At 33.7% G+C, this 72,089-nt stretch overlaps 2 protein-coding genes across 2 annotated transcripts; both read left to right on the top strand.

Moving 5' to 3' along the window:
- The first annotated feature begins 8,695 nt into the window (after positions 1-8,695).
- On the top strand, positions 8,696-13,363 carry LOC105037985 (protein LEAD-SENSITIVE 1). The gene is made up of 3 exons (XM_010913636.4): positions 8,696-8,808; positions 8,960-9,033; positions 12,421-13,363. Exons 1-3 carry the CDS (start codon positions 8,789-8,791, stop codon positions 13,128-13,130), a joined length of 804 nt encoding a protein of 267 aa, XP_010911938.1. The 5' UTR covers positions 8,696-8,788; the 3' UTR covers positions 13,131-13,363.
- A 14,128-nt stretch (positions 13,364-27,491) lies between these two features.
- LOC105037984 (PTI1-like tyrosine-protein kinase At3g15890) lies at positions 27,492-35,274 on the top strand. The gene is made up of 4 exons (XM_010913635.4): positions 27,492-28,031; positions 28,252-28,402; positions 33,986-34,248; positions 34,329-35,274. Exons 1-4 carry the CDS (start codon positions 27,988-27,990, stop codon positions 34,996-34,998), a joined length of 1,128 nt encoding a protein of 375 aa, XP_010911937.1. The 5' UTR covers positions 27,492-27,987; the 3' UTR covers positions 34,999-35,274.
- Positions 35,275-72,089: the final 36,815 nt, after the last annotated feature.

The following is a 72,089-nucleotide window of genomic DNA, read 5'->3' on the forward strand; positions in this document are numbered from 1 at the left end:
TCCTATAATAGAGGTTGATCATCTCTCATATTAAATTCCTTCAAATGCTATACTTACTAAAATATATGATCACATCCCTTCAGGAAACACTAGAGCCAAAGATAGTAAAGCCACAAACTTCAATCAAAAGCATAAAGGAGCATCTCTTCCAAAGTCCACTTTAATAATTAATAATTTATTTCATGTAAGAGTACGCATATGGCTCCATGCAGTCCATCCATTGTGGTAACTATAGACCTCCCATTTATATTGAGAGATTAAGATAATCACCTAGTTTTAAGTATTAGAAGACAACCAATTGATTCTTAGTTCACATTGTTTGAGTGATATCATTTGGTTGAAGTATATAGTTGTTGGAAGCATCAATTTATCTAAAAAATAATATTAAAAATATTTTTTATTAATGCTTTCCTATTACGGATCTCCAAGATACATATTCTCTTTGCACTACAAATTTTAAATGAAAGTTGGAGTGCGTATTGAAACATCGATTTATTTTTGTACCTTATATATAATTGAACATTGTTTGAAGTTTTTTTTCTTCTTTTTATATAAATATTAAATATATGTTCAAGTCAAGTAAGGACTTATTTTGACATCATTATATGTTATTTATTAAGGCTATCTATACTGATGTATGAGAATGACCTAAATTTGAGTAAATCCTGTTATGTGGTAGTTGGTAGGTTCTTGTAGGGCTAAAGTCAGATTGGATATGGACTGGAGATTAATATATCCATATCTATATTTATTTTGTTTAATGAATATAGATATTCCATATGGATATTAGTCAAATACAAAAATTTATATGATAATTATTTTAAATGGATATGAAAACAAATCGAATACTAGAAATATATATACCAATATCAATATAAGTCGAATGGTTAAACTTTTTAACTATAAAATCAAAGATATTACTGTGCGAATGGCAAATCAAGTTAATAGCATATCGTACACTTATATATTTCTCTTAATAGATCATGAGTGCTTTATAAAATTATACACGGTTATAAATATAATCAAATATTTGATGGATATTGTTCTATGGTCCCTCCTCATATGAGATCCACAATGTTGAAATAAAAAATAAGAAAGAAGAGAAAGAAATATCACCCTTAGGGCTTTTATGACAATAGAGTCTTTTGCAGTGCAATAATAAAAATGATGGCACCCGAGAAAAAGGGAAAGAACTAAAATATTAAAAAAAAAAAAGAATGAAACTCATTAGATAATCTGGTGACTTATCATATTTATATTTTAGTAAAATTTTAATATATTATTTCCAGCATCGAGAGCTTCAAAAATGATTTTAATCTTTGAAAAATCTACTCCATTAATTATTTCAAGCATCTACACATGGTGAGATCTGTCTTTTACTTTTATTTATTATTTAAATCTACTTTATTAATGATAATTATTTTTATTCTAGAAATCAGGATTCAATCTTAATGATATATTTGTGTAACCTCTAATTGATCTAGAGAAGATCTATAATAATTTTATTATTTTAAATAATAGAAATTCACTTGAAAAGAATTTTCATATTAAAAAGTTTGGTATCTCTTTTTATAAGTTGCTTTATTATTTTTGCTTATTAATTACTTGAGTAGATTATAGATATTCTTGTTGCTTTATGATATTGCTTTTAATTGCATAAAAAGAGAAGAAAATTTTGATATCCTTATTTCTTAATAGCAGTAATTTTTTCTAATAAAGTGGTATTATAGCAATATTGTTATTAGCTAAGTTTTCTTGCATTGATTAAATTAAAAAATACTGAGGTAGAAGTATGGTTAAATTTATATCTTCTAATTATTCAATTTGAAAGTTCTAAATGGAAGATTTACTATTTTATAAAAATTTATATGATTCCATTAAAAGTGATAGTGCCAAACTAAGTGATAAAACTTTATAAGAATGAGAGAAAATAAATAAGAAGATGATTGGATTAATCAGGCAATAGATAGATAATAGCATTTTTATCATGTTGCTATAGAAACTAATACTCATAGTTTATGGAAGAAACTGAAGAATTTTTATAAGTAAAAGTCTGCATAGATCAAATCATTCATGATCAAAAAATTTGTGAATATAAAGTATAAAGAGAAAAATTTATTTGTCAAGCATTTGAGTAAATTTTATGATACAGTAAATCAGTTGGCTACTATGAAAATGATGCTAGATGATGAGTTACAATTATTATTATTGCTTAATTTATTATTTGATAGTTGAAAAACTCTTATTATATCACTCAATAATTTAGCTCCTAATGATATGGTAATATTGAAAATGATAAAAGATAACATACTTAATGAGAAAATCAGAAGAAGGGAATATGGTATGACTATATAATCAAAGACATTGATTATAGAAAGATAGAGAAGAAATAAAATAAGAGACTCACAAAATTTTAACAATCTTACTCAATCAAGAAAAAAATTTAAATTTAAAAAAGATATAAAATAGTTTTATTATGGCAAGCCAGGACATATAAAAAGGGAGTGCAAGAAGTTTAAAAGAGAGTAATTAAGGAAGAGAGGTGAAGAAAAGAAGAAAAAAAAGAATGCAATAGCAGTTGTATCTAACACTAATATTATCATTATTTCTGATAATGATCATATAAACCTTACATGCCATGATTGTACTTGGATTATTGACTCAGTTGCCTCTTTCCATATTATTTTTCAGCGTGACATCTTTACATTTTATACAAGTGATGATTTTGATAGTGTCAGGATAAAAAATGATAGAGTAACTAAGATTGCCGATATAAAAGATATTTGCTTAGAAACCAATAGTGAATGTCGACTATTGATAAAAATATGAGACATATTCTAGATATCCATCTTCACTTAATCTCTATTAGAATACTTAATGATGAGGTTAATTACTACACCACTTCGGTGAAGAAAAAGTAAAGCTCATCAATTAGTGGTAGTAAGAGGAAAGAAATCAAGCACATTTTATATAATGCAAGCAAAATTATGCAAGATAGAGATAAATATAGATAAAGATTCCTCCACTGAATTATGGTATAAGCAGCTTTGACACATGAGCAAGAAAGCACTTGATATCCCTATTAGAAGAAAAAGCAATGAAAACTATAGTAGATTTGATCAACCTTTCTCTTTCAGTTTCTTTTCAAGATGATATAGCAAAAAGAGTGTGGATTAAAAAAAATGTATCATATGATCACTTAAATGTATTTGGATGCAGGGTATTTATTCATATCCCTAAAGATGAGGATACAAGTTTAATGGTAAGTCTAAACAATGTATCTTCCTAATTTATACACATGAAGAATTTGATTATAGATTATAGGATTCAGTTGATAAAAAGATTATTAGAAGTATAGATGTTATGTTTCTAGAAAATTAAACTATTGAATATTTTGAAAAAGTTGAAAAATCAAAGCCTATTATTAGAAATTATGTTGATTTGTATCGAGCACCTCCTATCATGGTGAATGATGATAATGAAAAAGATATACAAAAAGATGACAGTAATGCAGTTGATGAGCCTATGCTTGATAATAATATACCATATGAGCATATTGGGCAAGCCTCTCCAGAACCACAAGTTGAACCTTAATTGAGAATATCAACTTTTCTAGAGATATTCTCATCATAAGTATGTGTTGATCACTGATAGGAGAGAACTAGAATGCTACCAAGAGACTATGAATCATAAGCAAAAGAAAGAACGGTTGAAAGCCATACAGAAGGAGATATAATTCTTGCATGAGAATTGTACAATTGAGTTGGTACAACTGTCTAAGAGTAAGAGAGTACTCAAGAATAAGTTAGTATTCAAGTTGAAGATTGAAGAGAAGAGCTCACAACTAAGGTACAAAATATAGTTGGTTGTGAAAGAATTTGGTCAAAAAAAAAAGATATTGATTTTGAAAAAAAAAAATCATCTATGATTAAGATATCTTCAATCCAAGTTATTTTTGATTTAGCTACAAGAATGAATTTAGAGATTGAACAACTTGATGTGAAAACTAGTTTTCTTCATAAAGACTTAAAGAAGATGATTTATATAAAGCAGCTAGAGAGATTCATAGTTAAAGATAATGATCATCTTGTACATAGATTAAAGAAGAGCTTATATGGACTCAAGCAAGTATCTGACAGTGGTATAATGACATTTTCTAATGATATTTCTTAATAGATAATTTATTATTTTCTTGCTTTATATAAATCATATGCTGATTATTAACCAAGATGCTAGAAAGATTGAAAGCTTGAGAAGAGAGTTGAGCAAGTTCTTTGCCATGAAGGACTTAGGGTTGGCAAAACAAATTCCTAGCATAAGAATTATTTGTGAGGAAGAACAGAAAGCTTTAGTTATCTTAAGAAAAATATATTAAAAAGGTGTTAGAAAGGTTCATCATGAGCAAGTTCAAACTAATTTGTTCTCTACTTACAGATCACTTCAAACTAAGTTCCAAGCAATAGCCTACAAGTAGAAAAAAATAAAGAAGAAATGAAGAAGATTCTTTATGCATCCATAGTTGGTAGTTTGATATACATCATAGTTTGCACAAAGTCGGATACTACTCATGTAATTGATGTTGTAAATCAGTTTTTCTCTAATCTTGGTAAAAAGTAATGGATAGCTATTAAATAATCTACAGGTATCTCAAAGGCACTTCTAGAGTCTGTTTGTATTTTAGTAAAGACAAACGTGTTGGATGGGTATACAAATGCTAACATAGCTAATGATATGGATTCTAAAAGATCTACATTAAAATACTTGATGATATTTGTAGAGAGAGTAGTGTCATGATAATTCAAACTACAAAAATATACTACTTTGTTCACTATAGAGATCGAGTATAATATAGTTACAAAAGCTTACAAAAGACTTTGATGGATAAAAAATTTTCTACAAAAATTGGGTCTGAAACAAGAGATGTATATATTTTATTATAACAATCAAAGCATCATCCATCTTTTCAAAAATCTAATATTTCAGTCGAGATCCAAGCATATTAATGTGGGATACCATTATATTCGGGATGCTTTAGAAATGAAGTTGTTTTATTTTGAAAAAAATCTATATTAATGACAATAGATCAGATATAATGACTAAAATTTTATCATAAAAATTTTGATTATTTGTAAAGAGAAAGCGGGCTCGATGGAACCCCCCATATGAGTAGAGAGGAGAAGATTTATTGTACAATCCCTCCTCATATAAGGTCCACAATGTTAAAATAAAAAAAAAAAGGGAAAAGAATATGGCCCTTGGGGTTTTATGATAGTAAAGTCCTTTATAGTGTAGTAATAGAGGTGATGATAAATAAAAAAAGGAAGAAGAAAAAAAAATTAAAAAAAGATTGCTACTTTATCAGATAATCAAATGATTGATTGTATCCTGATTTTAATAAAATTTTAGCATATTGTTCTTGACATCGAGAGCTATAAGTTGAAATGTTTCGATTTTTGAAAATTCTTCTCTATTAATTATTTCAAACATCCATATATAGTGAGATTTATTCTCTAATTTTGTGTACTATTGAAATCCGCTTTAGTGGTGATGATTATTTTTGTTATATAAGCCAAGATTTAATCTTGATGATATATTTGTATAGCTTCTAATTGATTTAAAGAAGATCTGTAGTATTCTCATGATTCTAAATAGTGAAAGATTTATATTGAAAAAATTTTTACATTAAAAATTATGGTGTCTCTTTTTATGGATTGTTTGATTATTTTTACTTATTAATTATCTGAGTAGATTATAAAGATTATTGTTATTTTCTGATATCCCAATTTAATTACACAAAGAGAGAAAAAAATTTAATATTATTGTATTTTGATAGCAGCAGTTTTTCTCAACAAATATGGATATAGATAGATATATTAGCTGGATGCCCAAATTTCTATCCATATCCGGATATATTTGGATAGAAAAATAGATTCGAATAGACAATATCTGGTATACTTTCATCCTTAGCTCCTTGAGTTTGTTAGGTTATAATTTTTCATGTTAAAGAATTATGTGCCACATGTTGAACTCAATTCAACAAAGTATTTTAATAATAAGAACTGATAGAATATCTTGTTAATCATATATTTCATTCTCTTGTCATTCTTTCATGCATCTAGTCAGAAGTACCAGACTCAGTCTCTTAATTAAGAGGTAAGGAGCACCCGATCCTACCCTTTCTCAGGCCATATGATTTTTTTTTCTTCCTCCTCTCCCCTTTTTTCCCCATAGTTTTGATAGGCTATCAGTATGGAGGCCATTGCGGACAACAGCATGGTGATAATGATCACATGGACTTGGCAGATATAGCGTGGTGCTGACATGGACTAATTTTTGCAGATGTAGTAGTAATGTGGTCTAGATAATATCATGATTTCCACAACATTATATTTTTCTCCTCTGTTGCTATGATCAGTCATGTGTACCATTTTATTTTTTTTTACTATCTATCTTTCTAGACGCATCCAATCAAATGTATTATTTTTTTCTCGCCGCATAAGAGTTCTAAGCTCTCGCTTGTAGCCAACGTGTGTCATAGTTGTAATGGTGACATATGCCATGAAAGGGGACCTCTAAACTCTTCTTTTATATATAGTATAGATTCTTAAAATTGAAGGATAAAAAAAATGATTTGAGAAAATCTATACCTAAGCTTCTACATTTGATGGGATTTATTTAAAGAATGTTAAAGATCAAAGGGAACATAACTCACTGCATCTCCTTTTATTATTTTCAAATAATTTGCATTGATTTACACTTTTAGTTTAACAAGGATACCAGAGATTTAATAGAAAAGTATGTAAGGATCTATGTGAGCATGTATTTGATCCCATATTGATTATACATTGGATAGATTCTAGATATTTATATAGAATCAAGAAATCAAAATAATATATTATAGCTAATTTTTTTGCATGAGATTCTGAATCCCTACAAAAAAGAGTTGCTAGCCACTTTGATTTGATATCTTGATGTTTGTAGTGACAAAATATAGAGTACCATAAATGCTATTCTACAAAATATGGAGCATTATAATTGTTTGTTCAATTTTTAGACCTTATTTTTATCCAACAATTACTTTTTTAATAAAAAATTAATTAGTTCATTAAAATTTGTAAATATTATTCCAATCCCAAATCAAAGTTTTAGGTGGCATAGGATATATTCAACCCTATATTGTATAGCATAAGTCAACAAAATGGTTTCGTCATATTAATAATAGAAGGTCTTTCCATAGATATTTGATATAACTTTTAGTGAGAAGAATAATCCATGCACTTAGTAGAACAAAAATTATATGGGATAAGCACTCGAGAAAAAGTTATGGACAGACTTCATAGTTTACTATATTTCTCTTAGTACTAATCTTAAAGAAAAAACCTAAAAGTCAAAAACTCTATATACTAATGTAGTCTTTAATCTTGTAATTAAAAATAAAAAAGTATAGTATTCTCTTTCTTCCTTTTTTTTATAATATTTTTTTATTGACACATACTATATAGCTAAGTATTATACACCAAATAAATTAATCATCAAACAAGTTAATATAAATTGATATATTGATATATAATTTTCAAAATATGAAGTTCACCAATATATAGTTCACGACTAGGTGATACACACTTAGCAAATTAATTATCTAGCAATATAATACACACCTTCCAGCAAAGTGATACATAATTTCAAAATATTATACTCACCAATGTACATTATATGGCATGGTTATATATACTCATTGACTTTTTAATACATACTACTAGCTTCTTTGATATACACCTAACAATGCTCCAATATATATTTTCAGATAAATTAATATACAGTTTTTAGAACATACTTTTACTTAAAGATATGTGTTAGATCACTATTGAGTCTATATTAAAAAAAATTATAGTACATATTAGGAAGTCAATGAATGTGTATCATTCAAGCCATGTAGTGTATATTCATGAGCATAATATTTTGAAAATTATATATTAATAATCTTGGAGGTACGTATTACATTGTTAGATGATTACTTAGTGTGTATCATCTGATCATATATTGTATATTGATAAATTTTATATTTTAAAAATTATATATTAATTTATTTAAAGATATATTTTAACTTACTTAATGATTAATTTATTTTGTGTATCGTATGCCATACAATATGTACAGATAAAATATATATTGAAAATGATGAAGAAAAAAAAAAATTTTTAATCATGAAAGCATGAGACTTATAATTTTATTAGTAAAAATAATTTTTAATTTTTAATTTTTTTTAATTAATATTAATATTAAAAAAATATATGATAAATTATGAAATTCATCTTATAATTATTTCTAGGTTGCAAACACCACCGTGATTTTGTATATTGATGGATATCCTGATGAAGCCGATTCTGTCCTTCGTATTCCACCGCCGAATCTGAGCTTCAAACTCCCATCGCTTTCCGAGGCACATCAGGAAACCCGCAGCGGCGGTTTCAGACATGCAAGACACGTGTTGGTCCTCCGCGTGGCTTCTACAACCTGCACAATACCAATTCACCCGCAGGCGATCAAACCGTGTCCCGCGACACGCAGAAGCAAAACGTTCCGAACCGTTAGATACGACACTTGTCTCCCATCCACCTCCTCGCTCGCGTAGAAAGTGGGACAGAAGGCCGTAGGGGAAAAGAAAAACTGGCAGCCTTCGAATCGGAGTCCCCCCCCACCCCCCCTCCCCTCTCTCTTCCCTCTTCCCTCTTCCCGTCGTCCCGCTTTCTCTCCTTGGTATCGAGATCGAGGTAGAAGTCGTGAGAGAATGGGGCTTCTTTCCAACAGGTGTTAATTCTATCCCTTTTTTTTTGTTTTGTGATTCAGTTGTGTTTTCTTTGGATCAAATACCAATTTGAGGGGTTTTCTAATTTATTATTATTATTATTTTTTTTTTTGGATTGTGGTGGGTTGGTGGATTTGATGACGAATTGATTAGGATCGGGAAGGGGAGCTTGAAGCCAGGGGATCACATCTACTCGTGGAGAACTGCTTACGTCTACGCGCATCATGGTCTATTTCTTTCTTATCCCTTCTTTTTTCCGATGATCTCCCTTGATGGTATTATTATTAAGGCTAGTGATGAAAATTTTTAATATTGGTGGTTTAGATTTTTTTTTATGTTCTTATTGGAATTAATAGACGGAGTTTTTGCTTCTTTGATATTGGTTATAGAGATCCATAGAAGGAATTATTCAAAAATTGTGAACATAGGGACAAAGGTCCAGTTTTTTTTAATGACTTCCCAAATATATTGATGCTGAATTCTTCTAGTAAAAGCATAAGAGGACATGGTCACGTGTGTTTGATTTGTAGTTATTTGTAGCATGACTCACCTGGAAATAGACCACCTTGTCAATAACTAGGAACTGGTAAGCAGGCCTTGGATTGGACGTAAATGATTCAGTTGTTGGAATGGAGGGGAAGCTTGACTAACTGTTCGTGTTAATTAGCTTTAGCTTAGTTTTAAGGCATGGAATGAAACAAGAGGCACTTGTAGTGGGGCATGATGAAGTCATTGTCTCCTATCCATTTGATCATTATACAGCCTGATTGTTAAAAATTTTCGTGTCTAATATTGAGCTCTCACTGCTCGATTCTCTGTTCATTAAATCAGACTGACAAGCTTGGATCAAGCATCAGATGAAGGGAAAGGGAACTGCAAGTAAGGAGGAATAGGATGTCTCTCTAAGTTTCAGTCGAAATTCAATGATGAAAACTGATTGTTACTTTGTACTATCTTGGTTACTGGTTGATTGCATGCAATTAAATTTTTCATAAGGTTGAGACAATGAATATGCCCGGCATTTTATTTAAGATGGATCCTTTATTTTCATCGAAACAAGGAACCTTTATGCTATATTGATTCACATACTGAACTTAAGATTCCTAAGCCAGAAGTTGCAAAAATGGTGAGGCCTAAGAGGATGAGCTGGCCTACCTAGCTCTGGAGCTTCTTGGTTTTTGCCAGTCCTGTAGCCATTGAATCATGGAACTGGCTCTTACTCAACTATAGGTCTGAAAATTGATCCGAATGTACGTGATTTCATCTGATTTTTTTCAGAATCGGTGATTTTAGCGAATGCTTTTCTGGTGGAACTCTTTCCTCTGAAAATTCACTTCTATTGGTTTTGTATTCATACTTAGATGCACCCATATGGTGATTCTTAGCAATGGTCAAAAAGTTATTAGTTTCATTTAGATTCAGAAGCCAGCCATATTTTATGTTTTTGATTATGAAAAGTTAAAAAGTACATATGTGGAGTAGGCTGTACATTGTTTGTATGGTTTCTTTCATTTTACCGTGTTAAACACATTGCTAAGTGTTCCTTTGTACTAGCCCCCTCACGGATAACTAAGATAAAGAAGCTTTGCGAAAAATGAAAGAGAGCATGGTTTTTTTTTTTTTTTTTGGGTGGGTGGGGTGGGGGGGTGGGATGGTTCAATATTGAGCAATAGCAATTGCTTTGCTCATTATATTAAACCATGCTGCATGCTAGTCCAAGCCTTGCATTGTATGTGTCAGTTGGCATGTCTGGCAGTCAGGAGCACGACTTTGGCCAAAAATGAATGCTCATTTGACGTCTTCTTATTCTAGAGTTAGTGTAAGATTTCTTGTGCCAGTATGATATTTTCATTAATTTGATTGCATAACAAAAAGCCTCATGTTTGAGGGCAAAAAGGTTTTTGCACAACTAGCTTAAGTTCGGGAACAAGAACACTTTTCCATTTGGTAGAAGAGGCATGTAGGCAATGGGTGACACAATTTTGTGAGAGGAGTGTGGTAGCCCTCCCAAGTACCATGACTATCAAACCTTGACTTCCCTGAGGTGACTGAAACTTCGAATGAAGTCTTGACCAATAAGGTACCAGGGCTTCTATAAATGACCCTGAGATCCATGAGGGCCCAGGGCTTGCACATCAGCCATGACAATGAAGCATCCATGACTTTGTCTTCCTAGAAAGTTTTGATAGGTCTTAAGCATAGGCAAGTCAGAAATATTTGACAAATTAGCATCATCCTGGGAACAAAGACTCATGTACAAAAATTAGCAAACAATTCAAAAATTAACAAACGATGGGCATTGTTTTTGATCAAAAGTCCAATTATGATCATCAAAAGAACAGCTTTTATGATATTTCTTTTCATATAAGTGAGGATGTTGTATTGAAAATAATTGGTGTTATGGTCATCCTTAATTCCACTTATTACAGGATATCTATTTTGGCTAGGTGTCTGCTTGACAAAGGAGGCAATTATAATGGCTTATGTGCAATCTTAGAGTGGGATAATTCTTACTCTTGCAATTTTGTCTTTCTATTCTACTAATGGCATTTACCTAGGCTTCAGCTTTTGTCATGTATCTTTGCAGTTGTGCATTTATTCTGTATTTTCAGATATCATAACTTTTTGTGCATATTGTTGATTAATTCTGTTCTTTAATATGTGGACTGCAAGTACAGGCAACCTAACAAATGACAAAGAGAGCTCTTTCTTACATCTTTCTTTATCACACATTGTCAATTTATGCTTCTGTTGGCTTTATATGTTTGTCTTCCATTGATGTTTTGCCTTTTTTTTCTTTTCTCCTTTCCACATATAAGTTTAATTCTCTTATATTCTTCTCATCAAATAATATGTGCAGAACACCTCCTTGTTAAATGACATTCCTATTGTTTACAACAAGATTCTTGTATGTTTTGAAAATTGAAATCTGTGACTTTAAGATCCAACTTTCGCACCACCTTAGATGATCATGTATTGCAGCAATGTGATGTTACTGGCTGCTTCCTTCCATAGCTTAGGCTTATACGTTGCTTGTCCTTTGTTTACGTGCATGTTTAAGGTATACTTTCATGATACAGTGTAATGTTTTGACAACTAGGAAAGTAAAGAAATTTCTTATGAGTCATGACTACTCTTTCCATTTCCCACATGGAGATGCAGGGTGAAGTGAGGGGGTTTTCCCCTCATTTCCAGGAGGCAAAAGTAATGTACAGAGGATTTTGGTAGATTCCATCAATATATGGAGTGCAACTGCATAAAATTAATCTTGCTTCTCAATCTATTCTTGCTTACGAATTGAAAAGATCTTTATAATATGAGTTAATGTGAACTTACATTTTAACTTTTTAAAGAAGTGTTTGATTGCCTTGAGTCGACAATTTTATCTCAGGAATCATACTGAAGTGCCATTTTTCTCTTCAAATTTCCATTTCCATTAAGAACGATCTCCTGTAGTTTTTCATGTTTTATCCTTCCAAGATGTGTTTGATGTTCATCTATCAAACAAAAAAATTACTTCCACATTTAGATCTCTAGTATAATTGACTTCATTTTTTTGAATCTTCCTATTATAACTTTTTTTTAAAAAAAATTATTTCTTATAAGCATAACAGGAATTTATGTGGGGGATGATAAGGTCATCCATTTCACTAGAGGACGAGGTGAAGAAGTGGGGACTGGAACTGTTCTAGATCTCCTCCTTGTAAGTTCTGGCCCTAAGCGAAATCGAACCCCCTGTGCAACCTGCAGTGCCCATCTAGCTGAGTCCCATGGTGTAGTGTCCTCGTGCCTTGATTGTTTCCTGGCTGGTGGAGTCCTTTACCGCTTTGAGTACAGTGTTAGCCCTGCCCTCTTCCTTGCCAAGGCTCGGGGTGGTACATGCACTCTTGCAGTCTCTGATCTGGATGAAATAGTGGTCCATCGGGCTAAGCATTTGCTCAACAATGGCTTCAGATGCTACAATGTATTCAAGAACAACTGTGAGGATTTTGCCATTTACTGTAAGACAGGACTTCTTGTGGCGGAACAAGGAGTGGTTGGACAAAGTGGACAGACGATATCCATCATAGGTGGGCCACTTGCTGCAGTTCTGTCAACACCATTCCGACTTCTTACAACAAATGTGTATGGAATGGCGGCAACAGCTGTTGGAGTTTACTGTGCCAGCCGGTATGTTGCTGACATTGGAAACCGGAGGGATGTCTTAAAAGTGGCTGTAGAGGATCTGACAGCAGGACTAGCAGCAGGTAGAGTTCAGGTGGTCGACAATGGAAGTCAGATGGCTCTGCCTGCTAATCAGATGGCTCTGCCTGCTAATGGTTAGTGCTTCTGATTATATCGCATGGAGGTATATCATTTATGACTTTGCTTGTATTCTAAATGGAGGTATATCTCTTCAAGAATACAATAAATTGAGGCTTGCTTGCACAGATGACTTTTTATAAGTTGCTTGATTGAACTGATTTGATGTCTATTGTTCCATGTTCTTTGTAAAAATCTTGCTGTTAAATCATGGAAAAGATAAATCAGTCAAATGTCACTTGTATTCTGGTAAAATGTCATGTCTTCGGTTGTTTATTTTTAATTTAAGTGATGTTATGTGGCACTGAAAATAGGCTATAATTTAGAGCTTTTAGGTTGTGCATGGTTTAAAGTGCTTTGCTGACTGGACTCTCTTGATATTTGAAAATGTCTTGGGAGATATAGCTATGCTGCAATTTGTCGGTATAAAGCTAATCTTGATGGGATAGGACTATTTGAAGTTAATATTTGCACTATTTCAGTCAGCCTTGCCCACTTGATGCTTACCTAGCCACCAAACACGCTTGCACATACAAGAAAAAGAAAAAATGAAAAAAAAAAAAATCCGAAGTTGTTGCCTTTTTTTTTCTTGAAAAAAAAAGAATCTTTATGGTAACCAGGAATATTTGGATTGAGGTTTCAAGATGAGCTCTGTAACCTGGTATATGATGAATTCTCTAATATTTAAGGAATAGAATGGAGCCTGTAACATTTTGGACTTGATGGATTAATTAATGATGTTTTCAAGGTCATATGGTGGTGTTGTTCACTTTGGCTGCTGCAACCAGGGAACATGGTAGAAAGCTCTAGTGCATTAAAGTCAGAAATTTATTTGAATTAGAAAATAGTCTGTTGCAATAAAATGTAGGCTTTAATTAAAGACGATTTTTTTTTGGATTTTCGTCTATCTTGATTCTGCAGTTGAAGTAAGGGAATGTTATCTGATTATAGGTCATCACTGTAAGGTTTTGTTTCCATTACAAGTTGTAGGACCTGTTTGGTTGTTAGGTTTCACAAATGGTTTTAGATAAAACCTAAAAGCAGTGAGCTCTATAACAATATATGTTTACTAGCTTTTTATGAAACATGTTTTTGAAACTGACATCATAAAAACCTAAAATGGTTTTTACTACCTTTTTCCATAAAACCTGCTTCACAGAAATCCAGGTTTTTACAGTTATTTATTTTAATCAAACTTGTGGACGTCCAAACTTCCAGGTACTTTGGGCAGCAAAATATGTGCCCTAGAGAGTCATTCTATTGGAACAGTTTCAGAATTGGGGTATCAGAAAACATTAAGTGATGCACCAGACGTGGATGAAGTTAGGAATAATATTGTTTTCTTGAGAGAAAGGAATAACATTTTGTGATTGAATGAGACTTTGGTATTAGTCGTGGCAATGGATTCAAAGATTTAGAGATACTTAACTACAGAGTGACTGGGCGTGAACTAACGACAACATAGGTTATATAAATCTAGGTGATGTCAGGCAAAAACCTTCATATTTTTTGGTTCTTGGTCATAAATCTGTAATCTTCGCTGCTCCCTCCCCCAAAAAGGACCCATATTTCTGTTAGCATTTTCACTTTTCCCATCAGTGGCTTTATTTGTGGATCAAATATTTTTCTATGAATTTCTTATCTATCAAGCCTCCTTGGCTTGAAGAATGAAGGAATCATTTGGTCAAGAATGTTTCTCAGCCTTATCTGGCCTGAAAATACTATGCTTTAAAGTGGAAAAGGATGGACAGGGATAGCCTTTATAGTCCATTATGCCATCATCATGCTCCAGGATCGCTATCATGGTTGATGTGAATGCCAGAGCTAAAGTTAGACGGAAGCTTGAGGTGGTCTTGGAGACGAAGGAACTGGCAAAATGAGACGTCAGATCTTAGCTAAGATGGAGGTAGGAGTGTAAACGAGTCAAGCTATTTGCGAGCTATTCGAGTTCGAATCGGCTCATTTATTATCAAGTTCGAGTAAGTTTTCGAGTCGAGCTCAAGTAGCAAGATATTCGGTTCGAAAATTTGCGAATCTATTCAAATTTATATATATTTTAATAATATTATTTTTATTTATAATATATATATTAATATATATATTATTATTAGGCTAAAATTCGATTTCAAGTTCGAGCTCGAGTCTGGTTCAGTTGATATTTGAGTCAAATTGAGTCGATTTCGAATATTGCCTATTTTTCATCGAGTCGAGCTCGAACTTAGGATATTAAAGTTCGGTCGATCTTAAGTCGAATTTCGAGCCTAAATATTTTGAGTGGAATCGAGCTCAGGCTTCCAACTATTTGACTCGATTTGGTTTGATTGTACCCCTAGATCGGGGTTGACTGCAGTCGAATCCCAATCTGAGTTTCATTAGCCAGCCATGGGCAGAGCTGAAACGGACTTCTGAACGAGCTCTAGGAGGTTAGCAGTGTAGAAACATTGATCGTATTGGTTGAGGAAGGGATGAGTGGATGAATTTTTGTTGAATGATTAAAGTGCCCAACTCATGACTAACAAATTTATAGGTTGAATTCTTGCTGGATGCATGCCATAGGAAAGTTCAACAAGTCCATTGGGATTAGCTCTCCATAGGAAAGTTCAACAAGTCCATTGGGATTAGCTCTCGGTAGAGCTCCTTTATGAGTCGTCGCCAATCCTGTTCAAACTCCATGCAGCTTTGCTTTATGACTACCTGGCATTCTTCAATGGACTTCAGACATGCCAGAGGCATCTGATAAGAAACAATTTGTGGGGAGATCCCAGGCCTCATGAGACCAGTGGTCAGCTTTGTCTATTGCTTTATTGTTGCCCGTGCACCCTCGCGCATCAGTGCTGCACTGTTGAGACTGAATTACTTGCATGGCACATCAAACTTGTTGAATCCAGTGGATTGCATGGTCAAAGTGTATCCAATCGGGCGGCGGGTGCCATGGGAAGAACCATCACTATTGGTTGAACATGTCATGTGCCTTGGTTGGTCTCAGTTCATTGGATGGGAGGTCAATGGTGGCCATCCGCAGTCACTGGTGGGTTCTCGATGGTTGGCAGGGGAAGTTCTACATAGATTGATGGAATGGGAAAGAATTAGGATTAGAAAGTCTTTGAATATTTCTAGGGGTAGAAAGGAAGGAGATGTAATGGCTCTTTTGAGCCGTGCTTGGAGAGGTTAAGGGATGGTCTATGGTGGTCTAAACTTATCATGTCATGGACTCATAGCTTAAAAATTTAAGCTGTTAGAAGGAGGACTGACCCAAGTTAATAAACCTACATGGCACCCCTTTTATTTGTTAATGTGGGGTTGTGGCAATTTTTGCTATCCAATCTCGTGACACTCTCATTAGGTTGGCTCCTACTCAAGAGAGGGAGGCCCATCCATGGCTCATGCCCTACTCAATATCCTCCTTGATCCTCATATCCTCCAGTAAGAGGCTCATATAACTAATAAAGGTTATAATACACGATGGACCTAGCTTTGGTACTATTTGTTATGGATTCACGGCTCAAAAATTTACACTCTACTTGATGTCCTCCCTGATCCTCATATCCTCTAGTAAAAGGCTCATATGAGTAATAAAGATTGTGATGCACAGTGGGCCTAGCTTTGGTACCATTTGTCATGGATTCATGGCTCAAAAATTTCAACTGTTGAGAGGAGCTATCCAGACCAATAGATCCACATGGTGTCCTTTTTATGAGTCAATGTGGGACCATGACATATGGAAGCATGATAGTGTCATATATCTTTTAGTAGTAAGGCTGGAAAAGGTGGATGAATTGGAAGAAAAGCTAGGTGTTGTGGAAGGTACAAATGTATTGCCCATCTAAGTCTTTTTCATTCAGCCAAGATGAGAAGATATAGATGTGTAATTCAAGGGATTTAAATGAGTTGAGCTTGAGCCTGTTGGCTCACACTATTCTACTATCACAGCTTGCTTAAGTTGAAAGTAGGAATATATAAGAGTAAATTACAATAATCTCCCTTGAAGTTTGAGGTAATTACGGATTCCCTATCAAATGTTTTGAAAATATCTATTTTACTACTTAATTTTTGATATATATATATATATATGACGTGTGATCCCCTACTAATATCTTTCTGTTAAATAAACTAATAGTCATACAAATATCATCACTATCTAATATCCCACCCATGGCTCGTGCCCTACTCGATGTCCTCCTTGATCCTCGTATCATCCGGTAAGAGGCTCATATGACTAATAAAGGTTGTGATATATGGTGGACCTAGCTTTGGTACCATTTATCATGGATTTATAGCTCAAAATTTAAATTCTACTCGATATCTTCCTTGATCTTCGTATCCTCCAATAAGAGGCTCATATACTGATAAAGGTTGTGATACACAGTAGGCCTAGCTTTGGTACCATTTGTCATGAATTCACAGCTCAAAAATTTAAACTGTTGGAAGGAGCTATCCAGACCAACAAATCCACATGGCATCCTTTTTATGAGTCAATGTGGGACTATGACATATGGAAGGATGATAGTGTCATATATCCTTGAGTAGTAAGGCTGGGAAAGGTAGATGAATTGGAAGAAGAGCTAGGTGTTGTGGAAGGTACAGATGTGTTGCCCATCCAAGTCCTTTTCATTCAGCCAAAATGAGAAGATATAAATGTATAATTCAAGGGGTTTAAATGAGTTGAGCTTGAGCTGACTCACACTATTCTACTATCATAGCTTGCTTAAGTTGAAAGTAAGAAATATATAAAAGTAAATTATAAGTACAGATTCCCCATCTAATGTTTTGGAAGAAAAGCTAGGTGTTGTGGAAGGTACAAATGTATTGCCCATCTAAATCTTTTTTATTCAGCCAAGATGAGAAGATATAGATGTGTAATTCAAGGGATTTAAATGAGTTGAGCTTGAGCCTGTTGGCTCGTACTATTCTACTATCACAGCTTGCTTAAGTTGAAAGTAGGAATATATAAGAGTAAATTACAATAATCTCCCTTGAAGTTTGAGGTAATTACGGATTCCCTATCAAATGTTTTGAAAATATCTATTTTACTACTTAATTTTTGCTATATATATATATATATGACGTGTGATCCCCTACTAATATCTTTCTGTTAAATAAACTAATAGTTATACAAATATCATCACTATCTAATATCCCACCCATGGCTCGTGCCCTACTCGATGTCCTCCTTGATCCTCGTATCATCCGGTAAGAGGCTCATATGACTAATAAAGGTTGTGATATATGGTGGACCTAGCTTTGGTACCATTTATCATGGATTTATAGCTCAAAATTTAAATTCTACTCGATATCTTCCTTGATCTTCGTATCCTCCAATAAGAGGCTCATATACTGATAAAGGTTGTGATACACAGTAGGCCTAGCTTTGGTACCATTTGTCATGAATTCACAGCTCAAAAATTTAAACTGTTGGAAGGAGCTATCCAGACCAACAAATCCACATGGCATCCTTTTTATGAGTCAATGTGGGACTATGACATATGGAAGGATGATAGTGTCATATATCCTTGAGTAGTAAGGCTGGGAAAGGTAGATGAATTGGAAGAAGAGCTAGGTGTTGTGGAAGGTACAGATGTGTTGCCCATCCAAGTCCTTTTCATTCAGCCAAAATGAGAAGATATAAATGTGTAATTCAAGGGGTTTAAATGAGTTGAGCTTGAGCTGACTCACACTATTCTACTATCATAGCTTGCTTAAGTTGAAAGTAAGAAATATATAAAAGTAAATTATAAGTACAGATTCCCCATCTAATGTTTTGGAAATATATATTTTACTACTTAACTTTTGCTATATGTACGACACATGACCCCCTACTAATATCTTTTTGTTAAATAAACTAAATAGTCTTACTAATATCATCACCATCTAATCTATTGGAGTCTTAAAATATCTTATACTTTTTATTTTAATAATTTTTTATTTTTCAAATTTTTATATTTGACCAACGGTTTATATGTATTTTTTCGAAATATTGGGTGGGATCGTATAATTATCCCAAACCTTGAGAGAAGTCAGGATAATTTACTCAATATAAAAATAATTTTATATATTTATTACTTATAAGTCAAAATAATTTATTAAAGTAAAATTTTGAAATTAAGACTATATATGATGTAATCAGAATAATTAATTACACCTGCATTAAGCAAGCGAAGCCTTATTCCAGCTCTCATTCTAGTTGCGTTGTTCTCATGATCTGTATCTTATACTTCTCTATATTTTTTGTACACATCTTCAATTTGCTAACCGAAATAAACTGCAATCTCATCATTCTATGATTTGTATTTGCAAGAGGATTGGCCTCGAAAAACAAGTTTAAACTGCCATTTTTTTCTTTTTAGTCCATAAGCAAAATAATTACAACCGTTGGGATTAGGGTCTATGCCAGTGTCAAATGCATCAAAACTAAGTATTGCTGTACAACTTCAGAAACAAAAAAATTACTCAAGTTGTTGATCACAATAAGCTGCTTGTCTGCCACTTTATTGGGCTCCCTTGCCGCATGTCGATGTCTAACCTACTGCAGGGTCCTTGTGACCTTAGTGTCAAATTGTCAATTAGGATAGCTTGATATCATGGTCCCTCTTTCCTGTTGAAGTAGCCAGTAGTCACAATCCATAGTAATAACATAACACGATTGCAATCAGTAAAAGAAAGAAAAAGAAAAAAAAAAACAAAAGAAATGAAACCTAATATGCTTTAGACTCATTTGCTTACCCAACATCAAGGCCTCTCTGATTGCCCAAGCTTCGATGTAATTTGGCTGCATGCAGCTGCATATGCTTTGCACCTTGATGATAGAGGTTGTCCCATATGGGGTTGCAAGCAATTATTCTAGCCCTCGCCACCCTGCTGTCCTAACACAAAATCTTCTAACAGTGGGTATCAGCTATTTAAGCTCCTATTGAGATTTTATCTCTGGCATTGCAGAAGATGCATGGCATAGTCACAAATGGACATCTAACCCATTCTAGTCTCTTAGAGCCCTGCAAAGGTGAGGCTTTGAACCAGCCCCATGCTTGGCTTAATTCTAGTCAATCAGACTATCTAAGTTTATTCCATGGCATGCGAGACTACTTAAGATGATTGATAGATTCTGGTAAGAGATGACAAAATGCAGCAAGTGGGATGTTGGTGATGGTGAATGGGGTTATGTCATAGCCTGGTAGATATATAACTGGTCTCATAACAGCTTTCATACATAGGTTGGTACTCTAGGGACAATTTTTTTCAATCATTTAGCTAGCCGGATGATCTGTCGTGGTCATATGCAACACTAAAGCATGTGAAGCCAAATGAGGATATCTCTCCTTGGCGATCTTATTTCGTCACAAACCAAAGCTCATTCCCATCTGTCAATAGCACACTCAATAATCATACAAGAGAGGAATATTGAGATTTTTTTTTTTCGAGAAAAAGAATTGAGAATGTTAGTCACCATACCAGCATAAGGGAGAGCTTAGTTTGGTCCTGTTCTGACCAGTAGCATTCAGCAACTCATATCCACACTGTTTGGCTGAAGATTATTGGAAAAGCAAGGACACTGAAACTAAAGAAGCACACTATGTGACCAAGGACCACTGATAAAACTATATCTGTGTGCAATTGCCAAGTTTAAGACAGTCCACCTCTAGTATGACAAAAACATGCTGAACAGCCTGCCAACTCTATGCAAGGATCACATCAATCTAACTGTGGGAATCCTTCGCTTCCAAGGCCTGTGACATGATGACACATCATACCCCATCTAGGATTTCTGAAAAGCTAAGCCATCATGAGCCTCAGAAATTTCCAGCCATTCACCAAGTTGCAAGAATCTTGGTCATGTGTCTGGCAAACGTGTCCCTACGTTTCAAAAGCTGTGGAGTAGGCCAGGGAAGAAATTTTTTGAGGAAAGGCCAGGGAAGAAACTAAGCAGTTCTGTGGACCATCCAATTAAACCTAAACCAAAATAATTCTATACTAGCCAATTGAATTGTTGTTGTGGTTGCGGTTATTCAATGATTATAAAGGCTTCAATTAAGTTAGATCAAACATACAAGCGTGCAGTGTCAGATGATGTCCTTGCATGATAATCTCTCTCAACAGCTGGCTACTTAGCTAAGTTGCTGTCAGTGAGAGTAATGTACAAACTTGAAAATTTTAATTAGATTTTTAACCTTCCATGCACTTGTGCTAAGACATTGTATGCAATATAACATGTTGGGCCATTTTAAGTAAAAGGTCGAGAGTGGTGATGTACCTCAGTCGTCAATGTTTGTGGTCTTTAGTGTTATTCAATGTTAATGCATCAATCATAGGACATCTGCAACCCATGGAAAAAAGTTAATGATAGGTTTGAACTGGTCCTCAAGTTTGTAATTTTATCATTACAAATAGAGTGCAATATTGACTCCTTACAAGGTTCACATACAATCATTGTGCCAATTTTCAACTACTACTTGCATTCTAAGGGCTGAGACTAGTTCAGAATTCAGATGCTGTTTTTTAATAGAAACAGCAAAATATAATGTTGACTCAGTATTGCTTAGAAAGATTCATCATTGTCAATTTTTACTAGTCCAGGTTTTTGTGTATAAAGACTAGTTCATTTACAGAAAGGATAATTACAAACCAAAGTACTACAAGAGACTAGACATAAATGACTTATTGCACATAACCCTTTGTAAATTGTCAGATTTATAAGCTCAAGTGGTAAAGAAGCAACCAAATACTATCCTGGAAAATTTGAAAGGAAACAAAAGAAAATAAGATCAAAGCAGATGGAGAACAGCCTATTCTGATTTCTTGGCCTTCAGATATGTCTATTGATACTGATTTTTGTTTTGCTTCCCTAGAATTAGATGATGAACCTATGTTACCCTGTATGTTGTAATCATTGTGATCGAAAGTTTTCTTTTTCTACAAATGGTCAAGTGGTGTTTGCTCTCCATATATGCATTCATGATCAAATTAAAATGCCCATCAAGGGTAATCACCAAAATGTCACCAGTGTTCCTCAATTGCTGTAAGGTGCAAGCACGATTTCACTAAAGATTAAAACATCAGGCCAAGTCCAGTTGTACTGAGAATGGCCTACAAATGCCTGAGCTAAATTTAGACTGAGGTTGGATTCTTATTGCACTAGATCAGGCATTCATGCTGATTGGGCTCGCTAACACATTGGATGCATGCTTGGAATTTGAGATCCACATTTGTTCAATCGATGTTCGCTTTGCATGAATCAGCCTGCAGCTTTACCTGCATCATCTGCTGAGCCTGATCCATCTGAAGTGCAAAGTTTCTGAACTACATCAAAATTTGAACATGAATAGCATAAATTACCCACTATCTTCCACATAAATGGAGTGGCCCCACTCCAACAGAAAACTTTCCAGAGCAGACTACAGGTTATCTATTTCAGATGCTGTGTTCAAAGTTTCCAACCAAAAGCCAGAGTGAGGGGAAACATTAATTTCTAAGGACTTAATGGTTAGAAACCTCTATGACCATGTCATTCTCAGGGCACTAAGAGCCCTTTGTTCTCTGGCAAACAATAGTAGACTTCACCAGCAAATGTCAAGGGAGGCTCCGAAGTGCGACCCCAGCAGTTCTATTATTAGTTTGTCCTCTGATATTAGTTTTCTGGAAGCATGCATGCCTTGTCTTCTACTCCAACAGAAAGTATGGCAATGAGTTGTACGCGTACCAAACTGTGACGGATTAGGACAGCATCCAAGTCTATTCAAATAAGAACAATGGGTGCAACTATCACATGCATATATGTATATTGGAGCTGGGTTGCCTGATAGGCATCCAGGCCAGTGTTAACCAGGTGCAATGCACTGCAAAATTTAAAAAGAAGGTAGAATTATTGTTGTCCAACAATCATAGAAGCAATCTAGGATTCATATTAGAGACATATTGGGTTATTGATTCCAACCCTAGCTCCTCTCACTATCATAGGCATTTTTTTAGATAATTGCTGATGCTAATAAGCATCGAAAATCTTCTCGCCGACACAATAAAAAGCATCCAAGAAGTGTCAGCTACGCAATGTGTCGCAAACGAAATTTTCAATGCTTTGTGGTCAGATTTTTAGTGAACGATGTCAGCCTGTTTCTTAGAAACAGAAAAAGGATCCAGCAAGAGCTGGGAAAGATCTAGGTTCATTTCTGGGCAGTGTTTCAAGATCTATTACTCAAGTAACTATTTAGTTGACAGTGATCCTGCTATAGTTCTCAAACTTAATTCATGCTAAAGAAGTCATTCATGCAATAATAAGTTAAATGTAGAAACTCATGGCAATTAATGTCAAATAAGATGATGAAGAATTTACATATAATTAAAGTCCAGAATGCACATACATAAATTCAGTAAATTAACTTTAATGGCAGAATCATGTATACTTTCACTTTCTCCTTTTAAATAAAACACTAACAGTTTGCTCAAAAAATAAAAAAGGAAAAAGAAAAAGGAAAAGAAAAAGAAAAAGCAGATGGCTAAACATTCATTAGCCCTTGATGGGAGACCCACATGCCATATGTCTCAGCGTAGGGCTACTAAATGCTTGACACTTAAAATTAAGACTGCACTTGACATTTTTGTTATTTTTCTAGAAATATTAGAAACATGGACTTTTGTTTCTATTTTATTTTCAGATTTCTGTTTGGCTTATTATTTTTTTTTTTTTTTTACAATAAGGGACGACAACGTAGCTAACGGTGAGGAAAAGAAAAAGGAGATAGAGTTGGCATCGTAGTTGAGAACGATACAGAGCTCGAATAAAGAGGTAGTCGAGGAAGCAGTAGAAAAAAAAGATAGGAATGGACCAGTGATGCAGCTGGAGATAAGTGATAGCTAGGTATTGGGTGGAGAGGTGACCACTAAGATTCGAAAAGCTATTATGGTTGGGCAGAGATGACAGGGCTAAGAGCAAGATTGGTTAGAAAAAGATTGGGAGAACGATGAAAACTCACTTTTACAAAGCAAGAAGTGATTTTTTCACCTCATTTGTTTTAGAAATAATTAAAATAATTTTAAAATAAAATCAAAAATAAAATAGTTAAATATATTTTCTGCATTGGATTCTATATATTTATTTTTTTTTTAAATATCAAAAAGACCGATCTATACAATATCCACTCCATAAGGAGTTTAATATGTGGGAACTCGGAAAGGTTCCTTTGCTGGGCTCCTGGCGTCAAACTTGTCATTATATCCACATATTGCGGATGTCGTTAAATTTTTATTTCCACAAACGTACGAACTTCCAATCTCCACGAAGAAACATATATAAAACATGTCACCAAACCAAGGACATTATATTAGAACTTGTTCATCGATTTAACAATGGCTAAAGAGAAACTATTCACTACTTCCAACATTCCCTCGTGGGCCTTCCTTCGGAAGGCGAGTTGCAGGCGTTTCTGGTGGTCCGTGGTTCGCGTTTGTACCATTCCTCGCCTGGCCCACCAAATATAACTCAACATTAAAACCTAATACAATAAAATGAAAGTTTGTTTTTTCTTCTTTTGGATGTAAAGAATCAAATGAAAGTGATAATGTTCTTTTAGTCCAGCTCTTCCCCCATTGTTGATGATATTGCAAACTGCACCACACCTTTCTAGATTTCACTAATTATTTTTGAAAGAAATAGAGGGCTGGAGGGACACCAATCAATAATTCAACTTCCTAGGTCAAAGTTTCTGGATTTGAAGCTAGAATTTCTGGTTGCCAAACAGAGTATGAATATTAGAGAATTCTCGCTTACTTAAATTTTATTAATTAATATATCTATTTTTGACAAATTTTCTTTGAAAATATATGGATACTAAAATTAACAAATGCCGCACTTCCTTTCAAAACATCAATATTTACATCTAAGAAATTAATAACATGATCCAATTCTCGGGGCGACCCATCTCGTAGTGGACGGTGATTCAGCCACAATGATTGCTTGGCTGCAGAAAGATATCTCTGGCGGAGGCTCTCACCTCCTTTTGCATGATGCAATAAGACTATTAGAAGAGAGCAGTGTGCTGATTATCCGACATGTCTTCCACGAGACGAATTTGGTAGCTGATTGGATGTCATCTTTTTTAGCAGAGCACACAGGAGAGATCGTCTAGACTGCGATGGGGATTATCCCGAGATAGCTTCGAGATATTTTATTTTTTAATTCTATTAATTGTATTCATATAAAATTTATATAAATTAACCATCTTATGAATAATAATAATAATAATATGATCCAATTCAGCCATGGATCTAAGCATCGTAAGAAGTGGCTTTCTCTAATAATGCTCACGCCATAAGGAAATTGTAAGACTGTGTTGATACAACAATATTCACAACATTGATGTGGTAAACGTTGTCACTCAAACGCTATATAGAATTTCATAATTAATGTTATGATGCTGCCAATCTTCATTGTCTCTTCTAGGAGTCCACCAAACATGATCCATGATAGTTGTGAGTCACATACGGCGAACCAATAATGCATATTAATGCTCGGCCTATTCTAAGTCTCAAATGACAGCCCATGCTATTTCAGCATTTGTCCATGTGTGTTGATAGTGTCAATCTTCATTGTTTCCTCCATTAGTCCATCTAACACTTCTATGATAGTAGTTGTATAAGACCATTAAGCTCACTAACAGTGCAAAATACTATACCTCTCTCAAACGCTTACTGATGCTAAAGATGCCAGCAATGTCGGTGATAAATGTTCTTCTTTGCTGTATCAGTGAAGATAGTTGGGCAAGTGGGCCAAAGTTGGTCATTTGCAAAGGAAAAAAAAAAAAAAACGAAAAATTATGGCCAATGCAAAGAGAACCAATGCTCGTCTTTTATTTGAATGTCTTTTATGCTCTTGACCAGAAGTTGGGGCATGTTTGATGGGGGTAAGTTGAACTCTGGAATGAAAATAGCAATAAGTGACTCAATCACCAAAAAAAAAAAAGGAAAATAGCAATAAGTGACTCCTCTTTTGGTCATTTGGCTGGGAGAATTCTATATCCATTCAGATTCCAAAGAAAAATTTGAAAATTTCAATCCTTTAAAATTTAATTCATATTTTTTTTGATAGTCAAAAATTATTATTATTATAATTTTGATTTTGATCATGAATCAAATACATGCGATAATACTTAAAGAATAGCTATCTTTTCCATGAAGGTTAATTTCAACTTTCTGAGTTATGATGTTTTTCTAGAGTTGGCGAGAGAATCTGTATCACATGGTCCAACCCTCTCATGTACTATACTAATCTACAGTCAAGGAAGGTTCCAGCTAAGAAAAATTCTTTGTGCATCGCTGATGGTATAGAAAATCTGACATAGAATGCATTGTTTTATATGATTGGTGTATATAATTTTCATTTTTCAATACACATTTAATGCCTATAGTTCCATTTTTTCGTTTAAAAATTTTGTATGACAAAAATATCTTTACTTTTAAAAAAAAATTATGATATTTTGTAATATATTATGACTTTCTACGTACAGGATGTGATAATATCGTCCAAAAAATTATAACATCCTATCACATATTATGACATTCTGCATCAATTATGATTTTTTTGCATGCATGATGTCATAATATAATCCAGGATGTCATAATATAAAAGGGACATTTTTGTCCAATCATTTTTCAACGCGTATTTAATGTCTGCAGTTATATTTTTTCTTTTGAAAATTTTGAATAACGAAAATATTTCTGCTCTTTGAAAAAAATTATGAAGTAGTATATTATGATATTCTACATCAAAATTATGATTTTTTACATATAAGATGTCATAATATGGACATAAAATGTCATAATTTTTTTAAAAAATAAAAATATTTTTATTATTCAAAATTTTTATATAAAAAAATAAAATTATAAATATTAAATATATATTAAAAAGTGATAACTATACGAATAAATTACGTAAAATAATATACTCCACATCAAATTTTTTACGCCATTCATGATACACAAAAAATTCCTCGGCTGGCAAATAGGTTTGAGCATCTATCTTTAGCATTTTTTTTTTATTCTTTAATTTAGGCGGGGGCCCGGGGCCCGGGGCCGGAAGATTTTTGGACTCACGCTCTAATCCAGTCAACAAGACATAATTTGCAAGCTTTATCTTACTAATTATTTAAGTCTATGAGTGATATCTTCCCAGATCGTTATCTTGTCCCTAGTCCAGAAACTTTAGAATTGCCACTCGGTCCGCCAGGCTGCTACCTCGGCAAGTCTGCGTCATGTAGTTGTGTATACAGGCCAATCGCATGATTTACACACTATTTGCTACATATTATGATGATATTTTGACATTAATTTCTTTAAACGGCTTATGTTTGGACTGATTTTTTTTTTTTTTTCCCGTGAAATGCGTCTTCTTGTTTTTTTTTAAATCTTCTTCCGGTGTGATCGCAGCCCAATGCAGTGCCTCGGAGTTGCTCCGCGAGTGAGAAGACCCCAGGATCCCTGACAGAGACGGGAAAAACAAAGAAAAAGTGGAGGAAAGCCGCCACCGAAAGGTGGCCGTGCCTGGCGTTCGATGCGTTGTTGCTGTTGCTGGTGGCTTCTTCTTCGCGCTTCCTCTCGCCTCATTCCATCATAATTCTACTTACCATTTTGCGTGTCTTTCTTGCTTTTGCCACCTCCTCTCTCTCTTTCTCTTTATCCAGTCCTCTTTCTTTTTTTCTTTCTTTTATTTTCTCCAAATCTCCGTCTCCGAAATGACAGTAGAAGAAGCGTTTCCGTTGAGCTCCTCTGCTTCTCCTCCTCCTCCTCTTGCTCCTCTCCACTGACGAAGGAGAACTCGGAGGAGTGGGATTTTTTTTTGCGTTTCTTTTTTCCTTCCACGCATCTTTCGACCATAGGAGAACCCGAAGAATTTCCAGATGGCTTTCTGCTCCTTCCTCTGCGGTGGAAAGACTTCCAATAGGTATGTTGTTCTTCCTCTCTCTCTGTGTTACTTTTTTTTTCGGTGATAAAGAAAAGGGAGTGCTAGAAGAGATGGGAGAAGAAGTTTTGGTGATTTTGATTGGGCGCAAGTGAAAAAGATGGGATTTTGGGAGGTTTTGATAGGAGTCTGTGTGAAAAGATGGAACCTTGGGGGGTTTTGATTGGATTATGAGGGAAAAGATGGGGACTTTGGTGTGCAGGAGAGAGCATAGGAAGAAGAGTTCGATGACGTGGAGGGTTTTCTCTCTCAAGGAGCTGCACTCGGCGACGAACAACTTCAATTATGACAACAAGCTTGGGGAAGGGGGGTTCGGCAGCGTTTACTGGGGTCAACTCTGGGACGGCTCTCAGGTTTTGGATCGTTTCTCTTGATCCTCTCTCTTTCTTGTTCTTATCTGTTTGGTTTATTTGGACTTGGATTTTTTGGATCTTTTATACTGATTTCTTATGCAAGTTGTCGAATGATTTCTACTCTAATCCCACAAATTAATTTCTGAACACAAGGGAACTTGTCCGATCAAAGTTTGATTTGGAGCTGCTGTGCATCTGAACTTAAAGCTTATATTAGAGGCAGCTTGTTGCACCACAAAAATGACGAAGAATGTTTATGATTCGTAATTTAAATCCAAAGGACATGTCATGCACCAGCCTGATGAACTTCTTTGGCTGCATCAGTGGATGCAAGGATCATTTACAAGTTGATTGGTCAGAATGTTAACATTGTTATGGTGCTGATGTCCTGATATGCTTTGTAATGGTTGATAAAGCTTTAGCCACTAGTGTTAAAGTGCTCCAATAAATAATCTCTTTCAAGTTCATTGTTTGAGAATAAATAAAATAAATATAGGAAAGTAGCTGCTACTTTAGTTGTCATACTCTAGCAGTTAAGTTTCTACCTTTCATTTCAGATCGATGACCAAGTCTTTGTTAGCAATGCAAGTATTTAGCTTACTTGCTTGGAATGCCACTAGTTGAAATTTCCAACATGTTCTGGCTTGTATTGGTGCATCTATGGATGAATATCATCTCATGCAGAGAAATTATATACAAAATATCTCGTGATTTCACTTTTTGCATCTATGGGACTAAAAATTCCTTTTAATTTAGGTTTGTCATTGTTTAATCAATGTTTTTTCTGTGATGTTTGAGGGAATTACAATTTTTTTTGACTCTTGCATGTCTTTATCATTTAAATTTCATCACCATATTGTTGATTTCATGCACGTCTCTTTCCTGGAGGCTTTTTCAGAACATTATCATGGTCCTAGAATGTAGCCACTATTAGCTAAAACAATGTTGCAACATCTTTTCATTTGTTAACTACATTTTTGTATGGTTTTAATGTGAACTTTACATGTTCAGCATCAATTGTCTTTATGCATGAATGCCCCTATAGTATAACATTTTGATTTTTGAGTGTAAAATCTTGTAAATTCATGTATTTGACTTTATCTTCACAAAATCCAGGTGTTCACTTCACCAGTTGCCTCTGAGATTTCATTGTATCAGTCACAGAATTGCCATGCTTCGATCATCATGAACTCTTCAAAGCAATAACATATAGGATCCAAATATTTGTACAAATTCTTCACCAGTTGATCGAGCTGTCATAATAGGAACAGCATCATTCTCGCATTAGTATTAGCTGCTGCCCATCACTCAAGGAATGCATCTCAATCTCAGTGGCTGTTGGATTGCCTCAGAATAGGTAGAAAGAATTGTACTTTTCACTAAATAATAAAATATAAGGATCACAGGTCTATTGTTCTCCCAAAGCTTGCCACTTCCCATTCTTTCTTCGTTCTTAGTTATGATTCACTTAATCTTCATCGAGGGTAGCCTATTTTTCATGTTTAACATATGAAGTTTAATCCAGAATTTCAGTTTTTTGCTGCATCCTCATTGTATCTAACAACTCCCTCAGGATTCCACTTTTCTTTTTCTTTTTGTTTTTTTGAGAAATCCTCTTATCTTTTCTAATCTCTTTGCATTCTTATTTTGTTGATTTAGGTTTTGCTTTTTTCATCATTTGATTTTGCTTATTTTGCTACTCATTACCAATTTAGAGTCCATGATTCATTCATTTCATGAACCCTAAGTTTTCTTATTCAATCCCTTCTTCGTAATCTAGGCCTATTGCCACAATTCTTTAAGTCTGTTTTTTTGGTGTTTATGAGAGTCATTATGTGCACTATCCGTTGTTCATGTTATGATTTCCTTTTTTTCCCATGGTGGCATGCTGACCACCTAGTGCTCCAAGGGAATGTTTCATGCTTTCTTTTCCTACTGTTCCTTTACAAATAGCATGATATTTGAACTGAACTTAATCATCATCATCCATCGAATCCATCATTTATGAATTAGGATCATTGGAGTCCCCTAGGTTATTACAGCCATTGGATGTGAACTTCACAGCAGTGTCAACTTGAGGGAGCCGTCCAATAACTACTCTCACCAGAATATTGTCAATAATCATTACCCAGACAACCATCACTGACAATATGGAACTTCATGTAGGAATTCAGGTTCCAGCTTGACTCATTAAGGAGCTTAAGATTCAATTTCTGATTGCTGAAATGAAACTAGTATCTGGAAAGCAAAATTCTATGAGTTACCGTCCTTGAATAGTGCCACTGGCCTATTTTCCATCCTTTTCTCCCTCATCCAAAAATAACTCGTCCTTCACCCAATTTGAGAAGTTTCTTGTGAATGTCCAAACTTCTCTGGCCCCAACTGGAGTTTTGATAATTGGATGTAAGTTTTGTTATGCCACCCCCATATGTTAGGGTTAGTGCTGATTTTTCAGTTAACACTGACCTTATAGGATCTATTGCTCGCTCTTCTCTGTTCTTTTCTTCTCTTTTGATGGACATCAAGGGTGATGCACCTGGTTCAAAAAAATCGTTTGCACTCTTTTTGTTCCCTTTTCTTCTTTTTCCAGTCCCTTACACTGTTAGAGCATTCTAGTACCTGCACTGTCTGCAAGTAGTTAGCTGCGTACTTAACCTTCAGTTCTTGTTCTAATTGAGCTTGTGGCATATTTATATTCTTCCTGATGACATCCTCTACTGGAGTTGAGTCAGTAGACTGGCCCCACTGAAAATCTTTGGATATCCTTGGCACAGGTCCAGTCCAGTTACTCCCCTATCCTCGGCTAAGATGCTCATAGAGTAAAGTTCAGATGTTGAGCTCATGGAAATATTCAATGGCCACATCTGACACCCACACATGGAATTTGATCTGCAAGGTCAAGTCATATGAAATCATTGGTACTTCAAAGACATACTATCTATGAAGAGTAATTAGTGATCACAGCCTACTTAAAAATGAACTTGGTGAATAATTGTGCCATGACTGTAGCTGCACAGTTTGTAATTCTTCCCCTCAGACTAAGTATGAGACACAGGATACATGGGGTAACCTCAGAGTTTTAATATCCAGTGTAGCTACAAATTAATGGATGAGCTCCTGTAGTACCATTCTACTCATTCAGGTTTTAATGTTTTGGCTGAAAGCTATCTGTTTTGACCAAGACAAAACTGAAAATGCATCCCAATTTTGGGTTTCAATCAATTTTAGTCAGGTTCAGATGAAACTTAATAGTTTGACTCTAGTTTTAATGGTTTCAGCTGGTTTTAATGGTTTCTGTAGATGTTTTTATTAAGTTTTCTTTTTGGAATTTATCACCATATTGGTCCATTTCTTTATTTATTTAAGTAGATAGGCTATATATTATTAGCTTTCAATGCTTTTTATTTTTTTCCTCAAGTTCAAGAGGGGATAAATAATAAACTTCACTCTTGACAAGCCAAGGACTCGACTCTGAAAGTCCCTTATCACAGTCTAAAGTGAACAATTAAATATAAGACATCTCACATCTTTTTAATATAACTTTATAATTACATGATTTTGATAAAAAACCAGTTAACCTCTAAAAATAGGAAAGAAATGCCCAAATTCAATATATCTGCAAATGAAGAGAAAAATTTGAAAGCACTAGACATTGAAAGCTCTGAGATTGCTGAACAATAAACCTTCAAATAACAAAGGTTCAAGATTCCACAATAAAAGAAACACTAGTATCCTTGAATTTTACTTATAGCAGTATTAGCTTTATCCTAGAATTGTCAAAGCTATACAATAACGTGCCTATATAATACAAAATACTCTAAAATATTGTCTAATGACTTTTGTTGGCTTGTTGCATTCTTCATTGTTTTTATTTTTTGAGTTTTTCTTCCTTTTCTTTGATCAAAACTCCAAAACCTTCTGAAATCATTAGACATGTCAAAATTAGAATATATATAGAACCGGCTAAAATTGAAACTGAAACCAAGTTTTCAAACCTTTCCTCCTATCATATTCAACATCAAGTAGCAACCATGGAGCTAACTATATGTACCTGTTGTCTTCCAGATCTTGTATGTACTTGGATTGTTAGCGCCTTTATTTTTCAGTGGCTTAATTCAATTGGAGGTCAGGTTTCTTGCTATTCTCACTTGTCATCCCTAAAACATATTTCCTTATGGTTATAATGCACATTATGAGAACTAGTAGTTTCTGAATTAGTTTGAGTGAACAAGCAAGCATCTTGCATAGTGCTGGTTTTAGCTCCCTAGATCATATTCATTTTTCAGGATCCAATTTTGCAATCAGATTGCATCTTATGAGTTAGATTCACTTCCCTCTCATCTTCGATTATTATTCTTGCAAGCAAAGCACCCTTGAGCTATCATGGTTCCATAAAATTCACCATTTTTTCTCATTTATGTGATGAAGTCAGATCCAAAATATGTATTTTTTTTGTAGGAGGTTGCATATTGCATTCCTTTAATCTGATAAAGGTGCCATCCACATGATTAATCTTGGTGATATCCAGTGATGATGGTCCATTCCTTGCTTATTGTTTGGATTTTTGTTGTCTGTCAGCTAATACATATAATGGAGGCCCCAAATGACAACTAATCAAGATGAAACAGAGCCTTTATCCAACAATTTTATTGTAATGAAATATTGGTTTTAATCTGAACCATTAGGTCATGAAAATCCAAAGCTTGAGCAAGCATTTTGAACGCAGTAGATTTTAATGATGAGATCCACACAGCACAAAAATCTCATGCAAATTAGAGTTACTGAAGAGCTTAGAACTAGATGAATTTTTACCTGTAGAATATAATTTTCTTCTCCATAACAGCCATAGCTTTCAAGATATAAGTTATAATCATTTTTTTCCTAACTCATATAATTTTTGGAGTGCCTCGATATTGTCATCACTTGATCATATTATCATATTTGCAGTTCTGGTGAGTAAGCAAGTTACCCGGTTAATTAGCGATACTGGGACTTCTTAAGATCATGATGCTTTCATAAACAAGCGTGCATAAAACTCATTGTGCAGGCCAGCCTGACCTCTGTTTTTTTTTTTAAGAGCTTAAAGATGAGAGGTATTTTATGGCATAGGATTCTGCAGTTTAGCATGCAATGAGTTAAAGCTCTGCCTGAAGATCCATATGCAATGCAGCATATATCAGTAACGCATTCAAGATACCCATCAAATCATCATTCTTTAAACCTGTTGGTGCTATGTCCTTGCCTAATTTAAGGAATTTCAGCATCGTATCTGAAGAAGAATTTCTACTGAGTTCTATCAGTAAATTTGTCAGCAGTAAGCCCTTGTCTATTTTAAAGATGTTCCGGTAACTTCATTTTCAAAATTGTTGTTCCTTGGGGTAACTTTAAACGTAGTGGGTTTATCTTTCAAATTGACAACACCAAGGAAAATATTTGCTGTTTGCTTAGCTGTGAATTTGAAGTTATCTTACATTCATTTTTTTGTTTCTGTAATTTTTATCTCACTTCTTGGTTCTTTCGTGACAGTACTTCATTTTGGGTCATCAAAGAAAGAATTTAGTTCCATTGACCTTTTGAGTGCAGATAGCTGTTAAAAGGTTGAGAGTTTGGAGCAACAAAGCTGAAATGGAATTTGCTGTTGAGGTTGAGATTTTGGGTAGAGTAAGGCATAAGAATCTTCTGGCTTTACGTGGATACTGTGCTGAAGGGCAGGAACGCCTCATAGTATATGACTACATGCCTAACTTGAGTCTTCTTTCACATCTTCATGGTCATCACTTAGGAGAATGTGTTCTTGACTGGGGTAGGCGAATGTCTATTGCAATAGGTTCAGCTGAGGGGATTGCGTAAGTTTACAAAGTCTGGTGCACAGCTTTAAATATAGTCTATTGCATGGCTTCTGACTCACTGTTTTCTTGTGTCACAGCTACCTTCACCACCATGCCACACCTCATATCATCCACAGAGATATCAAAGCAAGCAATGTTTTGCTGGATTCAGATTTTCAGGCACGGGTTGCAGATTTTGGATTCGCAAAGCTCATTCCAGATGGTGCAACTCATGTTAACACGAAGGTGAAAGGCACGCTTGGTTATCTTGCTCCAGAGTATGCTATGTTTGGGAAGGCCTCCGAGAGTTGTGATGTCTATAGTTTTGGGATACTCCTTCTAGAGGTTGCTAGTGGAAAGAAACCCATAGAAAAGCCAAGCCCAACAGTGAAGCAAGCAATCACAGACTGGGCTCTTCCTCTGGCTAGGGAGAGGAGGTTTGAGGAAATTGCAGACCCAAGACTGAATGGGAAGTATGAGGAGGCAGAACTGAAGAGGGTTGTGCTAGTTGCTCTCATTTGTGCACAAAGCAAACCCGAGAAGAGACCCACAATGCTTGAGGTGGTGGGCTTGCTCAAGGGGGAGTCCAAAGAGAAGTTATCGAGTCTCGAAAATGATGAGATGTTCAGGCCAGAACCAGCTATGAGTTGCCAAGGATTGTCAGGTCCAGATGATAACTCAGACTCTATTACAGAGGAGAAGGATTCTAGAGTTGATTTGAAACAAGAGACTAATTCATTACCAGAAGCAGCAGCACATATTAGCTAGTATTTTAGCAGCACACTCCCTGCCGTTTGTGTTGAATAGTATTTTTTTTTTGCAAGTACAAAGCTCTTTTGGGTGATTGTAGATAGTAGAATTTTCGATGGTTGTTCCTTGGTTCCAAATATATTCAAAGGTCATGTTTGGGAAGTAGGGCTTGTATCTAATGTGGCTTGCTGTTGTAACCTTCATATTGAGGGATGCTGAGAGCACTGGAAGAAATGTATGATGTTATAATATTTTACAAGGGATGTGTCCTGTAGTGATTTGCATTGTTAGTGACCTCAAGGTGTAGTACATACATGGGTTAGACTGCACCAGAGCCTTGGTTATAATTGTTTCTGTTGTAATATTCGATGACCACATACTCCAGGTAAGAGAGGATCAATGGTGTAGCCGGTGTAGTGCACGAGTTGGGATTGGCTGTTAAATGGATGGCTGCCATGCTGAGAGAGAGAGAGAGAGGGCATGTGGTCTCAAGTTTTGTAGTTGATTATTCTGAAAAAGGTAAATGGATTGATATATTTTTTTTATCAAAATATCTCTTTAGCCGGAGTTAGTTTAGGATATTCTTCTTTCTGATTTTTTGGATTGTGTTCGTATCCATTGTGTATGAATTCTACCATCTTATCAAAAAACAAAAAAAAAAGGTATGCGGTTTAATCTTTTAGGGCTAAACTAGAGATTGGATTTATTTTGTGTTCGTTGGTTGACCGTAGATAAACTTTTGTTTTCTTTCATACAATGATGTCCAACAAGACCGAGCTTTTGCTAAGTCTAAGACATTAAGTTTTACAAACGAGACTTGAAATGACCATATAAAAACAAGTATTGGCACTCTTTTCATCTCATCTCGATGCGTCTCATGACAGACGTACATTTGCAGCATTATTTTTCCTAAAGAAATATAATTAGATTGAACAATGTTTTTCACCTTTGGAGGAAAGTGAAAAATGAAAACAAAATAGTAGCAAGTGTCCAGCGCAAATGCGATCAAGAATGAATCAAATCTTCGCAGCAGAAACTCCATCCCATCAACAAGATATGTTACACATGCTCTTCCTGTTGCTTGCAGAAAAGCTAGAAAAAATATCGCTACCAAGTGAATTCTATGGTTATTATTAAAAACACAAGTGAATTCTATGGTTATTTTGAATGCATACAGTTGACGTAGGTAAAAATGCATGAGGATGGACCACAGATTAGTAGATGGTAATACATTAAGTGCAGAGAATGGACCTTATATTATTAGTTGATGATCCATCAAACACAATGTATGAAGTGAATCTAACATCATATCAGCCTTCTGATGTTAACATATAGTGTAGTTATGGTATGTGAAGAAAAAATATATTCTTCCTGGTCTCCTCCTCCAAATTCAATTGTTGTAGTCAATTTTTATGACAAATTTAAAATAAATGACCTCTTTATCTACTTACCCATTGGCATATGCAAGAGGCTTTGTGATGACCAATCCATCCCCACTTTTGCCAACATAAGAAGCTTAATGCACCTCTTTATTGTATTATATTTTTCATGCTTAATGATATCTTGCAACTCCAGCCCTTCGTGCACTTCTAAAATTGAGCTTGTACAAATGAGCTTGCACCAATAAAATTATGATAAACTTATGAAGATAATGCTTTTTGCTGTAATAATTAACTCTATTTTATTACTTATTATTAGAACCCTGAATAAAGACTTTCAGAAATGTCATATGATTTAGAATGTAGTTGGAAAATGATCGGAACATTGGATCCATCAGGAAACTGCAGAAGAAGAGTGCCAGAGAGAAGTGTTCAAAGCCAAAGCCATCAGAAAGAGAGAGAGAGGAATCCACATCCCCCATGATGTTATGGCTAACATACTCTCAAGACTTCATGTAACATAGGTTCAGATGTGTATGTAAGCTATGGTGTTCCCTGACATAAGAGCCTCACTTTATTGGTCGCTACTATCATCACTGGAATAAGAATAACCGTGGTTTCACCATTTTACCCTAGATATAAAAAAAATCTCTGAAATCACCTTATATTATTTTACGGAAGAGATCCACAAGTTTCGCATGGAAGTCTTCCAAATCCATTTTATCTAGCTTCTCGAATGGAACCACCAATTGTCCAGGATGGAAAGAGTATACTGGCAAATTGCAAGGGCAGATTTGAGTATTATACTCCAAAGTACAAATGCTTTGAGAAACCTACACATTTATCTCCTTAGGAGGTGGCTCCTTACAAAGTCATATTTCACTGCTTGCAATTCAGTGAAGCACAGATGAGGGAACTCTAGAAAAGGATGCAATTTGGTCGCTATCCTATCGGGGGTGTTATGAAAGATACGAGAAGTAAAGAGAGAAGAAAAAATCACACTGATATAATAATTTACGTGGTTCGGCAGTGTGCCTACTCCACAGGCAAGGACAAAGTAAAAGAATTCCATTATAATAAAATGGAGTACTAAAATAATAGTTATCTCTCAAACCCAAAATCTCAATGCACCCAAATCTCATATAAAAAAGAAGCTCTCTAGTCTAAAACTCTCACTCTCTTGCTTTCTTGATATAATAAGGAAAGAGAAATCAAAAGAGAATATTCAAAAAATAGTACTGCCGGTTATGATCGATTCTCTTGACAGATTTTCTTAATTGCTAAAATCGTACTGCTAGTTATGACTGATTCTCTTGATAGATTTTTTTAATTGTTAAAATCGTACTGCTGGTTATGACTGATTCTCTTAACAGATTTCCTCAATTGCTGAGATTATAGTTGTCCCTTGATTATTGAAATCTTGGATTGATTCTATCATTTCTTTTCTTCTTGACTTGATTCTATAAAATCAATATGATTTGGATTATTCTGTCAGATTGATACCATGAAAAATATACCATACGATAAAATAGGAAACTTAGCTCATTATTTTAGAGCTACATAACAAATCTTCACCTTAGCTTAAAATTGGATCAAGTTACTCCAAATATAGTAGAAACTTTCTTCATCTTCTCCACTACTTTCCGAAAGGGAAGAAAAAAAACTCAAATACTGCAAACACCAACCAAATCCAAGCAATGCTTGAACTTGGCAATTGAAAGAGATTTTATTAATATATCAGTTGGATTATCTGCAGTACCAATCTTAGTCATAGTAACATCACTCTGTGAAATAATATCACAAATAAAATGATACCTCATATCAATGTGCTTTATCCTCTCATAAAACATTGGATCTCTAGTCAGATGAATAGCGCTCTGACTATCACAATGAACAACAGCCACATTATGTACCAAGATAAGTTCACAAAACAAACCTCTCAGCCAAATAACTTCTTTAATAGCTTCTATCACTGCAATGTACTCAGTCTCTATTATCGATAAAGCAACAATAGGCTGTAAAGAAGCTTTCCAACAAATAGCACATCGACCAAGAGCAAATACATAACCTGTAATGAATCTCCTTCTATCAAGATCTCCTACAAAATCAGAATCAATAAAACCAACTATATTGCTGCTATATCTTCCGAACTCTAAGTAAACATTAGAAGTACCTCGCAAATATCTAAATATCCATTTTACTGCTTGCCAATGCTCTTTACCAGGATTAGACATATACCTGCTAACAATACTGACTGTATGTGAAATATCTAGATGAGTACAAATCATGACATACATAAGACTACCAACAGCACTAGAGTAAGGAATGTCCGACATTTGATCTTTCTTATCATCTGACTAAGGAGATAAACTAGTTGAAAGCCTAAAGTGAGCAGCAAGTGGAGTACTAATTGATTTGACATCTTTCATATTAAAACGCTCCAATATTTTCTCAATATACTTCTTTTGAGTTAAATGAAACAATCTTGCCTTCTGATCTCACTGAATCTTCATACCAAGAATTTTTTTGGTTGCTTCCAAATCTTTCATCTCAAGCTCACTACTAAGCTGTGATTTTAACCAGTCAATCTCAGACATATCCTTAGTAGCAATAAGCATATCATCTATATATAATAGTAAATAAATAAAGGATCTATCAACAAGCTCTTTAAAGTACACACAATTATCATATTTGCTTTTGAAATAACCACAACCTATCATGAAAGAATCAAATCGCTTATACAATTGTCGAGGAGACTGTTTTAATCTGTATAGTGATTTCTTGAGCAAGCATTCATGATCCTCTATGCCTTCAATAATAAAACCTTCAGGCTGATGCATGTAAATGGTTTCTTCAAGTTCTCCATGTAAGAATGCTGTCTTAACATCAAGTTGCTCTAACTCCAAATTATACATGGCAACTAAGGAGAGTAACACACGAATAGAGCTATGCTTGACTAGTGGAGAGAAGACATAATTAAAATCAATACCAACAATCTGAATGTAGCCTTTAGCTACCAAACATGTTTTATATCTAGCATCTTTTACTCCTGGGATACCTTCTTTCTTCTTGAAAATTCATTTGTAACCGATAATCTTCTTTCCTTCAGGTAGTTTTATCAAGTCTCAAGTATTATTCTTATGCAGAGACTCAATCTCTTCATGCATGACCACTAACCACTTAGCAGAATCAATATAAAAAATTACTTCTGAATATGTAGAGGGCTCGCCAGTGTCACCTGTCCCTTGAGCTACAGACAAAGCATAAGCAACAAAATCAGCATGACTAAACTATGCAATATGGCTATACCTGATAGGTGGCTTTATCTCCTTCCTCTGTCTATGCTTGGCAATGCAGTAAGGCTCATCTTGTTGTGAAGTCTGTGCTTCTAACATATGTTCTGAATGAAACTCAGGAGTAAAATCTTACAAAGGATTGGAATCAACTACTCTTAGCTCCACCTGCTTGATGTTACCTTTAATCTATGTAGATTCAGAGCTAATAGTATTTTTCTGTCTAAGATCAATCATAGCATATTCATCAAAAGTAATATCTCTACTAATGATAAATTTTGATGATTTGGGATTAGGACACCATAATCTAAATCCTTTCACTCCAGATGCATAGCCAAGAAAAATACATTTTTTAGCTCTAGGCTTTAGCTTTCCTTCATCAACATGAGCATATGCAGGACAACCAAACACTTTCAAATTAGAATAATTAGGAGGATTACTAGACCATACCTCTTCAGGAGTCTTGAACTCGATAGCTGAAATAGGAGATCTATTTATCAAATAACATGCAGTGGAGACTGCTTTTGCCCAGAACTGCCTAGACAAGCCAGCATTCAAAAACATGCATCGTGCTTTCTCCAATAAAGTTCTATTTATATGCTCAGCTACCCCATTCTACTATGGTGTGTGCCTCACAGTCTTGTGTCTAATAATGTCTTTATTCTTACATTATTCATCAAACTCAGAAGAATAGAATTCTAGCCTATTATCAATTTTGAGTCGCTTAATCTTCTTACCAGTCTGCTTCTCTATCATTACCTTCCACTGCTTGAAGTTCTTGAACACTTCACCTTTGTGCTTCAATATGAACACCCAAGTCTTCTTGGAGTAATCATCAATAAAAGTTAGCATATACCGAGCACGACCTATGGAAAGAACACGTGAAGGCCTGCAGAGGTCAGAATGAATATAGTCTAAAGTAGTTTTTGTTCTGTGAACTCCTGCACTGAAGCTAACTCTCTTTTACTTTCCAAGAACACAATGCTCACAGAAATCCATCTTTCCTATACTTTGACCACAAAGAAGACCTCTCTTACTTAAAAGGAGTAGTCCTCTCTCACCTATATGATCAAGTCTCATGTGCCACAGCTTGGTAAGCTCTGAGTCAGACATGGAAGATGTAGAAACTACAACTGAGCCTATAACAGTAGCACCCTGCAAGACATAAATTTGGAAACAGTCTCTTTACTTTCATAGCAACCAAGGCACCTCTACTGACCTTCATGACTCCACCTTGAGATGAATACTTGTACCCTTTAGCGTCAAGAGTACTTAAAGAAATTAGATTTTTTTTCATCTCAGGGATATGTTGAATATCTGTCAAAGTCCTCATTGTACCATCATGCATCCTAATTCGAGCTGTTCCTATCCCTACAATTTTATGAATTGTATTGTTGCCATTAAGACAACTCCGCTGCTCACAGTCTCATAGGTAGAGAACCAGTCCCTATTGGGACACATATGGAAAGAACAAGTCGAATCCATGAGCCAGTTATTTCTAAAATAAGCATCACTGATTGCAGCAAGAACATAGTCAGCACCATCAGAATCTTCTCCCACAACATTAGCTTTTGCCTATTTTTCAATCTTTTTTTGATCCTGACCTTGTTTGTTATTTTGTTCCTTATTTTTTAATTTATAACATTCAAATTTAATATGCCCCTTTTTCTTGCAGTAATGGTAAGTCAAATTTTTGTTTCTTGACTTAGACCTATACTTCTGGCTACTATTATCTGAACCCTTATCGTTAGACCTTCCCTTGGCAACTAAAGCAAACCCTATCCTTCGATAACACTCCCAGACATATGCTTTTCAAGTAGCTCCTTAGAAAATAATACAGCTTTAACATCTTCTAAGGATATAGTTTCTCTACCAAAAAGAAAGGTTTCTCTAAAATGCTTATAAGAGGGAGGTAAAGAACACAATAATAATAGGGCCTCATCTTTCCCTTCAATCTTAATATCAATAGACTTTAAATATATAATAATGAAATTAAATTCATCAACATGAGTTTTCATGGATGTACCTTCAGTCATGCGCAGTATGTATAAATGATGCTTCAAATATAACTTGTTGGTAATAGACTTCGTCATGTACAAAGTTCCAACTTCAACCACAAGCTAGCAGCTGTCTTCTCTGAAAGCATCTCTTGCAAATCCCCATCAGACAGACACAAGTGGATCACTGTCAAAGCTTTATCATCCATCTCCTCTTTCTGCTCTTCTGTCAAATTACTGAGCATCTTCTCTTTTCCTAGCAGTGCCTTTTTCAATCCCTTTTGTGCTAGGACTGCACGCATCTTAACTTGTCATAAATTAAAACTGCCAATACCATTAAACTTCTCAATATCAAATGATGAAGAAGCCATAGCGATTGATCTCACGAAACTAGCTCTGATACCAGTTTGTTATGAAAGATATAAGAAGTAAAGAGAGAAAAAAAATCACACTGACACAATAATTTACGTGGTTCGACAGTGTGCCTACTCCACAGACGAGGATAGAGCAAAAAAATTCCACTATAATAAAATAGAGTATAAAAAAATAGTTATCTCTCAAACTCAAAATCCTAATACACCCAAATCTCATACAAAAGAGAAGCTCTCAAGTTTAAAACTCTCACTCTCTTGCTTTCTTGCAGATGGTGGTATAGAAAGAAAATATATATAATAAGGAAAGAAAAATTAGAAGAAAATATTCAAAAAATAATACTACTGATTATGACCGATTTTCTTGACATATATTTTTTAATTGCTAAAATCGTACTGCTAGTTATGACTGATTCTCTTGATAGGCTTTCTTAATTACCAAAATCGTACTGCTGATTATGATTGATTTCCTTAACAGATTTTTTCAATTGCTGAGACTATAGTTGACCCTTGATTATTGAAATTTTGGATTGATTTTATTATTTCTTTTCTTCTTGACTTGATTCTATAAGATCAATATGATTTGGATTATTCTGTCAGATTGATACTATGACAAATATACCATACGATAAAATAAGAAACTTGGCTCATTATTTTAGAGCCACATAACAGGGGGCAACAAGCTTGTGTTGGACATCTCTAACTGTGGGTGCTGGGGCCCATGAAAATGGTAGTGAAAATGGAAATATGGTGGACAAAACATGGATATGGGGGCCTCTCATCGATGTTTTGGCAGGGAGTCGACTATGCTTTAACATTTGTTTAGATAGTACTTGTGTTTACTACTACATCTTAGCATGAAGAAACTATAAGGGATTCAAGATTGCATAACTTTTATATTATAATATATATTTAAAGTTAATAATAGGCAGTAAAGAAATTCAAATTTGAAGTGGAATTGTTCATTGCAAACATTTGATACAATAGAATGATGGAAAGTGAATTGATTGGTTCTGATCATATTTTTGACCTATTAGAATGTTGTAATTGATTTTGATTTTTCTTTTGTTATTATTGTTATTCTTGCATTTGCAAGTCATTGTGGCATCCATGGTTCACTCTCTATATGATATTCTTTTTTCTTCCCATTCTGGTTGTGGGAAATAGAAATTTCTGAGCATGCTTTGACCCCCTTTTGTAAATGGAAGAAAGAGCTCAGGTGATGCTCTAGTGTTGCTTTAGGTCACTGCACCCTCGGAATTTGATTTTTTTTATTCTAGTTGCATCAGAATCACCAACTCCTAGAGCTGTGTTAGGGTTCAATTATGTTGATCTTGATCCGTGCATACATCCATCCATGCATCCATATATGAATGTACATGTGTATACAAGTTTTATATAAATTCTCATAGAAAATATAAAGTAAGATATGTAAATTTAGTGTTTCCATCTAGTGGTCTCAAAACAGTTATGAGATTGCTATATGAGAATAGAAAAATAAAGTTTAATAACAGATTTCTTTATATTTTATTAATTATACTAATACCAAAATTTTGTGTCATCATATAATGAAGATGCATATAGTATTTAATGAGGACCCTTTTCTTACTAACATGCTTCAAAAGCGACAGGTGGAACCGCGAATTATAGTGTTCAAGCTTGGTTTGCTATGAAAAAAGAAGGAAAAAAAAAGGGATATTCAAGCTAGAAGTGAGCTTGAGAATGAATATCCAAGTTTGGCTAACTTAACAAGCAAATTGAGCTTATCCATACTCAGTTCATCCACTTAAGTTCGAATTGGCCTACTTTCTAACCAAACAAGCTCAGTCGAGCCTATTACCGAGCCAACCCTTAACTATTCGCAACATCCAAACTCATTTTTAGATATGTGACTTGCAAGTTAAGCTTGAATGAACTTGTTATCAATCAAAACCAACCTTCTACCTTTTAAGTAAAAACCTAAGCTTCCATTTATTTTTGTGAGAGCATCAAACATAGGCGACTCAAGCTTCAATTCTAGTTCCAATTTGGCTCATTTTCTAATGGAACAAGCTCGGTCTTTCCTGCTATCAAACCGAACTGAACCTGTTAACAAACATACTGACTCATTTTTAAAATATGCGACCTATGTGACACTTGCTCTAAACTCTCAAATCTACTAGGAGAACAAATTTATTAAAATATATACTATACATTAAATTGAAGCCATGGGAAGCCTCGTGTCGAGCTGCCACAGTTTTTTTTTCTTCAAATTCTTCCCAAGCTGTTGCAGTGTCCTTTTTTCTTTCGAATCTTTTTCGAGCCTTTGAGGACACCCCACTCTTTCCCACTCTCCCTGCTACCTCTCCGCCGGTCTACACCATTGTTATCACTAATGAGCCACATGTTGAGCCGCAGCACGTGTCGGTAATCCTTCTCTCAAAAAAAAAATGATCGAATCCCCTTCTTCCCTTCAATTTTTTTTTGGGGGGTTGTGTTTACTATAATGAGAGGATGTACCCTTCTGCAGCTTCTCCATTCCCCTCTTAATCAAAATCCCCTAAATCATACAAAATATCATGCTGCTTCCAAGATTAAGCTCTTAAAACCTTAATACTCTATTTGGATTGGCAGTACATAGGGGTTCATAAGGGGAGGAGAGGATAAAAAATGAACCTCTATTTGATAAAATTTTTTGAGATGTAAAGGAGAGTAGAGAAGGGTTCTCTCAACCCTTCCCTATCCTCACTCACTCAATTTCATCTACCCCCTGATTTGGGGTGTAAAGGAGGAGAATGTTCAAGCTCTAGTTTTATTTTTCTAATTTATCCTCAATAAAACTTTAAAATTATAATGAGGTCATTTTATAGTCTCTCTTCCCAATCGTATAGACTAACTCTTTGCTCTTCACATAAGTCAAAAACCTAGCTGCCCCTTCACCCGCAGGCCATCCCTTTGCATGCAGATCCGGATATCATGATCTTTAAGAGGCAGATTCCAGTGACAGAGATTCAGAATCCGTCGATGTTTGAACTGACAGTAATCTTTCATAATCAGACTTTAGCTTTTAGTATTGGTATCGTCATATTTTTCTGATGTGAATGCTCTTATTAGTCTGACATCTTTTTTTGCTTCAACAAATCTAGATTTTTTTTTTTAATGTGGAGGCTTGAAAATATTGAGTCATTATGAATACAAGCATTAATGATGGTGGCTCAAGACACTTTTAGTTCATTATAGTACTTAAATCTTTTGTAAATAATTTCATCATCTAGAAACATCAGTTTTTATGAAACTACTAATCTGAATGTGTATATTTTAAATACAGTTGTTACTTCGATAAGATTTATGGAGTCAATAATAAGAATTGTGCAGCTTTATTTAAAAACTTTGTTAGCCTTTAAATATGGAAAATGACAATGTATGAATGTTCTTTATCACTTTTGATATTTTTATTTTGGCTTAGATAAGATTTGTCGAGTCAATAATAAGAATTGAACTATTTCTAAAGCTAAACTAAATGTCAAATTATGTCACTGTCAAGTTTAAAGTGTTGCAATAGCATAATGATTTGTTGTTCACTCTATTTGAGCTTAATTAGCTGGTTAGCAATGAGGCCCTATTGCTTTGTATTTTGCTGGTTAGCATGACATTGGCTTTCTTTTCCATCCTCCAATTAGTCTATTCAATAGTAGATACCCTTTATGTATTTGCTCTTTCACTATGCAATATTATACTCAAAGTAAAAGATCTTCTCTACATTGTTAAGTTGATGATAATTATGATTGCTTTTTACTTGCTATAGTTATATTTAGTGGTGGATTCTTTATCAAATGGCTTATATCAATGATGATGAGCTTTCTAATTTACAACAACTGCATCGTATGGCGTGGCATAAGTTGTTTGTGTTGTTAGTTATTGGTGGTTCTTACATCAAAGGCTTAAGAAAAAGCGACTTGAAATTCTTAAAGAAGTTATGGAGAAGTGACATATGGATCGACAATCACTGCTTGTTGATGTTGCTAATAATATTAAATGTCATAATACTTGTCGAATGAGAACAATGGCCTTTCATCAATTATATCACATTTTAAATATCAAAGGTGTTCTTCGACCTACATGATGAGTGAGTGTAAAAGAACATGTTGTTATGTTTCTCATGCTAATGGGATATAAACTCAAGAATCGTCTAGTACATTTCATGTTTAATCGATCTGAAGAAATTATATTCTTTTACTGTGAATGCCAATTTATTCAGGATATGTAGCTGTCACGGTATGTTGCTATCCAACAAATTTTATAGATTTGAAGAAATCCAGATGCGACATAACCCAATATTTTTGAAGTTTTGAGAAACTTCAATATAAATTTAAAAAAAATTTATTGGTGAATGTAGGTGATTTCATGCATGTATTTCGAAACTTTTTTGAATAAATTACAGCAGAAGATAATTAGATTAATCAAATTAATCTAACATGCATATGATCTAATCATCAAATCAATCTACTCTAAGATCTATAACATGATATGTTGCATATAAAATATGAAATAATCATATGATAAAATTTGCATGCATGGATGTAAGCAGTAGATCACATCTACTTCTAATCTGAGTTCAAAACTCGATACCTGAACATGGATTAATGATCACCGCTGCTGAGAGATATGGTAAGGATGATTTTTGCTGGTTGCTTACAGCCGCACATACGTTCGATCTCTATAAAAAATCTACTCGAAGTCCCGATCTGATCGATTTTCTCGCGAGTGCTAGCTCGTGCGAAAATCTTCTTCTTGACTGATCTAGATTCCTTCTTCAAATCTCTAAAATTTTTTCAGAGATTGAAGATCGACTTCTGGAGGAGATGAGTATGTAAAAGAAAGATCGAGAAGAAAATAATTTTCTTCTTATTTTTCCTCTCTTCCCAAACTCTGAGGAACAAACCCTGAAAAAATATATTTTGTGCACACCCCAAGAGAAAAGACTCTCGTTCTCTTTTCACACCATGAACCCATGCCCAAGGACTTCTCACCATGAAAGCCCTTTTCTCTGGCCTCTTACACTCACAAAAGAGAGAAAAAATCCCCTCTTCATAGGCATGTAATAAGTTGGGTGAAGAGTCCAAGAGATCTTGGACTCTTCCAAGAAATATCACACCCTCTCCCAATTCTATATCAAAACATGCCCAAAAAAATATGGGTACCCATTCCCATATTTTTTTATGGTAAATCAGTTCTTGAACTAATTTTTAATGAAAAATCTCCTCAAAATATTGCACACATAAGAAGAAAAAAATAAGTTGGCATGTGGAATGATTTGGATAAGAATAGATTCTCTTGATAAAAAATATTTTAAAATCTAATTTCAAAACTTTTCTTTTATTAAAACTAAATCAGATTTGGATGTGATAAAGGGAGGGAGAAGATCTCTTTGGCATAAAAAAATCTCATGCAAAAACCTCTTGAGCATGGAGAAAGATGGCATCAAATTGGGAGGCGCATGGGGAGGAAGAGTCCAATCCTATATGGACTCTAGGTTTCCTTATTTGAATTCAAACCAAATTATATCTAATTTAGCTCAAATAAAATATATAAAATCCAATCTAATTAGGTATATAATTTTATAATCAAATTTTAATCAAATTAAAAATTGATTGAATCAAAGTTCTGATCAAATCAGGAATAATTCTCCCTTAGTGATTAGGTCATCTCATAACCTAATCGGGTCAAACCTAATTGAATTTAATTCAATTAGATTTTATTTAATCTTTTTTGCTCAATCAAATTAAGCTAATTAGCAATCTAATTACTAATTAATTCTTCATTAATTCACTAACACTTAGTAAATAAATTTATTACAACTTTTGCATAAGGTTAATCATCAATCAAATGGATGATTAAGCCCTTGAATGATTCTCAATCGTTGATCAGCCACATGATCAGTCAGAAATTTCTTTTGAGTGTGACCCCATAGGTTCAAACCTAAGCCGGTAGTACAGAAATAAATTTTTAAATCGATCGATGTAACAATCTAGCAATGTGATCTGATGTCCGGATAAGTCGAATGATGGTGAAGCAACATTTAAGAACCTATTGACGTATGGTTACCGTATAATTTATTCCTTTGATCTTAATGCTCGAGGATGACCTAAGATTTAACTATCAATCCTAGATAAGTCATCCACATTGTATTTCGATCTTTCAAATCCATCACATTGATTATTCGGGTCTAAATTTTGCTAAATTAAAATATATTGATACATTAACTCCTACTAATTCAGAGGGGTCAATTCCATCTTGACTCACATACCGACTTGACAAGTACTTGACTGTACTTAAAAATTTTTCATTATTGAATTAGAAACTCAGATAGTCTGACATCAAAGTATAGTAAGTTACTTGTAAGTCACCGTGGTAATATCAGATCGGAGGGACACTTATACCCATACCCTTCACGAGCTACCCATGATAGCAGAGTACTGTGCAGTTGGTTATGTTCAATGATGATGTACTTCTACATCTCACCTACATTTCATACTAGTGTCTCCACACTATTGGTTACGAGAACAACCAACACATATGACACACAACGACCTACACTTGATATCGCTATCGTCCTAGTAATAGCGTATCGTTTGGTCGCAAACTAATTTAAAGACTACGTAATAAATCTTCTTTTATCGATCAAAGTAGTCTTAAGGACTTTATCACAACATAGGAGTTCGTTAGAAGATGTAACCTTATAATAAAAAAAATCAAATAACTTTTATTATTTATCAATTTATATATATTTATAATTAGTACAATCGTCAAATGAGTGGCTTTAGGACACATTTTCCAACAACTCTCACTTGGACTAAAGCCAATCAATATAGTATCATATATCCATCTTCGATTTATCATCCCAAAACTTCTAGATACTGAGATTTTAGTAAATGGGTTGGTCAGATTTTTCTTTCCGTCGATCTTCTAAAGATTGATGTCACCTTAACAGATTTTCTGAATAAGATGGTAGCGATGCAAAATACCTGATAAGCTAATAAAACTTCAGCTCTTTGGCATAAGCTATGGCTTTAATGCTGTACAATACAGCAGGACCATCATCAAAGGGTGCCACTCCTAGCTTGTCGGTGAACCTGTACAATTATATAGCTTCCTTGCAAGCATCGAATGCTGTAATACATTCTATCTCGCAATTTGAATTGGGCTATATTGCTCTGCTTGGAATCTTTCCAGCAGATTGCTCCATTATTTAGGATAAGGATGTATTCCGACACGTTCTTGCCATTATTGTATCTGACTAAAAACTGAAGTCATACTCTATAAGTTTTAAGTTAGATTCTTCATAACCGAATCATCGATCCTTAGTATTTCTTAAATACCTAAGGATGACCTTCCAGTGATTCTCATCTGGATCTTGTAGGTATCCACTCACTACCCTAGTGAGTATACCATATCCGATCTCATACATAGTGTATATGATAGAATAAATTCTACTCATAAACATCCTGTGTATGTTGGACTGAAAAAATCCAAGCAACCTCTTAGATCTATCTCTATAAATCTTCATCCCTAGGATAAGAGATGCTTTTTCAAAGTCCATTATGGAGAACTATGATAATAGCGAAACTTTTATTTTCTATAATGTAAAGAATGCCATTTTCGATTAAGAAAATTTCATTCACATATAAAACAAGAAATACACTCATAGAACTATTAACTCATTTGTACTTATAGGGTTTATCTTCGTTCTCAACGAAGTCATGCATTTTGATCATTTATCAAAATACACGTTCCAACTCTGAAATATTTAGCATTGCCACGGGAGAAAATATCTCGCTATGGTCAATACCATAATATTGACAATATCCTTAGGCAACTAGATGAGCTTTGTAGGTCTCTATTTTCTCGTCTGCACTCTCTGATCCTATTGAAGATCCACTTACACCCTATGGGTTTTACCCTTTCGAGTGGATCAATGAGTGTTCATACATCGTTGATATTCATGGACTTCATTTTAGACTTTTTGGCTCCAAGCCACTAATCAAAGTCGGACCTCTGCATGGTATCCATGTAGATGATCAGATCCTTGTTGTTCTCATTGATTTTAACAGGATCACATCCCGTATCAAGATACCGATGTATCTATTCGACGGACGTGGTACTCTACCGGATCTCCTTAATGGTGCCTCTACAACGGGTTCTAGGTCTAATCTAATCAAATCTGATTCTATGGGTTCACTAGATTGTGTCGGTTCTTTTACCTGTCGAACTTCATAAGTTCCATATTAGAGGCATTGGTTCCTTCACCGAGGTACTCTTTTTTCAAAAAAAAATATCGAACAATTTTTATTCTTTAACATGGTAGAAGTAATATCTCCTAGATTTTTTGGGATTATCCTACAAAATAATGCATATAGGATCAGGATTCAAGCTAATCAATCTGCAAATGCTTGACATAAACTAAACATTCTCAAATCCTAAGATAAGAAAGTATCGACTTACGCCTAGTCTAAATCTCATATGGAGTCTTTGCGACTGATTAATTTGAAATCCAGCTTAGAAAATAATTAGTCTCAAGAGCATAGCCCTAAAAGAAGACTGACAGACTTGTAAATTCCATCATGGATCAAATTATGTCTAACAAAGTTGATTCTAATAAGAGAGAATCCTATTTTCTTCTAAATATGTCAAAAATTCATCGAAAAGGCATTCCCCTCTTTGGACTGACCAATGAGTTTAATGCTCTTCCCAATTCATTTCTTTACCTTATTAAGAAATTATTTGAATATTTTAAATAATCTAAATTTATGGCAAACATATTCGTAGATCTAATATATCAGTATGTATCAGATTCAGAATATCATTGGCTCATTCACCTTTTCTAGTAAAGGAATGATTCGGTCATCTTACTAAAAAGATAGGATTGACAGGTTGACAATGATTCACAATCATTGACTTTGAGAATTATCTCCTGTTAGTCCTATTCTTGTTTATATGATTGAGCCTAAATTATCAAAGGTAGGCTTTCATGATATTATCTACTCTAAGGAGTTTGTTTGTTATGTACAGTGTACTAATAGGCAGTGTAAATGTCATTCTTAGTTATCCATATAATTTTGATATCATTCATAATAATTTCACAAAATCATTAGATAATAGTGACAATCACTAAAATGATATTGTTAGAATTGAAAATAAGCTTGACGATTCTTAAAATTAAGATTGAAACCGAACTTCCATTTCTAATGTTCAGGAACCTTTTGCTATTTTCAAACTTTCTACTAATCTGAAGTCATTGCAATAATTTATATAGACTTTCGATATCCAATATCCAGATAGTAATATCACAGATAGAGAAATCACAAGGTGTTATCATATAAGTACCTTATCCAGTAACTTTTTGCTTATTTCTCTTCCTTAGTCTATTCAGATCAAGAGATTCTACTAGGCTAGGTTAATCTTAAACTTTTTTGTCAGTTCGAGCTCCTCAATCCAAGCACGACTCCTTAGCACCTTATTTTTTTTTCTTAAAGGATTGTTGCCTCACTGAAGACACATCTTCAGATGTGCAAAAGAATTTCTTTAATATTTGAAGGATTTTCTCCCACTAAGCATCATCAAATTTACAACTAAATTCGTATTCTTTACTGCTCTAAAAAAAAATCATATGGTGATATGATCATTTAGCCACTTCTGATAAGTGCCTTTGATCGTATCATGTGTGTTAGATATGGAAACATCATATGCTAGATCCATAATCATATTTAGGATCTATTCGTGCTCTAGAATTATTTACAACTTTTGATACCATCTATCGAAATTGGATCCTATAAATAAGTCACTATCAAACAGTGAATAGAGCAACGGATATCTAGCCATAACTGAAAGAAAAATACAAGACCTTAATATTTATGAATTGATCAAGCCTAAAGACTTGGACTTTAGTCTAAAGGTTCTCCTACTATTTTAGTCGAATTGATAGCCTTTACCTCCAATCCGAGGAATTACCTTAATTCCTTAGCGGGTGTTAGAATCCACATAGACTGCGTATAGGCCCGAGGATGACTCGATCAACCCATATGCACCTATAGATAGGTTCTCAATCAATTATTTTTTCAAATAATTTTTAGTAGTTAATTTAACCTCAAATTTTATTTCAGTAGGTGATGGGCCTCCACTAAAAGTTTTGGTTATGTTAAACCATTAACATGAACCTACTCAATAATTCTAGCCAAAGAATGATCAGGCCCAAAGATGGCTCGATCAATCCAATCATTCATCAGATTGTACCATAGAGTCATTATATGATGAATGATAATTTCATCATTTAGAGAGAACACTAGATGGATAGTGCCTGCAATGTCAATCAGAAATAATAGACTCATTACCATTCACCTTAATAGGAGGCTATGATCTAGTTATCACCATAACCGACTTATTTTAGAGACCTAATAATTTAGAAGATTTAATCAATTTAGAAAATAGAGAAGTAGAGATCAATCAGTAGACCACAATCCTCCTACTAACTTCACCAAATTACTTAATCAGATTAGAGTCATACTGATCGAACTGGCATCTAGATCAGTCACACTGATCAACCTTAATGGCATGGGTCAACTTGAATCATTTAGCGGACTCATCAAGATATAATCCATTAAATTGGCCAGATAAGTGAGATCGATGGAAGGATCTGCTAAGCTTGCCTTAGACACCATCGAAATGGTCAGATAAGCCACTCCCAATTAAAAACCACCGATCGAAATGTCAAACTTATCTTAGATACCAATTTATTAACTAGCTTCGATTTGACCGACCTAATGATTCAAATTCAACCATTGAGCTACAATCAAGGTCTATTTGGTCTAATCAAAGATATGGACTTGATCATCGACAACTATTGTATTGGTTCTAAAAAAATTCTAATTTAATCTAATTCAATATTTGATTAGATTTAATCAATTTCTCTATATAGTCTATTAACTCTTTGATTCTAACCTTAAGTCTAACCCAATTAAAAAGATCTGATTTGAGCTAACCCATGCCCTCATATTTTACGTGAATGATATTAGATCTTTAATTTATAATTCTAGATCTAATCGATTTTTCACTTAATTCTCAATTAAGTTTAGCATCAATATGGGTTTAGGTTTAGGTTTAGGTTTGAAATAATTTTAATTTTTTCTTTTGTAAATAATTTATAATAAATATTATGCAAAAATTTTTTATTCTAAAACTGAGTTGACTCAATCAACATTGAGCCAACTACACAAGGGGACTGGATCAACTCAATTCAAAATTGGGTTAGCTCAGTAATTATGCGAGCACATTTTAGATTTGAAAAATCTTGCATAATTCTAAAATAAAATCAATCATAAACACCTTTTTAGATCATATCTAAACTTGTTATAATTTTATATTTTATTTTTTTATAATTAAAATAATTTTAATCATATAGATTAGATATTTTATTTTTCATACAACTTTGTATCACATACCACAAACCAAGGGTTTCAAGATCTAAAATTTTACAAAAAAATAAGTTCTTCCTTTCGTATTCTTGTTCATGAGATCTAATCACATTGCACCCCTACATGCCATAAGAGTATCCCATTGAATAGAAAGAGAGGACTTTTAAACCCTTCTTGCTCCTATGACCGGACGGCCTGATGATTAATCCAATCTAAGTACTTGCTAATCGGATTATCTAATCTAATCACATATCATATATATATGAATTTAGATCCAATCTAAATTACATTAGATCTGATCACAATCTTAGATCACATCTAAATCAAATTATAAATATCACATACAATATATAAAATCAGATTTTATCAATGATTAGCACAAACTAGGACAACCTTTTCACTATAAGAGATAAACCCTACACAAGACAATATTATATCAATTTGTGCGATCAATCCTTAATTAATATTCAGATCTAAATATCATATATTAGATCTAAATAAAATTAATTTTTAGATTTAATATGCATATATAATATGTCATAACGAACCTAGGCTCTGATACCACTGTTGGTGAACGTAGGCGATTTTATACATGTATTTTAATTTTTTTTTGAATAAATTATCATGAAAGATAATTAATTTAATCAAATTAATCTAACATGTATATGATCTAATCATCAAATTAACCTACTTTAAGATCTATGATATGATATGTTGTATATAAAATCTGAAATAATCACATGATAAAATCTGTATGCATGAATGTAAGCAGTAGATCACATCTACTTCTAATCTGAGTTCAGAACTCGATATCTGAGTGTGGATCGATGATCACCGCTGCTGAGAGATATGGTAAGGATGATCTTTGCTGGTTGCTTACAGCCGCACATGCATCTGACCTCTACGAAAAATTTACTCGAAGCTTCGATCTGATCGATCTTTTCGGGAGTACTAGTTCGTATGAAGATCTTCTTCTTGACTGATTTGGATCTTTTCTTCAAATTTCTAAAGCTTTTTAGAGGTTGAAGATAGACTTCTGGAGGAGATAAGTATGTAGAAGAAAGATGGAGAAGAAAATAATTTTTCTTTTATTTTTCCACTCTTCCCAAACCCTAAGGAACAAACCTTGAAAAAATAGATTTTGTGCACACCCTAAGAGAAAGGACTCTCCTCTTTTCATGCCATGAATCCATGCCCAAGGACTTCTCACCATGAAAGCCCTTTTCTCTAGCCTCTTACATGCACAAAAGAGAGAAAAAAATCCCCTCTTTATAGGCGTGTAATAAGTTGGGTGAAGAGTCCAAGAGATCTTGGACTCTTCCAAGAGATGTCGCATCCTCTCCCAATTCTATACCAAAACATGTTCAAAAAAATATGGGACATCCCTTTTCATATTTTTTTATAGTAAGTCAATTCTCTAACTAATTTTTCATAAAAATTTCCTCAAAATATCACACACATAAGGAGAAAAAAATAAGTTGACATGTGGAGTGATTTGGATAAGAATAGATTCTCTTGATAAGGAATATTTTAAGATCCAATTTTAAAATCTTCTTTTTATCAAAACCAAATCAAATTTGAACGTGAGAAAGGGAGGGAGAAGACCTCTTTGGTGTAAAAAAATCTCAAACAAAAACCACTTGAGCATGGAGAAAGTTGGCATCAAAGTGGGAGGCATATGGGGAGGAAGAGTCCAATCCTATATGGACTCTAGATTTTCTTATTTGAATCCAAATCAAATCATATCTGATTTAGTCCAAATAAAATATATAAAATTTAATCTAATTAAGTTCATAATTTTATAATTAAATTTTAATCAAATTAGAAATTGATTGAACCAAAATCCTGATCAAATCAGAGATAATTTTTTCTTAGCGATTAGATCATCTCATAACCTAATCAGGTCAAATCTAATTGAATCTAATTTAATTAGATTTTATTTAATCTTCTTTGCTCAATCAAATGAGCTAATCAGTAATCTAATTATTAATTAATTCTCTATTAATTTACTAACACTTAATGAATAAATTTATTATAATTTTTGCATAAGGTTAATCATCAATCGAATTGACGATTAAGCCCTTGAATAATTCTCAATCATTGATTAGCCACATGATCAGTCAGAAATTTTTTTTGAGTGTGATCCCATAGGTTCGAACCTAATCTGATAGTACAAAAATAAAATTTTAAATCAATTGATGTAACCATCTAGCAATGGTGACCCAATATCCGGATAGATCAAATGATAGCGAAGTAATATTCAAGAACCTACTGGCACATGGTTACCATATAATTCATCCGTTTGACTCTAATACTCGAGGATGATCTAGGATTTAACTGTCAATCCTAGATAAGTAATCCATATGGTATTTCAATCTTTCAAATCCGTTACATGGATTATTCGGGCCCAGATTTTGTTAAATTAAAATACATTGATACATTAACTCTTACTAATTCAGAGGGATCAATTCTATCTTGAATCATGCATCGACTTGACAAGTACTTGACTGCACCCAGAAATCTTCTGTTACTGAATTAAAAATTTAGTTAGTCTGACATCAAAGTACAGTAAGTTGCTTACGAGTCACCATAGTGATCTCAGATCAGAGGGATACTTATACCCATACACTTTTCAAGCTACCCTTGACAGCAGAGTGCTCTGCAGTTGGTCACCTTCAGTGATGATGTACTCCTATATTTCACCTGCATACCATATCAGTGTCTTCACACCATTTGGTTATGAGGACAACCAATGCATATGGCACACAATGACCTACACTTGATATCGCTATCATCCTAGTAATAGCGTATTGTTTGATCACGAATCAATTTAAGGACCACATGATAAATTTTTCTTTATCAATCAAAGTAGTTCTAAGAACTTCATTACAATATAGGAGTTCGTTAAAAGATGTAATCTTGTGATGAAAAAGATCAAATAATTTTTATTATTTATCAATTCATATATATTTATAATTAGCATAATCATCAAACGATTGACTTTAGGACATATTTTCTAACAGAATTAATAAATTAAATGGTACATCTAAAATCTATTTTTTTTTTAATAATTTAAAATTTTTTAAGATTATTTCAAAAATTTTGTAATTTTGACGTGCTATTTTTTTTGTCTTACGAGCTCATAGTTTTAGTATGTGTTGACCCTATGATTGATTTTGATGATTCTAAAATTTTGAGTGATTATGTTACTAATCATGTGTTCATGAGTAATGTAGAATTTTTGAAGTGCTAAAAATAAAAAATTATCCATAGAAAAAATCTCCTCAAAAGATGCTAAGTCAAAAAAAAGAATGATTTAAAATGCTCAAATAAACCTCAAATAAGAAGTTTTTGAAAGCCTTCATGATGGAAAAGATCATAAAAAATTAAGATGGAAGAAGCTTTTAAAAGTTAAAGTCAAAAAGTAACTCATGTCGAAATTTATTCACATTTTTTCAATTGGTTGTCATCTGAGTCAACTCAAATTTTATTGAAGTCGACTTAAGCTAAAAAATAGAAGAAAAAAAGATTTCAGCATGCTAAAATTTTAGCCCGCATGCACTCGAGTCAACTTAAATAAAAAAAGATAAAAAATTTGAGTAGACTCACAAAAATTTGAGTGGACTCACAAAAATTCAAGCAGATCTTCAAATCGACTCGAATATCCAAACTGAAGTTCTTAAAAAAAGAAAAAAAGTTAGATTTTTAAGAAAAAGACTCGAGTGAACTCGCAGACAGCTCAAGTCGACTCAAATTCTATCCGAGTTGACTCGAAGTCTAACGGCTAGTTCTGTAAAATTTTTATAAGTATGCAAAATTATTTCTAATGGTTAGTTTTTTATTTCAATGGCTATCCCAAGCTTTCCATTGGTTAAAATTTATTCTCCAGCCACTCCCAAGCCTATTAAGAGCAAAAAAATTATTTGAAAAGACATGGAAGTGAATTACAAAGAGAAATTTCTAGATTTTGTAAGAGCTCCATTGTACATCATTAGAAAAAAAAAATTAAGCACTGAATTTAGAGGACATTCAAGAGCTATCTTCCACAACATCTCTTACATCATCCAAAATATCAATTGAAGAGAAGTGAAGCTTCAAAAGAGTAATTCCACGACCACTTCTTCGAGCATTAAAGAGTTTATATTTTTTATTTTTACATTATGCTAAAAATTATATTTTATATTTTGTTTCTTTACAAGTATTTTTAGGAAAGAAACTTGAAAATTAGGCCCATCCAAGCTAGTAATTAGACTTTATAGATTTTGATTGGCGAGCTTGTAACCAACTAGATTAATTGTGAGTCCAAAAAATAATCAGTGTATAGATTGTGATTGATGATCTTGAAAAATTAATTAGATTTATTTGTGATCTTAGATAAAATAAATGCAGAGTAATCAGATTGATTATAGTAAAATTTTTAAAAAAAGCTTGAGGAATGGACGTAGGTGCGGGCTGCACCGAATGACTATAAATTATTTTGTGTTTGTGTTATGTCTTATCTCTTTCTTATTTTATGGTCTTGCTAATTTTATTTATTTTAATTCTTGCATTACTATTTTTAATATTTCAATTTCACTATAGCATATTGCATTCACTTCACAATCACTTAAGCTAGGTTAATTTGAAGCATTAATTATTTTAGATTTCAAATTTAGTTAAAATTTTTAAATAATCTAATTCATCCTTCCTCTTGAATTGCTACCTTTCTGGATAAAAAGTGATATAAAAGCGGATGGTCTAATATTATTTATTGACCTAGCGGTCTTGAGCGAAAGATCATGGCAACTTCGATTGATTCTTCATTTGCTGAAGGTCAATCTATATCTAAACCATCACTATTTAATAGCACAAACTGCACCTATTGAAAAATATATATATGCATTTATATTCAAGTACTAGATTATCAATTTTAGAGAATTATAATCAATGGCTTACACACTCCCACAATTAGAGTAGATGGTGTTAATATTCTCAAATTCGAAGCAGATCGAGATGTGCATGATATGAAAATGATTGAGCTAAATACTAAGACCATAAATATTTTATATTATGCACTTGATGTTGATAAATTTAAAAGAATATCTACTTATATATCGATAAAAAAAAATAGGATAAATTAAAAATTATTCATGAAGGAACAAGCCAAGTTAAAGAATCTAAAATTAATTTGCTTGTTCATAATTTTGAATTATTCAAGATGGAACAATATGAGTCTATTTTCGATACATTCTCAAGATTTACCAATATTATTAATGCATTGGATGATCTTGGCAAGAAATACACTAACTATGAGCTTGTTTGCATGGTTTTGAGGTGCTTGCCAAAAACATGAAAAGTCAAAGTGATAGCGACACAAGAAGCTAAAGATCTCATCAAGCTGTCCATAAAAGAGTTGATTGATTCACTCATGACTCATAAGTTGATCAGTTTACTCAAAAGATGAAGAAAGAAGAGATAAAGAAGAAGACGACCATCGCCTTCAAGTTAATGGCAAATATAGAAGAAAGTAATGGGTCGAAGGAAGATGATGATAAAGAAGAAGAGAGTGAAGATGAAGATGAGGACATGGTGCTACTTACAAGAAAATTCAAAAAGTTCCTTATGAAGAAAGAGTTGAAGAAGAAAGTGAAGAAGAAAAATAAAGAAGAAATATTACTTGCTACAAGTGCAATAAGAGGAGACACTACAAGCCGAATTGCCCCCTACTCAAAAAGAATCCCAAAAGGAGCAAAAAAAGTGTAATGTTAGCTATTTGAGGAGATAGTGACATCTCTAGTTCAGTTGAAGAAGAGGACGTGGCAAATTTGTGTCTCATCACTATTGATGATGAGGTATATCATGAAAAGTCTTTCGAATTTATATTTGATCAAACTCTTTAATAATTTCATGGATGAATATAAAAAGATAGGGCTAAAAAATAAAGAACTCAAAAACTCTAATATGATTTTGACTGAAGAAAAGAAAAAAATATTGATGGAAAAAAGAAGAAATTTTGAAGGAAAAGAAAGTATTAGTTGAGAAAAAAAAATTCTTTTGAAATCCGAAGAATCTCTTATACAAGAAACTGATAATCTTAAAAAAGAGATTGAAACATTGAAGCATATACCTGAAAAATTCACAAATAGTTCATAAAAGCTTCAATTGATTTTGAATAATCAAAAGACTATTTTTGATAAAGTAGAAATTGGCTATAACTCAATAAGAAAATAGAAATTTGTTAAAAATATGTTTAGTAGAGCTTCACTAGAAAATTATTCTATTACATGTTTTAAGTATAACAAAGTAGGCCATAGAATTTTTGAATATAATACTATTAGAAATGGTCATACTTTGATCAAGAAAATTTGGGTTCGAAATAGAATCATATATACTAACTCCTATGGAACCAAGATGGCTTAGATACCAAAAATTCAAAAATAATTTTACAGGTATGTCAAGCATCCAATGGCATAAAAGGAGTAAATTCTTAAAAAAGGATACTTGAGATTTAGAGTGAATGAGTGATGATGTTTAATAAAAGCTAAATCTTTCTCGCATCATGCCATCATTGCTTGCTAAACTTACTTGGCTTGATTGATTGAGTTTGATGACTTTTTAATATTTGCAATGATCCTACTCTATAACTTCAATGATTTGATTTCAAAATCAATATGCTCTTTTTTATGTATCATTTTAATTATTATAAATATAAGTTTTTATTTTAAAATCAGCATGCTCTCTTAACTCCTTATATCATGTTAACTTTTTGAAAGACCTAAATAAAAACAAGCATTGATTGATCAAAAAAAAAAAACTTATGTGCAAATCATATGAATTGAATTTTGATATCTTCATAAGACATCTTATCATTGCAATCCTCTACAAATTGTATGATTTAAGAATTTCAAGATAAGACATCCATTCATAAAAGATCATGTGTTTGATGTTGTATTGTTGCATTGCATCTTAGCTTGATCATTAAGATTTTAAAAATTTTTTAGTTGAACCTCAAGTTTAGACCCTTCATTTAGATTTCTCAAATTGATTTGATTTGATTTGATCTTATCTAATTTGATTGATTAATTATAAAACCTCTAGTGATTAATTTTTGATTCTCTAAATTGATTTGAATATCTTTCTTAATCCCTAATTTGATTGTCCGTTGATTTCTATTTATTTTGATCAATTTTTTTTTGATTTGAAACTCTTTGAATTATTTTCTATATCGAGGAGTTGACTTGTAGACCTAGAGAGTCGACTCATAATCTCTAGTCAGCCTGAACCATCTCGTTAGGACTATATTGACCTACCCTCTTAGGATGTTAGGATTTTTATTTTAAAGCTTAGTATTCCTAGCAACCTTTTTTTTGTAGATATAGCTCTCATGCTTTTGAATATATTGATGTAATTATTTCTTATAATGACTTTACTTTTTTTTGAAATTGAGTGTGCTTAATGATTGTTGGTTGTTTGAAGTTTATAGTTATTTGCTTGATTCATTATGTGCTTTTTTTATAAATCTAAGAAGGAGAAAAATATAAAGCTTATTTCCTTAAAATCAACTAACTATGCATAATTTGAAAGAAAAAGAGGGAGTATCAAGAAATATAAATTTTCTGATATCAACTATTAAAAATAGGGAGAGAATTAAGTAAATCAAGTTTTTCAGCATTCTTTATGAAAAATAGGGGGAGAAAACCTTATCTGAGAAATCACTATTAAAAGAGAAAATATTATTTGAAGAATCATTAATCTTAAAAATAAATTTCTAAACCTAATAAGAAAAATTATTTTGCTTGTCCTGATTTTGTCATATGAACTTGCTTGAGCATTCATGATGTTTTGTTCACTTGACTTATTTTGAAGAAATCATCATTAATCCTAAAAGGAGATATCTTCTTTGAAACTTAATAAGATAAATCATTATTAATCTTGAAACAAAAATTCTTAATAAATATTTATACCTTGCTTGTTGTGATCAATTTGACGTATTTTAAAGAAAATTATTTTTGAACTTAAGAAGAAATTTATTTTTGTTGAACTTGTGTATTTTGCTTATCTTGATTTGAAAAATTATGTGTTTTTGATCATTTGATTTGAGCATTCATACTTTCCTTGAGTTAATCATATCATCATTGTTGCAAATTATTGGCATTTGAAAAAGTCTTGCATTGATTGATCATTTTTAAAAAATAAACTTGAAAAATATCTTACATAATTGATATCAAGCTGAATTTGAAGTATGTAATTTTGAAAATTGATTTCTTTTGATCTTCAATCGATATCAAGATAATTAGTATTTAGTTTGAATTTCAAAATTTTTAAAATTGATTATTATCATAATAGATATCAAGGCATTTCTTCTTAACAAAATTTTTCAAACTTGATATTGATGGAATCATTTTTGCCTTGCACCTTAATGCTTTGTATTTTGGTAAAAGAATTGAATATTCTTCTCAAATCAGTTCTACATTAAAATATTTTTGATATGATATCATTTGAGAAAAATTCAAGATTTTCATACCTTTTCATGAACTTAATTGAGTGATATTTCTTAAGAAAAGGAAGAGATGCTCTTATTGAAAAACAAAATATCTCTTTTTGATTTATTTTCAATAATCTATTGGTATCAATCCAAAGTGTTATCATTTTGATCTAAATTTAATCAACTCATCTTTTTCAATCAAACACTTTTACAATGGGTATCAAATAGATTATCATTACCTTATAATTTATTGATTTATTTTTTGGTAAGAAAAATGAGAAGATTCTCTTGGTCTCAAACTTGATTTTACAGTACTATATTTCTTATATGATATTGTTAGAGACAAATTAAAAAAATTTCATACTTTTTTTGAACTAAATTGCTTGATATTTCTTAAGAAAAGGAAGAGATGATCTTTTTGAAGAATAACTAAAAATCTTTTTATAATTTACTTTGCATATTCTATTGGTATCAAGCTGAACTTGAAACATATTTTCATATTTTGCTAAGATGGATCATTTTCGAGAAATAATTTTAAAATATTTTTTTTATCTCCAATTGGTATCTGACAAACTATATGTTAGGACCATAGATTTTTTTTGATACATTCATGTTAAAAAAAAGAGAGAGATAAGTTTTTTAAATATTTCATATACTTGACTTTGATACTCAAAATTCGTTCTTCTGAAAAGCTCTATCCTTCTTGAATCTTTGAAGCTTAAAGTCTATTTGAAATTGAATTTGAGAATCTATTTCATGCAGGGGGAGATATATTTTTAAATCTATATTATTCAAAAGAGAAAAAATGTTTTGAATCTATGTTTTTGAGAAAGAGGAGAAGTATTATTGAGTTTACATTATTCATAAATAGAATTTAAAAAGGGGAGAAGTTATCCAAAAGGGGAGATAGTATCATAAGCTAGAAAATCTGAATTTGAATATTGAATGTGCCTATATTTGAACTTGAATTGATTTTGATGATGTATTTTCTCAATCTCTCTTTGTGCGCTTTTTGATGCTATCAAAAACAGTATCAAAAAGGGAAAGAGTTAGGAGGAAAGAATGTTGACAGTGATTGCAATGGTCTTAAAATAATTGATATACTCATGTACTTGCTTAAAATGATCACATGAAATGAGCATTTCATAAGCACATGTATATATTCATTTGAATTTATGATTATTTTTATTGAAGCATTCATGAAGTATATGCTTATATGTGCTTAGTCTATCACTTCATGATTATATTAGTAAAGTAATTAAAACACATTATACTTTTATTATGCATATACTCAAAATTTTATCATCATCAAAAAAGAAGAGATTGTTGACTCTATGATTGATTTGATGATTTTAAAATTTTGAGTGATTATATTACTATTCATGTATTCATAAGTAATATAGAATTTTTCAAGTGCTGAAAGTGAAAAAATTACCCATAGAAGAAATCCCCTTAAAAGATGCTAAGTCAAGAAAAAGAATGATTTGAAATGCTCAAATAAATCTCAAACAAGAAATTTTTGAAAGCCTTCATGATGGAAAAGATCATAAAAATTAAGATAGAAAAAGTTCTCAAAAGTTGAAGTTAAAAGGCCACTCATGCAAAAATTTATTCAGAATTTTTTAATTGGCTGTCATCTGAGTCGACTCAAATTTTATTCAAATCAACTCAAGCTAAAAAATAAAAAAAAAAGAATTTCAACATATTAAAATTTCAGCCGGCATGCACTCGAGTCGACTTAAGTGTTATCCGAGTCAACTCAAAAAAAAAAGATAAAAAATTTGAGTAGACTCGTAGAAATTTGAGTGGACTCACAAAAATTCGAGCAGACCTTCAAGTCGACTCGAATATCTAAGCTGAAGTTCTCAGAAAAAGACAGAAAGTCAGATTTCTAAAAAAAAGACTAGAGTGGACTCGCAGACAGCTTGAGTCGACTTGAATCCTATTCGAGCCGTCTCGAAATCTAAAGGCTAGTTCTACAGAATTTCAAGAAGTATGCAAAATTACTTCTAATAGCTAGTTTTTTATTCTAACGGCTATTTCAAGCTTTTGAAGGGCCAAAACTCATTCTCCAACTACTCCCAAGCCTATTAAGAGCTAGAGAATTATTTGGAAAGACATAGAAGTGGATTAAACAGAGAAAAGTGAGAAAACAAGCACTGAATTCAGATTGTATTTGAGAACTATCTTCCACAACATCTCCTTCATCCTCTCAAGCATCAATTGAAGAGAAGTGAAGCTTCAAAAGAATAATTCCACAGCCACTTCTTCGAGCATTAAAGAGATTATATTTTTTATTTTTACATTATGCTGAAAATTATATTTTATATTTTATTTCTTTACAAGTTTCTTTGAAGAAGAAACTTGGAGATTAAGTCCGTCCAAGTCCGTAATTGAACTTTGTAGGTTTTGGTTGGTGAGTCCGTAAGACCAACTAGATTGATTGTGAGTTTGAAAAATAATCGGTGTATAGGTTGTAGTTGATGATTTCAAAAAATAAATTAGATTTATTTATGATCTCAGAATCAATAAATGCACTGTAATCAGGTTAATTATAGTAAAATTTTTAAGAAGAGCTTGGAGAGTGGACGTACGTACGAAATTACACTGAACCACTATAAATTATTTTGTAACTGTGTTGTGTCTTATCTCTTCCTTACTTTATTATCTTACTTATTTTATTTATTTTAATTATTTTAATTCTTACATTGTTGCTTTTAATATTTTAATTCCATTGTAGGATATTGCATTCACTTTATAATCACTTAAGCTAGGTTAATTTGAAGTATAAATTATTTTAGATTTCAGACTTAGTTAAAATTTTTAAACAACTCAATTCATCCTCTTCTTTGATTGCTATCTTTCTGGGCAACAGTATGAGATTTTTTGATAAATGGAGCAAATGCATCTTACATGAAAATATCTAATAAATTTATTCTAGATAATAAAAAATATCATAAATATTAAATAGTATATATATTAATGAGAAAGAATATATTTGTCAAAATACACATAAAAATTTTTTTATCCCTCCCTTAACCCCTCTACCCAAACAAGGGTAAGGTATGTACCCTTCTTTATCCTTTTCCTCCCTTTCCAAATGAGGGTTCATTAATTTTCTTACCCTCCCCTCCCCTCCATTATCCTCCCCTCCCCTCCCCTTATAAGCTTTTGTATACCCCTAATCCAAACAGAATATAAGGGAACAACTCACACTACCACAACTCACACAAAATCCCCTTATGCTTGAGAAGAAAATCCGATCGAAACCTGTGAAACCCTTCGATCTCCCCTAGGTGCTCTCCTTTCCCACATTTCTTCGAAAAAGAGAATGAAATGAAAAGAAAAAGAAGTGAAAAGAAAAAAAAATGACTAGTCTATGTGGGAAAAGGTCTTACCTTCCAATGTTTTCTGTTCTTACTATATTTTATTGAATTTTTCCCTTGTTTTCCCACAATTTTCCTTAGTTTTTTTTCCATCCTCGTGAGTCTCAAGTGGATGGGAAGCTTAAAGTAGCTGAAAAGGAAAACTTAGATAGGGCTGGGGTTTTGCGTTGGATATCTCCTTTCCTTTTTCCATCCTCGTGAGTCTCAAGTGGATGGGAAGCTTAAAGTAGCTGAAAAGGAAAATTATCCAAAGATTAGGATTTTTTTTGATTCATGAGAATAATTTTAAATTTTAAATTAATTTTAAATCTTATAAAAAATTACTTAGTGGATCTTAATAAAAGTTGAAATAGATCAAATAATCTAAAAAAATCATCTGATTATCCTCACTTAGCCAGCATTAGATGCAAGATTAGTCCATTGCATTTTTAGGTCTATATATTATATTTTAATGTATTTTTTTTTAGATAAAATTTAAGAATTTTTGTATATAAAATATTTTGCTTTATTATATATGAATAAAAATATAAGAAAATTTAAAAAATAAAATGAATTATATTAATTAGATAACCCTAAATTATTAAAAAATATTTTTTAAATTTTTAAGATTAAATTTAGGATTCTATATCGAAACATATAGAAATACTTAAATTTATTATTTATGGTCCAAAAAATATCAAAAAATTGACATAAATAAATTTGGTCATTTAGGTTTTATGAAATTAATATATATACATATTTACTTTAAAAAATTGATAATTAAAAAAATAAATTTAAAATTATGGATTATATTTAGTAATTAATTTTAAGATTTAATAATAAATAATCTACTTATGAGCTTGATCTGGTCAAGATATATTGAGTTGGATCTGTTTACTGTTGTTGGGACCATTCAATCGACCCCCGACTTCGACTCGACATCGGTCTTATAAACATAATATTCCGACTAATAATCAGCTAACTGACCGACAGTCAGCTATTATCAACCAATAACAGACAATCACGATAACTTAGTTAACCTTTGATCGAAGACTATCGACATATCAAAATTATCGATCGATGCTCATTTGAATCTCCAGGACTACCGACTTACTATTATTACTGACATATAGTCGGCTTATCTTTTCAACATATCTAACCGTTATAAATGATTATCAACTACGTATCACAATCATTAGTGGGTATAAATGACTCATTAACTCCATGATTATGGCCTGATAATTTAGCACTATAAAAAGTGAGACCATATGCTCGATGGTTACATCAGAATCATCTATAAAAAGAGAGGTAAATGAGCAGCATGGGTAAGATAATTCTAAGCTGAGATTCTACCATTTCAAATACTCTTATTTGCTGTTCATCACTCTTTGCTGACTTAAGCATCGAAAAATCTCCATCGAACATAATTTCGATCTGTGAGGATTTTATTTTGCAGATGCTCTTCACTGATGACGGACGACAGAAAATTGGCCACAACAGATTGACACACCAGGAAGGGGGAACAATACAATCAACTATGCCAAAAATCAAAGCCCAACACTTGACTAGATCGATGAGACAATCTTTCCGTCGAAAAGATGTTCCTCCCCCACCTCCAGTGGCAGAGCCCAGTTCTTTGCATTCTGTAGTTACTATGGACATGCAAATTGCTGCGCTCATACAGCAAATAAAAATTTTGATGGAGGCGGTTCAAAGCCTCCAGCAGCAACAAATCCAACAGCAGCAACAGCCACCGGTGGAAGAGTCGGTGGCTTATTCCGTGCTATCTAGGCACAGCCACCATCCTTCACGGTGCTCACCTTCTTCTTCCCCAGAGCGATGACCGTCTCGACACTCTCACTAAGATGAACAGCCACATTCTCGGCACTCTCATTGTGCCACCCATCATTCGCAGTGCTCTCCCTCTCTTTCTCGTGCACATAGTATCAGAAAAGAGAAACGGCCGTGGACTCCTTTTGATTCTCCCTCTTCAAGCTCTTCAAGGGGTTCTACCCCTGGAGTTTTCCAGCAACGACAGCTTGACGACTACGAACGCAAGTTTAAAGAGATTGATCATTAGCTTGTCCGACTTCAAATAAAAGATTGAAAGTCCTCCAATGACTACGACTTCCACACTGCCCAGCCTCTCTCTCAGTGCATCCTGGATGAATCGATTCCTTCTCGATTCAAGATGCCACAAATAGAGCCATACGATAGCTCCATCGATCCGATCGACCATCTGGAGAGCTATAAGGCTCTTATGATGATTCAGAAAGCAACCGACGCCCTCTTATGCATTGGCTTCCCAGTAACTATTCGGAAGGCTACTCGAGTCTGGTATTATGGGTTTCAGTCGGAGAGCATCAACTCTTTTGAGCAGCTCAAATAATCTTTCGTGACCCACTTCAGTACTAGCCGAAGGCCGCCACGGACATTAGATAGTCTCTTCTCAATCAAGCAAGGTGAGATAGAGATGTTGAGAGATTTTGTGGCTCATTTCAATGCGGCCACACTTGAGGTCAGAGATCTCAATGAAGATATGGCCATATCGGCTATGAAGAGGGGTCTGAGGAGATCCAAATTTACATATTCTTTAGACAAAACTCTCCCCCGGACCTATGCTGAATTTTTAGAGTGTGCATACAAGTATATTCACATAGATGAAGCTGCTTCTGACCGACGCCAGACAGACAGAAAAGGTCAGAAGAAGAAACAAAAAAAAGTGAAGCTCCGACCGAATCAAGTAGGTCGACTATCAATAAGCGAGCTTCACCTCGACGATGGAGTTTGAAGTCAAGTAACTATAGCAGGTATGACTCCTATACTCCTCTTTCTGCTCTCCGTGCGTAGATCCTGATGGAGATCAAAGGAGATGAGCACTTATGACACTCCCCACCAATGAAAGCACTGTTGAGGAGTCGAGACAGGAAGAAGTACTATCAGTTCCATCATGATCACGATTACGATACCGAATAGTGTATCCAACTCAGGGATGAAATAAAGACCTTGATTCGATGAGGCTACCTTGAAAAGTTCTGAAGAGATCGCCCGACTCAACCTTCCACCGACCAACAATCTCAGCCACAAGCTGAGGAGATACTCAACAATCGACCAACGGTGGGAGTAATCAACATGATTTTCGAACGATAGAAGAATTAGGGGGCAACTTTTGAAGAAGAGTCGATGAAGAAACGATGACTTGACAATATAATTACTTTTTCGGAAGATGATGTTCGGAGAATACAAATTCTCTATAATGATGCTGTCGTTGTCTTGGTAACGATAGCAAATTATGATGTAAAAAAAAATTTAGTGGATAATAGAAGCTCGATAGATATTTTGTTTTACTCCACTTTCTTCTGAATGCGACCACCGACTGATCGACTCATGAGAGTCTCAATGCCATTAGTCGGCTTCACTAGGGATCCAATTACTGTGGGAGGAGAAATTACTCCCATTAACTACAGAAACTAAACCACAATAAAGTACTATTCTTTTGACATTCACGGTTGTCCGAGTTCCTTCGGCATATAATGATATACTCGGACGATCTAGACTTAATGCTCTGAGAGCAGTAGTCTCGATATATCATCTGCTAGTCCGATTTTTGATAAGAAATGAAGTCGGAGAGGTGTGGAGATCAACAATTTATCTGACATTGCTTCCTAATTTTCATACAAAATAATCAATCTGAAGACTCTTTATCCATTGATAAATTAGACCAAAGAGAAAATGAAGAAAGAGTGAACCAGCCGAGCAATTGATTTTCATCCTACTAAAAGAAGAAGATCCTGAGAAGACGGTCCAAATTGGATCGTAGTTGTTTGATTTGGAATGGTAGCAGCTAATAAATCTACTCAGAGCAAATATCGATATTTTTGCTTGGTCAGCTATTGACATGTCAGGCATTCCTCCGAAGGTAATAACCGATCGGCTGAACATTGGTCTAAAGGTTAAGCTGGTGAAACAAAAGAAAAGGTCTTTTGCACCTGAAAGGCAGAAGGTCATCGATGAAGAAGTCGACAAGCTTCTCGCAGCTAACTTCATTAAGAAAGCTAATTATCCTGATTGGCTCGCCAATGTAGTAATGATGAAAAAGATCAATAGAAAGTAGAGAATCTGCATCGACTATATGAATCTGAATGAAGCTTATCTGAAGGATAATTTTTCTCTATCAAAAATTGATCAATTGGTTGATGCAACTTTTGAACACCGACTTCTGAGCTTTATGGATGCCTTTGCCGGCTATAATCAGATTCGGATGGCACCTGAAGACGAGAAGTACATAGCCTTCGTAACTGATAAAGGGATCTACTGTTATAAATGATGCCATTCGGTTTAAACAATACTGGAGCGACTTATCAATGGCTAGTTAACAAGATATTCAAGATGCAAATTGGATGAAATATGAAAATCTATGTAATTGATATGCTGGTGAAAAGTCTTCAAACTATTGATCATATTCGAGATTTGGAAGAAGCCTTCAGTACACTTTGACGACATCAGATGAAGTTGAATCCGACTAAGTGTGTGTTTGGAATAACTTCTGAAATTTTTTTTGGATTTTTTATGTTACAACAAGAAATTGAAGCCAATCTGAAGAAAATAAAGACTATCATCAATATGAACCATCCAAGCTCGAAGAAAGAGATACAACAGCTCAATGAAAAGATCGCCGCGCTCAATCGATTCATCTCAAGGTTAGCAGAAAGATGCTTGTCTTTCTTTAAAATCTTGAGATAAGCAAAAGACTTCACATGGTCAGACAAGTGTTGACAGTCCTTTGAAGATCTAAAATAATATCTGGCATCTCCACCACTACTTACAAAATCAAAGGTCGGAGAAATTTGGTATCTCTATTTGGCAAAATCAATGAAGGTAGTTAGTTCGATACTTATCCAAGAGGATGAAAATCAAATTCAATGGCTTATCTACTATACCAGTAAGGTACTTCACAATACCGAAGTAAGATATTCAAGAGCAGAGAAGTTGATCTACGCTCTAATCATATCATCACAGCGACTTTGCCCATACTTCTAAGCATATCCTATTGTTGTCTTGACAGATCAGCCATTGAAAGCAATCTTATACCGATCTGATACGTCAGGTTGAATGGCAAAGTGAATAATAAAGCTTGACGAGTTTGACATCCAATATCGTCCACGACCATCGATGAAGGTGCAAGTTTAATTTTAGCTGACTTCATCGTCGAGTGTACAATACCTGATAATAATCCTGAGGATGAAGCTGATGACAAAATAAAATAAGCTACAACTCCCAAGCTTGACTTAACATCAGCATGGGTGCTACATATTGATGAAGCATCTAATGTGCAAGGTAGTGGAGTTGGTCTTATCCTCACCAATTCTAAAAGACTTATAACTGAATATGCCCTTCAATTCAATTTCAAAATTTTAAATAATCAAGCCGAATATGAATCACTCTTAGCTGGCTTAAAAATTATCCAAGAGCTTGACATAGATAGTCTGAAGGTCTTCACCGACTCATAGTTGATTGCTGGGTAGGTTAAAGGCAAGTTTGAAGCCTGAGATCCTGTTATGATGAAGTATCTTCAGAAGGTGAAAGATCTTACGTCTACTTTGAAGTATTTTGAGATCTTTTACATCCCAAGAGCAAAAAATGCTCGAGCTGACGTACTCTCACAACTCGTAACCACTTCTTTCAACTCGCTAGATCAGATATTCATCGAATACCTTGAACAACTGAGTATTGATAAAGTCGAAGAAGTGCTACAGATCAATGATGAACCAAGCTGGATGGACCCGATTATCTAGTACTTGACTAATGAAACTCTATCTACAGATCCCTCGAAAGCCAAACGACTTAGATGGACGGTCTCGCAATATATTTTGATGAATAGTCAACTATATAAGAGGTTGTTCTCTCTTCCCTTACTGAAGTGTTTGGGACCGACAGTTGCCAACTATACACTCAGAGAAGTTCATGAAGAAATTTATGAAAATCACTTGGGGGATAAATCTTTAACTTACAAAGTCTTACGATAAGGATATTATTAGCCCATCATAAAGAAAGATATAATTGAACTTATCCGATGGTGTGAATCATGTTAGAAATATATAAATATATAACACCAACCGACCAATCAGTTGACATCAATTATCGCACATGGTCCTTCTCACAGTGGAGAATTGACATACTTAGTCCTTTCCCTCTGGTATCTGATGAAAGAAAGTTCATAGTAATCGCCATTGATTACTTCACTAAATAGGTGGAAGCTGAACCTCTGACATAAATCACTGAAAGTAAGATAGAAGACTTTATTCAGAAATCAATCATATACGGATTCGATCTATCACACACCATCATCATTGACAATGATCAACAATTCGACAATCAGAATTTCAAAAATTTTCGTATAAAATTCTACATTATGCACAAACGCACATCCATCGGTCATCCACAATCCAACGATGAGGTAGAAGTGATAAATCGAATAATCCTATATGGACTCAAAACCAGACTGAATGAAGCTAAAGGCCTCTGGGTGGAAGAACTAAATTCAATCTTATGGGCATATCGAATGACTCCTCGCATACCGACGGAAGAATAACCATTCAATCTGACCTATGGAACATAAGCGATGATCCCACTCAAGATCGGATTACCATCAGTCAGGATAGAACAGTATAATGAGCCGAGCAATTCAGAGTGTCGGAGAGCTGATCTAGACTTACTTTTAGAAGTCGGACAATAAGCTCAAGTTCGAATGATAGCATATCGGTGAAGAGTAGCCCGGTACTATAATGCAAAA

This window comes from Elaeis guineensis, chromosome 1 (genome assembly GCF_000442705.2).
Source record: "Elaeis guineensis isolate ETL-2024a chromosome 1, EG11, whole genome shotgun sequence".
NCBI classification, from domain to species: domain Eukaryota; kingdom Viridiplantae; phylum Streptophyta; class Magnoliopsida; order Arecales; family Arecaceae; genus Elaeis; species Elaeis guineensis.

Bases quoted from the DNA above. Each gene is read 5' to 3' on its own strand.
- LOC105037985 (XM_010913636.4), top strand. From the start codon at position 8,789: ATGGGGCTTCTTTCCAACAG. The intron at 8,809-8,959 runs GTGTTAATTCTA...CGAATTGATTAG, and splicing joins ATGGGGCTTCTTTCCAACAG to GATCGGGAAGGGGAGCTTGA. The intron at 9,034-12,420 runs GTCTATTTCTTT...TAAGCATAACAG, and splicing joins TTACGTCTACGCGCATCATG to GAATTTATGTGGGGGATGAT.
- LOC105037984 (XM_010913635.4), top strand. From the start codon at position 27,988: ATGGCTTTCTGCTCCTTCCTCTGCGGTGGAAAGACTTCCAATAG. The intron at 28,403-33,985 runs GTTTTGGATCGT...TTTTGAGTGCAG, and splicing joins AACTCTGGGACGGCTCTCAG to ATAGCTGTTAAAAGGTTGAG. The intron at 34,249-34,328 runs GTAAGTTTACAA...CTTGTGTCACAG, and splicing joins GGTTCAGCTGAGGGGATTGC to CTACCTTCACCACCATGCCA.